The sequence below is a fragment of the Panthera onca genome, chromosome B1 (assembly GCF_046562875.1).
Source record: "Panthera onca isolate mPanOnc1 chromosome B1, mPanOnc1 haplotype 2, whole genome shotgun sequence".
Taxonomy (NCBI): Eukaryota; Metazoa; Chordata; class Mammalia; order Carnivora; family Felidae; genus Panthera; species Panthera onca.
Window position 1 is genome coordinate 62,692,661 of NC_138342.1, and position 72,089 is coordinate 62,764,749.

General features: G+C 39.0%; 1 pseudogene; it reads left to right on the plus strand.

Moving 5' to 3' along the window:
• Nucleotides 1-20,753: 20,753 nt before the first annotated feature.
• On the plus strand, nucleotides 20,754-56,343 carry LOC132693066 (heterogeneous nuclear ribonucleoprotein A1-like; annotated as a pseudogene).
• Nucleotides 56,344-72,089: the final 15,746 nt, after the last annotated feature.

Here is a 72,089-nt window from a genome sequence, read left to right on the forward strand (position 1 = left end):
TTCTTGAGATAGGCCTGGATTGCAATGTATTTTCCTCTCAGGACTGCCTTCGCTGCATCCCAGAGCATTTGGATTGTTGTATTTTCATTTTCGTTTGTTTCCATATATGTTTTAATTTCTTCTCTAATTGCCTGGTTGACCCACTCATTCGTTAGTAGGGTGTTCTTTAACCTCCATGCTTTTGGAGGTTTTCCAGACTTTTTCCTGTGGTTGATTTCAAGCTTCATAGCATTGTGGTCTGAAAGTATGCATGGTATAATTTCAATTCTTGTAAACTTATGAAGGGCTGTTTTGTGACCCAGTATATGATCTATCTTGGAGAATGTTCCATGTGCACTCGAGAAGAAAGTATATTCTGTTGCTTTGGGATGCAGAGTTCTAAATATATCTGTCAAGTCCATCTGATCCAATGTATCATTCAGGGCCCTTGTTTCTTTATTGACTGTGTGTCTAGATGATCTATCCATTTCTGTAAGTGGGGTGTTAAAGTCCCCTGCAATGACCACATTCTTATCAATGAGGTTGCTTATGTTTATGAGTAATTGTTTTATATATCTGGGGGCTCGGGTATTTGGCGCATAGACATTTATAATAGTTAGCTCTTCCTGGTGGATAGACCCTGTGATTATTATATAATGCCCTTCTTCATCTCTTGTTACAGCCTTTAATTTAAAGTCTAGTTTGTCTGATATAAGTATGGCTACTCCAGCTTTCTTTTGGCTTCCAGGAGCATGATAAATAGTTCTCCATCCCCTCACTCTCAATCTAAAGGTGTCCTCAGATCTAAAATGAGTCTCTTGTAGACAGCAAATAGATGGGTCTTGTTTTTTTATCCATTCTGATACCCTATGTCTTTTGGTTGGTGCATTTAATCCATTTACATTCAGTGTTATTATAGAAAGATACGGGTTTAGAGTCATTGTGATGTCTGTATGTTTTATGCTTGTAGTGATGTCTCTGGTACTTTGTCTCACAGGATCCCCCTTAGGATCTCTTGTAGGGCTGGTTTAGTGGTGACAAATTCCTTCAGTTTTTGTTTGTTTGGGAAGACCTTTATCTCTCCTTCTATTCTAAATGACAGACTTGCTGGATAAAGGATTCTCGGCTGCATATTTTTTCTGTTTAGCACACTGTAGATATCGTGCCAAGCCTTTCTGGCCTGCCAAGTTTCAAAGGAGAGATCAGTCACGAGTCTTATAGGTCTCCCTTTATATGTGAGGGCACGTTTATCCCTTGCTGCTTTCAGAATTTTCTCTTTATCCTTGTATTTTGCCAGTTTCACTATGATATGTCGTGCAGAAGATCGATTCAAGTTACGTCTGAAGGGAGTTCTCTGTGCCTCTTGGATTTCAATGCCTTTTTCCTTCCCCAGTTCAGGGAAGTTCTCAGCTATAATTTGTTCAAGTACCCCTTCAGCACCCTTCCCTCTCTCTTCCTCCTCTGGGATACCAATTATGCGTATATTATTTTTTTTTAGTGTATCACTTAGTTCTCTAATTTTCCCCTCATACTCCTGGATTTTTTTATCCCTCTTTCTTTCAGCTTCCTCTTTCTCCATAACTTTATCTTCTAGTTCACCTATTCTCTCCTCTGCCTCTTCAAGCCGAGCCATCGTGGATTCCATTTTGTTTTGCAATTCGTTTAAAGCGTTTTTCAACTCCTCGTGACTGTTCCTTAGTCCCTCGATCTTTGTGGCAAGAGATTCTCTGCTGTCCTGTATACTGTTTTCAAGCCCAGCGATTAATTTTATGACTATTATTCTAAATTCACTTTCTGTTATATTATTTAAATCCTTTTTGATCAGTTCATTAGCTGTTGTTATTTCCTGGAGATTCTTCTGAGGGGAATTCTTCCGTTTGGTCATTTTGGATAGTTTCTGGAGTGGTGAGGACCTGCAGTGCACTTCCCCTGTGCTGTGGTGTATAACTGGAGTTAGTGGGCGGGGCCGCAGTCCGACCCGATGTCTGCCCCCAGCCCACTGCTGGGGCCACAGTCAGACTGGTGTGTGCCTTCTCTTCCCCTCTCCTAGGGGCGGGATTCACTGTGGGGTGGCGTGGCCCATCTGGGCTACTTGCACACTGCCAGGCTTGTGTTGCTGGGGATCTGGCGTATTAGCTGGGGTGGGTAGGCAAGGTGCACGGGGGCTGGAGGGGCAGGCTTAGCTCGCTTCTCCTTAGGTGATCCACTTCAGGAGGGGCCCTGTGGCAGCGGGAGGGAGTCAGATCCGCTGCCGGAGGTTTGGCTCCGCAGAAGCACAGAGTTGGGTGTTTGCGCGGAGCGAGCAAGTTCCCTGGCAGGAACTGGTTCCCTTTGGGATTTTGGCTGGGGGATGGGCGGGGGAGATGGCGCTGGCGCCTTTGTTCCCCCCCAAGCTGAGCTCTGCCGTCCGGGGGCTCAGCAGCTCTCCCTCCCTTTGTCCTCCAGCCTTCCCGCTTTCCGAGCAGAGCTGTTCACTTATGACCTCCCAGACGCTAAGTCGCGCTTGCTGTCGGAACACAGTCTGTCCGGCCCCTCCGCTTTTGCCAGCCAGACTCGGGGGCTCTGCTTGGCCAGCGAGCCGCCCCTCCGCCCCGGCTCCCTCCCACCAGTCCGTGGAGCGCGCCCCGCCTCGCCGCCCTTCCTACCCTCTTCCGTGGGCCTCTAGTCTGCGCTTGACTCCGGAGACTCCCTTCTGCTAATCCTCTGGCGGTTTTCTGGGTTCTTTAGGCAGGTGTAGGTGGAATTTAAGTGATCGGCAGGACGCGCTGTGAGCCCCGCGTCCTCCTACGCCGCCATCTTCCGGAACCCCCCCAAATTCAGCTTTTATAGATTCCACATATAATTTGTACTATAGTATTTGACTTTTTTTTTTTTTTTTTACTTATCTCAGTGTAATGTCCTCAAGATTCATCCATATTGTCATGAATGGCAGGATTTCCTGCTTTCTCATGCTGACCAATATATTATTGTGTGTTTGTGTATTTATAGATACCACATCATCTTTATTAGTCTGTTGACAGGCACTTAGGACGTTTCTGTATCTTGGCTATTCTGAATAATGCCGCAATGAATATGGAAGGATATCTTTTCAGTATCCTGTTTTCATTTCCCTTGCATATATACCCAGAAGTGGGATTACTGCTAGTTCTGCTTTTTCTTTTTGAGGAACTTCTATGCTATTTTCCATTATGGTTGAACCAATTTACATTCCCACGAACAGTGCACAAGTATTTCATTTTCTCCACATTCTTTCCAATAGTTGTTATCTTGTCTTGTTGATAGCCATTCTAACAGGTGTGAGGTGATACCTCAAGGCTTTAACTTTTTAAAAAAAATTTTGAGGGGATGTAACTGGCATATAACATACATGTGTCAATATCACCTTGTTTTGATTTGCGTTTCCCTGATGACGAAAGATGTACCTATTAGCCACTATATGTCTTCTTGGAAAAATGTCTATTCAGGTCCTCTGACATTTATTATTCAGATTTTTTATATTGAATTGTATGTACTTTAAATATTTTGGATATTAATCCCTTATCCAACAAATGGGTTTTTGTTTTTGTTCCTTGTGCTTTGATGTAATATAAAAATATCATTGTCAAGACAAATTTCAGGGAGGTTTCCCCCTATGTTTTCTTTCTTTTTTTCTAAGTATACTTAACATACAGTGTTGTATTAGTTTCAGGTGGACAATATAATAATTTAGCACCATATTACAGTATTAGAGTATTCTGAATCTGACTATATACTTACCTTTACTAGTGTAATGTATAATTCCATGTTTTCATGTTAGTAGTTAGCATCCTTTCATTTTAACTTGAACTGTTTCAGCCTTTTGTTTGTTTTTAGATTCAAGTTAACATATAGTGTAGTATTGGTTTCAGGAGAATTTAGTGACTCATCACTTGTATGTAACACCCAGTGCTCATCCCAACAAGTTCCCTCTTGAATGTCCATCAGCCTTTTTTATAAGGCATGCATAGTGGTGACAAACTCCCTCAGCTTTTGTTAGGTAAAGCTTTATGTCACCTTTATTTCTAAAGGAAAACTTTGCTGGGTAAGGTATTCTTGGTTAGCAGTTTCTATGTGACCATGCTGGCACCTTGGTCTTGCACTTCCCAGCTTCTAAAACTGTAAGAAATAAATTTTTTTTATAAGCTACCCAGTTTGTAGTATTTTGTTATAGCAGCCCAAATGGACTGAGACGGTGTCCTTAACATAATATTTCAATCAAAATAGAACTACTAATGGTTTTTTTCTTTTTAATGCTTTTCCCCCACCCTATTTCATTTATTACATACTTCAGTTTTGGTGATTTCTCCTCTAACCATTTTAATGCACAAATATGTACATATTTATGTATAGAATTTTAAAATGCTCAATAGGATAAGTGCACTTGTTCCACATTCCCCCCCACCCCCCCTTCCAAACAGGACATGGACATGTTTCCAAACTAGTACATATAATTATGGTCAGTATTTTTTAAACGTAGAAAAGTGGGTGGCTCTTATGAAGCATGTTCATTAGAAAAGTTACAAAACTGGGGGTGCCTGGGTGGCTTAGTTGGTTAAGCATCCAACTTCAGCTCAGGTCATGATCTCATGGTTCATGGGTTCAAGCCCCACGTCAGGCTCTGTGCTGATAGCCGGGAGCCTGGAGCCTGCTTCTGATTCTGTGTCTCCTTCCCTCTCTGCCCCTCCCCTGCTCACACTCTCTCTCTCTTTCAAAAATAATTAAACATTAAAAAAAGAAAAGTTACAAAACTATATAAGTATTTCTAAAGAAAGATAACTAGCAGTGCAATGCAAGACTTTTAATTCAAGGAACTGAGATCCAGAGGGCAAGAAATTTATCTAAGGCCAGATTCAAACCATGGCTGACTCCAGTGATTGTAAAACTTCCATGATACCCTGCCAGCCTTTCATATTAGTTAAGAAGGAAGAAAGGACTCTTCCTTTAATTAATGTGATTGATAGATTTCTTGAGAATAATGTTTGAAAGCCTAGTCAGTAATTGTCATGCATTTTCATCTAGTCACTCTTTTTCTAAGTATGGTTCTTAAATGTCAGGGACATTTTCATTGGCAGGATGAACACTTAAAATTTTTTTTTTGTAGAATAGAAAATTGAACCTTTGTGATTTAAGATTTTTTATTCCTCCAAGACTATCCATTGATATGATTTCAGTGCTCTAGTATAATAGCCTATGACATGAGGATATAAAGGAACTCTGAACAATGGGAGACAAAACAAGGAAATCAATACTTTATAGTAGAAATAGAGTTAAATATACAGCAGGGCTGCAAAAGAAAGTGAATGGTCAACTCTACCGGGAGATTTACATAATGGTGATGCATGAGTTGAGATTTGGAGGATGAGTAGATATTTATTAAGTGGGAAGTACATTATAACATAGGGAACAGTATGTGAAGGACTCGGTGCTCTGAAAGAAAAAAAAGGGTTTAATCAGGTACTTTCTACCCTGGGATTTGCAGAAGTTGCAGTGGGAAGTAAACAGAAACCAAATCACAGAAGGCCTATCCCCTGTTATAAACTTGGTCTTTCTGCCTCCAATCTTTTAAATTTTATTTCTTATTTTTTAAAATTTACATCTGAATTAGTTACCTTATAGTGAAACAATGATTTCAGGGGTAGATTCCTTATGTCCCTTACTCATTTAGCCCATTCCCCCTCCCACAACCCCTCCAGCAACCCTCAGCTTGTTCTCCATATTTGTGAGTCTCTTCTATTTTGTCCCCTCCCTGTTTTTATATTATTTTTGTTTCCCTTCCCTTATGTTCATCTGTTTTGTCTCTTAAAGTCCTCCTATGAGTGAAGTCATATGATATTTGTCTTTGTATGACTAATTTCGCTTAGCATAATACCCTCCAGTTCCATCCACATAGTTGCAAATGGCAAGATTTCATTCTTTTTGATTGCCAAGTAATACTCCATTGTATATGTATACTGCCTCTTCTTTATCCATTCATCCATCGATGGACATTTGGGCTCTTTACATACTTTGGCTATTGTTGATAGTGCTGCTATAAACATGGGGGGACATGTGTCCCTTCGAAACAGCACACCTGTATCCCTTGGATAAATGCCTAGTAGTGTAATTGCTGGGTCATAGGGTAGTTCTATTTTTAGCTTTTTGAGGAACCTCCATACTGTTTTCCAGAGTGGCTGCACCAGCTTGCATTGCCACCAACAACGCAAAATAGATCCTCTTTCTCTGCATCCTCGCCAACATCTGTTGTTGCCTGAGTTGTTAATGTTAGCCATTCTGACAGGTGCAAGGTGGTATCTCATTGTGGTTTCGATTTGTATTTCCCTGATGATGAGTGATGTTGAGCATTTTTTCATGTGTTGGTTGGCCATCTGGATGTCTTCCTTGGAGAAGTGTCTATTCATGTCTTTTGCCCATTTCTTCACTGGATTATTCGTTTTTTTTGGGTGTTGAGTTAAAAAAGTTCTTTATAGATTTTGGATACTAACCCTTTATCTGATATGTCATTTGCAAATATCTTCTCCCATTCTGTCGGTTGCCTTTTAGTTTTGCTGATTGTTTCCTTTGCTGTGCAGAAGTTTATTTTGATGAGGTCCCAGTAGTTCATTTTTGCTTTTGTTTCCCTTGCCTCCAGAGACATGTTGAGTAAGAAGTTGCTGTGGGCAAGATCAAAGAGGTTTTTGCCTGCTTTCTCCTCAAGGATTTTGATGGCTTCCGGTCTTACATTGAGGTCTTTCATCCATTTTGAGTTTATTTTTGTGTATGGTGTAAGAAAATGGTCCAGGTTCATTCTTCTGCATGTCGCTGTCCAGTTTTCCCAGGACCACTTGCTGAAGAGACTGTCTTTATTCCATTGGATATTCTTTCCTGCTCTGTCAAAGATTAGTTGGCCATACGTTTGTGGGTCCATTTCTGGGTTCTCTATTCTGTTCCATTGACCTGAGTGTCTTGCTGTTGTGCCAGTACCATACTGTCTTGCTGATTACAGCTTTGTAGTATAGCTTGAAGTCTGGGATTGTGATGCCTCCTGCTTTAGTTTTCTTTTTCAAGATTGCTTTGCCTATTCAGTGTCTTTTCTGGTTCCATACAAGTTTTAGGATTATTTGTTCTAGCTCTGTGAAGAATGCTGGTGTTATTTTGATAGGGATTGCATTGAATATCTAGATTGCTTTGGGTAGTATCAACATTTTAACAATATTTGTTCTTTCTATCCAGGAGCATGGTATCTTTTTCCTTTTTTTTTTTTTTTTTGTGCCTTCTTCAATTTCTTTCATAAGCTTTATATACTTTTCAGTGTATAGACTTTTCACCTCTTTGGTTAGGTTTATTCCTAGGTATTTTATGTTTTTTTGTGCAACTGTAAATGGGATGGATTCCTTGATTTCTCTTTCTGTCGCTTCATTGTTGGTGTATAGGAATGCAACTGATTTCTGTGCATTGATTTTATATCCTGCGACTTTGCTGAATTCATGAATCAATTCTAGCAGTTTTTTGGTGGAATCTTTAGGGTTTCCATGTAGAATATCATGTCATCTGCAAAGAGTGAAAGTTTGACCTCCTCCTGGCCGATTTGGATGCCTTTTATTTCTTTGTGTTGTCTGATTGCAGAGGCTAAGACCTCCAATACTATGTTGAATAACAGTTTCTGCTTCCAATCTTGCGTCAAGTTGCTCTAATTGTCTAGTTGAGAGATGAGAGTCTAAACTATGGAATGAGAGATGATATATTTGAGAGATTTAAATATTGAACAGATGCCAGCTGAAACTTATCCAGGGTCTTAGTTCTGTTGAACCTCAAACTAATTGGGAGACAACTGGCAGCCAAGGGATGGGAAAATTGGTAGTTGTCCAATTCCTTGTCTGATTCAAATTTTCCTCAATTTTTTGAGATCCATACCCAAGATACTTTTTTAGGGACAAAAGAAGGCATTTAAACACACTGCTATTATTTGTGATTCTAAATTTATTTTCAAGACAAGATGAAAGCAGTCAAAATTTATAAACTACAAACCTAAGGAAGTAGTGGATTAAGAATAGAGTTCAAAAGCTTGAATCTTGGTCATTCCTAATGTAAAAAGTTGTTAGGGCTTAAATCTTGGTACAATTCATTTCCAATGCAAAGGCATACAATAAATTCTTTTTTGATTGTGCTATATCATAATAATAGGGATTTATTGAACTCATCTTTTTATGCTTCAAAGGCAAATACTGTAGAGGCACATTAATACTATCCCCACTCCTAAAATTCTCCCCTACTTTCTTTCCCTGCAACTACCAATGTTACAGTTTGGACTGTCCATGCCAGAAGATCCCAGGATAATCCATTTCAAAAAAAAAATGTCTAAATGAATGACATTCAACTTAGAAACAAAATGGCCCGCCATCCTCTGTAAACAGAAAATAAACTTAATGAGAGATATTGGGCAGCCTATGGAATTCTCAGGAGCAGGAAAATCAGTTTTCAAGACAACAGTTCAACACAAGAAGGGGCTGAAGACACAGGCATAACTGCTAGGACCTCATACACCTGGTAATGCCTCCATAAATTAATCTGGAGCAAGCAACACCAAGAAACTAGGATACTGGAGACACTTTCATTAGTGGATGAACAGTACTCAAAGTCCCATATGCAAGCATTTGATTAACTGAGTCCTGGTCATGTGCCCATGGCCAGCTGCCAAGAGGACAAGGGAAAGTTGAATATACTTTTGGACTTCTAGGTTCATAGCTGTAGGCAAGCTCTGTTATGCACCAAGACTCGCATAGGACCCAATAAGGAGGAGTTCATGCTGAGTATATGTTATCTATTATCACACTAATGCTACATTAAAAATCATCCGCAGGTCCACTGGGTGATTCTTCTGGTTTTAGCTGGGCAGTTCATCTGGTCTTGGCTGGGCTCACTCTGGTGGTTAGCTAGCTGTTAGCTAGTCTAGGATGATCTCAGCTGGGGTTATTGGCTCTTGTCTATGTATTTCATCTACCAACCAAATTTCCTGGGCATGTTCTCATGGCAATTACATATGTCTAGTACCTAGTCTTGGAAATGGCACACTGCAATTCTACCACATTTAATTGGCCGAAGTCCAGATTCAAGCAATGAGAAATTATGGTTTCTCCCATGAAGAGGTGGAATCTAACACTGATTCCAAAAATAAACACATCTCTTGTATCAATACTCTTTTTACTTTTAGAATAAGGAACAAAGTCTCTTGTCTACCCTTATACCTAGCCATCTGGTTTCTTCTCGCTTAGATATTATTAGTAATTATAGGTAAATATGTATGCACATTTCCTTTTTTACACAAATGGTTGCATATTTCAAAATTCTGCACTTAATTATTTACACTTCATGTAACTTGAAGATTATCCCATATTCATAGGTTTGTATATCTGTAGAGTCAATTCCTAAAAGTAGAATTACTGGGTCAAAGAGTATATACGTTTTAAAATTTAATAGTGACAAACCATCTTTCATAAGAAACCTTATTTATGCCTTCTCACAATGAAAGATTTTTAATCACATGTTTTTGTAACCCCTTGCCAAAAAGCCACTCATGAAACCATTTTATATTATAAATATATGTTTTTACAAGGTATCTCAGTGGATTTTTAAAGTTTGAAATTTTTTAATAAAGTTGCAAGAACAGTAAAGTACTACCATGTCTCCTTCACCAAAATTCTTCAGTTATTAATAATTTAGCCTGTCTGCTCTGTAACCCTCCTCCTATGTAAATAGCCATTGTCACTATTTGTCTTCTGAAACACTTGACAGCAAGTTGCTAACATGATGCCCCTTCACTCCTAAATACTCCAGTGTGTATTTCTGGAACACAAAGATCCTCTCTTACTTATAAAGCCACAATATAACCATCCTATTCAGGTTATCAATATCGAAGGAAATGGAACATTACTGTGTACAAATGATACTATGCTCTTCTCAGTACGTCAGTACTCAGGCACAGGACAGTGACTCACCTTGACACAGTTTATGGTAACCTTGATTACCTGCTTTAGTTGGTGTCTGGTGGATGTACAGGTGGAGAAGCCTGCCATTTCTCCCTTTGTAATTGAGAAGAATTTTATGAGAAGATCTCTGATGAGAAATGGAATATTGGACTATCTCAAATTTCCACTTACCAGACTTAGCATCCATTGATGGATCCCACTAGAACCAATCAGCATTGTAATGGTTGCCAAATAGTTGGGGTTTCCCCCATTTTTTCTTTAAAAAATTTGTTTTTAAATTTATTTTTGAGAGAGAGAGAGGCAGACTGCAAGCAGGGGAAGGTCAGAGAAAGAGGGAGAGGTAGAATCTGTGTCAGTACAGAGTCCAATGCGGGGCTTGAACCCATGAACTGTGAGATCATGACCTGAGCTGAAGTCGGATGCTTAACTGACTGACCACCCCGGTGCCCCTCCCCCATTTTTTTCTACATCAGTTGACATTCTGTTGTAAGGAAAAAGAGTTAATTCTTTCTCATATGTTTATCAGTATGTACTTACACAATTTTATTCCATTATAATCCATCACTGTCCTTTATTTTGATGCTCAAATTGTCCCAGATTTGGTCAGTGGGAGCCCCTGAAAGCTGACTCCAAGTCCTTTGAGCATTTCCTTACTTTCTGGCACGAGATATCTCAAGCTCATCTTAAACTTTCCCTGACCTATCCTTGGAATCATCCGTTTCTCTAAGGGGGGTTGGTTTCTTTAAATCAGAGTTCAATATTTTCTGGAGAGGGCTGAATAGTAAATATCTTAGGCTTTGTGAGACATGGGGCTCTGTCACAATTACTTAACTTTGCTGTTATAGTGCAAAAGCAGCCATAGATAATGAATGGGCATGGCTGTGTTCCAATAAAACTTTATTTATAAAACCAGACAGTAAACTAGATTTGGCCTAGAAGCCATAAGTTCCTGGCCGCTCTTTTTAGAGAAGGATGGTATTTAATTTTTTTAAATTGGGATATAATTGACATTTGACATTGTGTTAGTTTTAGGTGTACAGCATAATTATTTATATATGTGTATATTGTAAAATAATCACCACAATAAGTCGAATTAACATTCATCACCTCACACAGTTATAAATTTTCTTGTGATGAGAACTTTTAAGATTTACTCTCTTAGCAACTTTCTGGTATACAATACAGTACTGTTAACTATAGTTACCATTCTGTACATTACATTTACAGGACTTATTTATCTTATAACTGGAAATTTGTACCTTTTGAAGTACTTAGAAACCAACATCTGGGCATTTAGAATGCTCATTGTTTTCTTTAAAATTATCTTTATTGAGATATAACTCATGTACTGTAAAATTCACACATTTAAAGCACACAATTCAATGATGTAAGTATAGTCACAGATTTGTGCAGCCATCACCACCTTCTAAGTTTAGAACATTTTCATCACCTTCAAGAAGAAACCTAGTACCTATTAGCAGTCATGCCACCCCCCCTCCCCACCCCAGGCAATCACTAAACAACACTGTCTCTACAGATTTGCCTTTTCTGAACGTTTCATAGAATGGATTCTCACAAAATCTGGCCTTTTAGGTCTTTTTTCACGTAACGTGTTTTCAAGGTTCATCCATATCTTAGCATATCAGCACCTCATTTTTCAAAATTTAAATCAAACTTGATTAACATACAGTGTAAAAATGATTTCAGGAGTAGAATTTAGTGATTCATGACTTACATACAACATCCCAACAAGTGCCATACTTAATGCCCATCACCCATTTAGCCCATACCCCCACCCATAACATCTGCCAGCAACCCCTTAGTTTGTTCTCTGTAGTTAAGAGTCTCTTATGGTTTGTTTCCCTCTCTGTTTTTATCTTATTTTTGCTTCCCTTCCCCTATGTTCATCTGTTTTGTTTCTTAAATTCCACATATGAGTGAAATCATATATTTGTCCTTCTCTGACTGACTTATTTTGCCTAGCATAAATATACTCTAGTTTCATCTACATTGTTGCAAATGTCAAGATTTCATTCTTTTTGATCACAGAGTAATTAGAATGCTCATTGTTATTGGGATATCTCTTAGGTTTGTGTAAGAAACAGAACTAGGAAATATATGTGTGCATACATGCACACACACATACCTGTATCTATTTCTTCATACTAAAAGCACGAGTTCATACTGTTGTCTACAACCCCAACTTCTAAAGGTTCTTTCTAGCCTTCAATTTTTCCATATTTATAAATCCCTTCTCTGGCTGTCATTATTGCTCAGTCTCTCTACATACAACCCAACTCCTGACTAGGCTGGGCACCTTCTAGGCTTCATGCCAGGTCCCCAGCCCAACTTTCTTGTTCTCATCACCTCTTCAGCCACCTATTTGCCACTTCTAGGGAAAGAAAGGAAAAGAGCTCAGTGTAGTTTTAATTTACATTTATCTTATAAGTGAGGTGATCATCTTCTCATATGATTAAGGGCCATTGTTTTTTGTGAATTGTCTGTTCATAATTCATATACTTTGCCCAGGTTCTCTACTAGATTACTCTCATTTTATATACTTTGCCAATTTTTCCAGTGGGTCATTGGTCTTTTTCTTATTACTTTATAGGAGTTTGTCTTGTTTTGTTTTTCATTGAATGCTGGAAACACAATCAGCTCCTAGGAAACAAAGACTGGAAAAAAACACATAAATAAAAACAGAGGGGTGGTAGAGTAGGAAGATGCTGAGCTCACTTTTTCCCCACAGATAAACCAAAATCTAGTATACAATAATATGTCTATATTGTTAAGAATGAATGAGTATTGAGAATGAACTGAAGACCAGTTCATACACAATTAAGGAAATAAAGAAAAAGCCACATCCAGACAGATAGAAGGGTAAAGATGCAGTTTAGTTAGGACCCACATCCTCAGCCCTGGGACACACAAGTGGGAGAGATATCACAACCATAGAGGCCTTTCCTGAGGAATAAGGTATCCAAGCCCAACATCAGGCTCCACAGCCTGGAGGACTTGCACCAGAAAGACCAGCACCCATGCTGACTTTTAAAACTAATGGGGCTTGGGGCACCTGGATGGCTCAGTCAGTTAAGCATCCGGCTTTGGCTCAGGTCATGATCTCATGGTTTGTGAGTTCAAGCCCTGCATCAGGCTCTGTGCTGACACCTCAGAGCCTGTAGTCGCTTCAGATTCTGTGCCTCCCTCTCTCTCTCTGTCCCTCCCCCACTTGCACTCTTTCTCAAAAATAAACATTAAAAAAAAAAACAAAACAGTGGGGCTTACTATGTCCAGGAGAGTTGAAGGTCAGCACAAAACCAATACTCCGTTATTTGTTTAAAGTTTTATTTATTTTTAGAGAGAGAGAGTGGGGGAGGGGCAGAGAGAGAGGGAGAGAGAGAGAATCCCAAATGGGCTCTGTACCATCAGCATTGGGGAACCAGACACAGGGCTCAAACTTGCAAACTACAAGATTATGACCTGAGTTGAAATCAAGAGCCAGATGCTTAACCAGCTGAACCATCCAGGTGTCCCACCAACACTCTGCTCTTAAAAGGCATGTGCACTTTCTCACTTGCTCCAAGTCCCAGGGCAGGGACAGCAGTTTGAAAAATGCCTGAGACTGGGGCACCTGGATGGCTCAGTCAGTTGAACATCTGACTTCAGCTCAGGTCATGATCTTGAGTTCATGGGTTCGAGCCCTGTGTCTGTCTCTGTGCTGACAGCTTGGAGCCTGCTTCAGATTCTGTGTCTCCCTCTCTTTCTGCCCCTAACCCACTTGCATTCTGTCTCAGTCTCTCTCAAAAATAAATAAACATTAAAAAAAAAAAGTGCCTGAGTTACACATGAAGGAGATATACTGACTAATTTTAAGGCATGTGCCCGATGGGCAGGTTTCTACTGGAACATTCTGTGGGAACAAAATCACTTGTGGACAGCACTTAAAAAAATGTTTTTAATGTTTATATATATATATTTTTTGAGAAAGACAGAATGTGAGCAGGGGAGGGTCAGAGAAAGAGAGAGGGACACACAGAAGCCGAAGCCGGCTCCAGGCTCTGAGTTGTCAGCACAGAGCCCGATGTGGGGCTCTAACCCACAAGCTGTGAGATCATGACCTGAGCTGAAGTCTGACGCTTAACTGACTGAGCCACCTACGTGCCCCTGTTGGGTAGCATTTTAAAAAACTTCTCTTCTACCTGGGTGGCCCAGAACTGGCAGGTACCATTTCTGACACTCTCCATCTATTGTGCCAGTACTGTTAGTCTGACTCAAGCATTCCACTAAGACTCACCCCTCCCAACTTACCCACCCTGCCTCAGAACCCCTCCCAAGTAGCTCCCCACCCCATCACACCTGGATAGTACACTCAGCCAGTGCCAGACAGAGCCCCTTCCAAGTTCTTCCACTGGGGATGGGGTGGGCAGCCACAGTATAATATCTATAATACTCGCAGCCAGACCTTGCAGTCAGTCAGAGGTCAACCCCCCACACACACCAGCATGCCTGCGCACAGAGAAACTGATAGTAATGCAATAATAGTAGGAGGACTTTAATGTCCTATTTGCATAAATGGATAGATCATCCAGACAGAAAAATCAACAAAGAAATAATGACTTTGAATGACACATTAGACCAAATGGACCTAACAGATATATTTAGAACATCCCACTCAAAAACAACAGAATACACATTGTTTTCAAATGCACATGGAATATTCTCCAGGATGGCTCATGTGTTAGGACACAAAACAAGCATCAATAAATTTAAGAAGATTGAAATCATAGCAAGCATCTTTTCTGACCATAACAGTATGAAGTCAGAAATCAACAGCAAGAAGAAAAGTGGAAAATACACAAACACATGGAAGCTAACATGCTATTCAACAATCAATGGATCAATGATTCAATCAAAGAGGAAATCAAAAAGTACCACGAGACAAATGAAAATGGAAACATAACATTCTAAATTCTATGGATGCAGCAAAAACAGTTCTAAAAGGTAAGTTCAAGTGATACAGGACCACCTCAAGAAATAAGAAAAAATCTCAATCTAATTTACACCTAAAGGAACTAGAAAAAGAACAAAGAAAGCCCTAAGTTAGTACAAGGAAGGAAATAATAAAGATTGGAGTGAAAATAAATGAAATAGAAACTAAAAAAGAAGAACAATAGAAAAGATCAATGTAATTAAGAGCTGGTTATTTGAAAAGACAAACAAACTTGATAAACTTTTAGCCAGACTCTTGAAGAAGAAAAAAAGAAAGAACCCAATAAATAAAATCAGAAATGTAAGAGGAAAAATTACAGCAGATACCACAGAAATACAATGGATTATAAGGGACCAAAACCAAACCAAATTCAACAATACATTATAAGGACTATACACCATGATCAAGTTGGGTTAATTTCAGGGAAGCAAGGATGGTTCAAAATTCACAAATTAATCAATGTGATGTGCCACATTAATAAAAAGAAGAAGAAAAATCATACAATCTTTTTTTTTAAATAGATGCAGAAAAATCATTTGACACAATACAATATTCATTCATGGTAAAAATTCTCAACAAAGTGGAAATAGATGAAACATACCACAACATAATAAAGACTATATATGACAAATCCATAGCTAACATCATACTCAGTTAAAAGCTGAAAGCTACATCTCCAATATCAGGAAAAAGACAAAGATTCCCATTATTTCCACTTTTATTCAACATAGTACTGGAAGTCCTAAGCACAGAAATCAGACAAGAAAAAGAAATAAAAGGTATCCAAATTTGTGAGGAAAAAGTAAAACTGTCACTATTTGCAGATGACATGATACTATATATAGAAACCCTTAGAGACTCCACTCAAAAACTACTAGAACTGCTAAATGAATTCAGTAAAGTTACAGGATACAAAATTAATATACAGAATCTGTTGCATTTCTATACACTAAAATGAAGTAGCAGAAATAAAAATTAAGAAAATAATCTCATTTGCAATTGCATTGAAATGAATAAAGTATCTAGGAATAAATTTAACCAAGGAGTGAAAAACCTGTACATTAAAACTGTAAGACACTGGTGAAAGAAATTCAAGACACAAATAAATGGAAAAATAGTCCATGCTCATGGATTGGAAGAATTCATATTGTTAAAATGCCCATACTACCCAAAGCAATCTACACATTCAATGTAACCCCTATCAAAATACCTGTAGTATTTGTCACATAACTGGAATAATTCTAAAATTTGTATGGAATCACAAATGACCCCAAATAGCTAAGGCAGTCTTGATAAGGAAAAACAAACCTGAAGGTATCACAATCCCATACTGCAAGATGTATACTATAAATATATATACATATTAATAGAGTATGATACTGGCATACCAGAATAATAGACATACAGATGGATGGAACAGAATAGAAAGCCCAGCATTAAATCCATACTTATGTGGCCAGTTAATCTTTGACAAAGGAGGCGAGAGCATACAAATTGTGCTGGAATCCCAATCAAAACTGCACCAGCATTCTTCTTGAAACTAGAACAAGCAATCCTAAAATTCATATGGAACCACAAAAGGCCCCGAATAGCCAAAGTAATTTTGAAGAAGAAGACCAAAGCAGGGGGCATCACAATCCCAGACTTTAGCCTCTACTACAAAGCTGTAATCATCAAGACAGCATGGTACTGGCACAAAAACAGACACAGACCAATGGAATAGAATAGAAACCCCAGAATTAGACCCACAAACGTATGGCCAACTCATCTTTGACAAAGCAGGAAAGAACATCCAATGGAAAAAAGACAGTCTCTTTAACAAATGGTGCTGGGAGAACTGGACAGCAACATGCAGAAGATTGAAACTAGACCACTTTCTCACACCATTCACAAAAATAAACTCAAAATGGATAAAGGACCTGAATGTGAGACAGGAAACCATCAAAACCCTAGAGGAGAAAGCAGGAAAAGACCTCTCTGACCTCAGTCGTAGCAATTTCTTACTTGACACATTCCCAAAGGCAAGGGAATTAAAAGCAAAAATAAACTACTGGGACTTTATGAAGATAAAAAGCTTCTGCACAGCAAAGGAAACAACCAACAAAACTAAAAGGCAACCAACAGAATGGGAAAAGATATTTGCAAATGACATATCGGACAAAGGGCTAGTATCCAAAATCTATAAAGAGCTCACCAAACTCCACACCTGAAAAACAAATAACCCAGTGAAGAAATGGGCAGAAAACATGAATAGACACTTCTCTAAAGAAGACATCCGGATGGCCAACAGGCACATGAAAAGATGCTCAATGTCACTCCTCATCAGGGAAATACAAATCAAAACCACACTCAGATATCACCTCATGCCAGTCAGAGTGGCCAAAATGAAGAAATCAGGAGACTATAGATGCTGGAGAGGATGTGGAGAAACGGGAACCCTCTTGCACTGTTGGTGGGGATGCAAATTGGTGCAGCCACTCTGGAAAACAGTGTGGAGGTTCCTCAAAAAATTAAAAATAGATCTACCCTGTGACCCAGCAATAGCACTGCTAGGAATTTATCCAAGGGATACAGGAGTACTGATGCATAGGGGCACTTGTACCCCAATATTTACAGCAGCACTCTCAACAATAGCCAAATTATGGAAAGAGCCTAAATATCCATCAACTGATGAATGGATAAAGAAATTGTGGTTTATATACAAGGGAGTACTACGTGGCAATGAGAAAGAATGAAATATGGCCCTTTGTAGCAACGTGGTTGGAACTGGAGAGTGTGATGCTAAGTGAAATAATCCATACAGAGAAAGACAGATACCATATGTTTTCACTCTTATGTGGATCCTGAGAAACTTAACAGAAACCCATGGGGGAGGGGAAGGAAAAAAAGAGGTTAGAGTGGGAGAGAGAGCCAAAACATAAGAGACTGTTAAAAACTGAGAACAAACTGAGGGTTGATGGGGGGTGGAGGGAGGGGAGGGTGGGTGATGGGTATTGAGGAGGGCACCTTTTGGGATGAGCACTGGGTGTTGCATGGAAACCAATTTGACATAAATTTCATATATTGAAAAAAAAATAGTGCTGGGAAAATCGGATAGCTGTGTGTAGTAGAATAAACCTGGAAATTTTTCTTACACCATATACAAAAATACATTCAAAATGGATTAAAGACTCAAATGTAAGACCAGAAACCATAAACCCCCTGGAATAAAACATAGGAAGTATGGACATTGGTCTGAGCAATACTTTTTGAATCTCTATTCAGGCAAGGGCAACCAAAGCAAAAATTGACAAATCAGACAACATCAAACTAGAAGGCGCTTGCACAGCAAAGGAAAACACCAACAAAATGGAAATGGAGCCTACTGAATGGGAGAAGATATTGGCAAACAATATAATTTATAAAGGGTTCATATCCAAAATATATAAAAATCTCATACAACTCGGTATCAAAACACCAAACAATCCAATTAAAAAATGGGCAGAAGATCTGAAAGCCTTTACTCTAAAGGAGATATTCAAATGTCCAACAGACACATGAAAAGATGTTCATCATCACTAATCATCAAGACCCTGAAAAGTTTATGCCATGGCAGAATGGAACAGATAAGAACATGTCTTCTCCTTATAGAAGGGAAGATCAGAGAGAGAGAAAGAGAGAGGAGCTGAAGTGTCTGCCACATCCTTCCCCAAAACTCATCAATCACAGGGTGGAATCCCCACCCCACCAGCCAGGTGGAGGAGCTTCCACTTTTGGGGTAAGTGTTCCCTCTACTTTCCAAACTGTACATCTCATAACTTACCTTAGTCATCTCAACCAACTAAACTGCTTTTCAAGGCTTCTTACACTTTTTTTTGTCCTCTGAATTATTTTTCTGGGAACAAAAACAGTGACTTGTCTAAACTATTTCAGTTTTATAAAATAAATTGATTTTCAGCCCTGATCAACGATAGGCATAGTGGATGGTGCCCTGTACCACCCAGATATTTCTTCAGGAGTGAAATGTTGTTTCTCCACTGCTGAGTGCTTATCTGTAAGTCTTCACATCTTGCCTAAGAGGCACACCTTGCTTGAGAGCACAGCCCCTTCCCAAGACAGTCCACATTCAATGGTTGAGGGCTGATTATCCTCATTGAAGCCTCTGCTTTCTTGACCCAACTCAGAACAATGGTAAGGGATCCTCTCAGCTTCAGAGATTCCTGTGGGATCTGGCAAGGTCTGTTTAAAGTTTATGATATAGTCCAACTTCCCCTTATGCCGCATCCTGCTTTCTATCCATCCTTTCCATATGTGTTCAGTTTAAGAGCAGGGGTACCTTGCTGGCTCAGTCAGTAGAACATGTGACTCCTTTGACAGCATTGGCCTTCTTGGATCATTCCTGGCACTAAGATGGGACTCTGAAACTGGATTATCACCAATCAGCTGGTAATGAGGACCCTGTAGTGAATCAATAATACCCCCTAAAATTCATGCCTACCCAAAACCTCAAGATGTGATCCTATTTGGAAATAGTGTTTTTGTGTATGTAATTACTTCAGCATCAAAATGAGATTATACTCGAGTAGGGTGAGCCCTAAATTCAATAACTGGTGTCTTTATAAGAAGAGGAGACAGACGTACAGAGGAAAAGGCCATGTGAAGGTGGAGGCAGAGATTGGAGTGATGCTGCCACAATCTAAGGAACTTCAGGAGCTACCAGAAGTTGGAAGAAGCAAGGAAGGATTCTTTTATAGAACCTTCAGAAGGAGTACAGACCTGCTGACACACTTGATTTTCAACTTTTGGCTTCCATAATTGTGAAAGAATAAATTTCTGTAATTTTAGGCCCCTCAGTCTATGGTAATTTGTTGTGACACCCTAGGAAACCAGTACAGACCCCATCAATGATGGTAGGCAGTGTACTGATAACTCCTGGCACAAGGCTAAATTATTAACGGACTAAAATTGTTAAAATGTTCACTGGTGGTGAACTAGAAGGAAATGAACCAGCAGGTACACTATACCAAGCATTTCTGAAACATGAGAAATACAACATAACTACAGTGGAATGAGGTTACTCTTGCTAAGGACAATCGGCACCTTGGAAAAATAAAAGTTAAGAGTGTTTAATCAGTAATTAAAAGCTAAGTGTGAAAGCCAAAGACCTTCTTGATAGCATTTAAAGAGGCTCTTATCTCCTACAGCCAGAGGGCAGAGGACCAGACCCTGGATTCAATCATAAGAATAGCAGAGCTATTGTGACACCTAGGTGTCTCAGTCGGTTAATCTGACTTTGGCTCAGGTCATGATTCTACGGTTAATGGGTTTGAGCCCCATGTCAGGCTCTGTGCTGACAGCTCAGAGCCTGGAGCCTGCTTTGGATTCTGTGTCTTCCTCTCTTTCTGCCCCTTCCCTGCTTGTGCTCTGTTTCTCTCTGTCTCCCATAAACAAATAAACGTTAAAAAAAAATAATAAAAGGAGTAGCAAAGCTGCAAAGAAGGTTTAATTCTCAATGAGGTTTAATTCTCAATAAGGCAAATGTTGCATGTCAACATCTGTTTGGGACAGAATGGGGTCACTTTCAAATCCCCAGATCCCCCAGAACCCAGGCACCAACAGAACTGATCCAGTCTTCCCTATTAAAGATTAGTTGTCTCCTTGTTCATGACAATGTAGACCCCCCACCCCTGCCACCATATGTACACTCAGTCAATAACTAGATTTTAGTCACAACATAACCCAGCTAAGGATGTGCTAGGCTGATTAGGGAGGAAAGGGACTCTACCCCAAGGGAGCTGAGGAGGTTTTGGGGTGGGAAAGAGGACATGTGGAGTTCATGCAAGCCTCAATGGGAGAATCACAATGAAGACTGCCAGGGTTCTAAAGCAAGGTCATTTGCAGCCGAGAATTATACACTGTTTGCAAAACGGCTTCTGACCTGCTGTTTGGGCCTTGCTGCAGATGAAACATCTGAACATGGTATGCCAAGTGACTTCGAAGCCTTCATAAATTGGGTTAAATCAGAACCCACAAATCTTTAGATTGGGTGGTCTCAGTAATAATTCTTCATTAGATGTAATGTTACAACCAGAGTCAAGCATGAGCAAGGCTGGAGGACAAAACAGCAAAGCATATAGCCCAGACCTCCAGGTCATTTACCACTGTTGCACTTGTGTCTTTCCTCAGGCCGCAGTGGGGTACCTCCTAACTGGATAATGAAATGGAACTTCTGAAGGGTTCCAGCTGACCTAAACTGCTCCATAGGAAGGCATGGAGGAGACATTGTCTAGCAAAGAGTGAGTAATGTGCTAATGAGAGAAGCATTATCATAATGAAGCAGTTCAGTGGTGTCTGTCTTCTCTGTGCCAGAGCTGACAGTAGAAACTGACACTGCAGAACTGGAGCCACTGAAAGCAAAGGGAATGATCAGATTCTGAAACTGTAGAGGCAAGTGACAGTGGATAACCATTAGAAGCCAAGTGGGCACAACCATTATAATCAGCAGTGAGATCAGAATGGCAGCCAGAGGGTGGCAATCTTGTTGAAAGAGATCTGAACCATGAGGTGACAAGCGTCCATTATATCAATGACATCATGGTGATCTGACTAGATGAGCAAAAAGTGGCTAATATTTTGGAGGCCTGTGTAAGGCACATGCATATGGATGAGGGTAAGAGGTAAATTCTGAAAAGTCAAAGGTTTACTGCATCAATAAAAATTTTAGGGTTTTAGTGCTATTGGATATTCCAGCATGTCCACTTCCCTTAGCTTCTATATTCCTTCCTCTACCTAAAAGCAACTTGGGCTTTTCTCACTTCATTGGGAAAGCCAACCACCTTTTCTAGGCTTCTAATTACTATCTCAGCAGAGTGTGCGCTCCATCCCCTGGGGTCCTTGCCAGTGTCTTGAGAGCGTACCCTGAAATCAATGAATTCTTGGTTTCCCAGGCTTATATTATAGCCCCACTCTTGATTAGGCACCCTTGAAATCCAAACCTAAGTGTATTCTCCTGACCCCGGATGGTATGTGCTAGCTACTTCTTGCAACGGATGAATAGTTTTCTCCTCTCTTATCAGGCCTAACACACCCCCAGTTGGGTTATGCTGAGATTTAACTCTAATTACCACCCTACAAGGCAGGAAAGGAAATGGGTTTAGCTCCAGGGGAGAAGATGTTGTCTTGCGGAGGAGAGACTCCTGCAGCATCTTCCAGCCCAGGGAAAGTTCTAGCTCTCCCTAGGGAAGTTGGGCTACCTCTGCAAACTCAGAGGGTTTTATAGAGCCAAGATCTTCAGGGGTATCCATCCATATATCCAGTTGCGATGTTTTCAAGTTCCAGGTTTTACCCACCAGGGTCTTGATCTTTGCTTAACAAAAATACCTTGGCTAAGCATTCCAGTGTCTCTAGAGCTCTGTGATAGTAATAACTTAGGTTTGAGATTGTTGTTTAGTTATGCTTGCCCTTCCACTGCAGAAGCTCAGGCCTCTTTGTAAGTGACCACAGAGGCCCTGTGAATCACATTTACCCAGAAACTGCTTGTTAACAACCCAGTCTCTCCTTTATCTGCTGCAGGGCATCAGTGCAACTCTGAAATCATCAACTCTGCTGTCTTTGTAGGTTTTCTCCCTCTGTATTTTCAAAGCCTGAATCATTGCACTTGTAGCATTCCCTTTCAGCAGGGCATTTTTCAAGCTTCCTTTGGTGAAATCTTTATCAATTAAGCCAGTATCTTGTGACAGGTTCTATTCATGCTCAGTCTACCAAGTATGGGATCCTCTTTACCTATTAGGCAATGGACGAGCACATTCCAAATCCCCCCATTATCATATTTTTCCTCAGATGACTCATGGTATCACATGAGAAGCAGATGCCAAGATAGACAGGATTAAAAATGTAGAAAATATATTAGAGAAAATACCTATGACATGGAGAGGAAGCCAGGTGATGCATGTCTACTGTAGTGCATGTCTAACCTCTGATGGAAAAAAGTAAGGTTGTAGGAAACTTCTTAGACTAAGTGCAATTCTGATAAAAGTTTGGCAAAATCACTAGAGTCCTTGAGCTACTTCACTTCCTTGCTTGTCCTGCTAGAATGCCCAGTGTGAGGAAGACCAAGGGTTATGTGTCCCAGATAGTAAAAACAAGATGACAGCTCCACTATGGATTTGGCTTTGGAGGAATTCCAGTTCCATACCTATGTATATTTTGAGAGCACATTAGCTTGGTTGCCAATTCATTAGATGGTGGGGGATTGCTTTTAATCATCATCTGGCATACCTTTAAATCTAGTGGCTTGTTTAGGATTTAATCAGGCAATAAAAAATTTTTGATAAAAATTACATCCCAAGTTGTTGTTTTATGTTACAAACTTGAGATATTAGAGCGATTTGAGATAAACTAAAGTTGAGCAGTATTCTTTTGAATGAGCTCTATGAATCAGATGTATTTTATAATTATTGTTTATTTGATTATTAAGCCCTAAGGGTACGTTTAAGATTTTAATTTTCTGGGAAATGTATGCCAAAGCTTGACATTGGGAAGATTGCTATAAAACACAAAGGATATCTAAATGATGGTGCTAACACAACTGACCAGTTCATAAATAATATTTGTATGATTTTATAGGCTGCCCGCCAATAATTATGTTAGTTACCCTTGCTAAGGAAATATCTCATTCCAAGATACTAAAGTTAGGCTTTACTGCAGAAAATTCATAAATATCATCATAAATGTATAGGATTTTAATAAAAACTCTTAATCAAATTGTATAGACACGTGGAATGATGATACCCTCTGGTGAGGGGCAGGTCATGGTGGTCAAGACTATGAAGGAGACTGATAATGTTCATTCTTGTGTTAGAATTTATTTACTATGTCAACGTAACAAATTTAATAATTATTAATTAAATCGAAGTTACAAATCATAGTATAGTCATCATTCTGAAATCACACAGTATTTGGATACTATGATATATTGACTGTAAGAAGTATTAACATAGATTTACATATGAACATGCTTACATACTATGGGTTCCATTCTGTTAGGACCCTGACCCTTTATAGGATGACAACCTGACCTTAGCCAACATGGAATGACCTAGATTTGGAGAAATATACCAAAGTACCACTAATATCACAAGACCACACTATAGTAATCTACACCATGAATCCTGGAAACTGGGAAAAGACACCTCCACATTAATTCTAGAGTAAGAAATAATAGGCATTTTGGGACTAGGGAGAGTGAGGAGGCTCAGCATAGTTTTGTTCATGGGGTTAATTCCATGTGGAGACAGGAGTGAAAGAGAGCACCCAATCTCCTCTTTGTTAACCATGTCACTGTAGAACCACCCCTTTCTGAGAAGTTGGGATTCAGGATGGCAGCTTCTAGGGCAAGCCTCCAAACTCAAGGGGGCAGGTCTACATTCCAGTCTTGCTATTTAGTGGCAAGGCTGACATTTTGGAAGTGTAGTTATAAGTCTTGTCTTCCTGAATTTGAGAGGGGGACATCAATGAGGGTCACTACTAGAAAGAGCTGTGTGAGCTCATCAGGATGAGTAACAGAGAGAAGCAGCTTATAATGGCCAGGAAAGAAAGTTGTAGTAGGAAAATCTGAGACAGTCATTCCAGGGTACATGTAAAATTGTACCTTTGCAAATATCTAGAAATCAATGTCCCCTTCCTACCTGATTTGAACAAAACAACCCTGTGAGGTTTAATTTGGCCTTTAAAGGGAGTGTAACAATAGCTACAAGTTAGGGACCTCAGTGGATTACCCTGGTCAGAAGCTGGCAGATAAAGCTTCATCCAAAAAACTCAATGCTGGCCACTTACTTCAGAAGCTCCCTACCTGGGTGGCTCAGTCTGTTAAGCGCCCGACTTGGCTTTGGCTCAGGTTATGATCTCATGGTTTGTGAGTTTGAGCCCTGCATCAGGCTTCACACTGACAGTACGGAGCCTGCTTGGGATTCTTTCTTTTTCTCTCTGCCCCTCTTTCACGCATTTTCTCTCTCCCTCAAAATAAATAAACTTAAAAAATTTAGAAACACATCGAAGCCACATGGACTGAGATTTCATTCTGGGTAGCCTGGGACTGCCTCTTCTGGGTCTGGGATCTCCACCCCCATCTAGGAAACAATTCCATCAGCTCTAGATGAGCTATGTCCTCCCAGTGGAGCCTGAATCTCTGACCTTTGAATATGGTTCTAAGTACCTGATAGGCAAAGTACCAGAAAAGACAGTTCCTATACTCTTATCAACTAAGAAAAAATTAGGCTGTTGCTCAAGGGATATAAAGCCTTTCCTAGCAGCCAACTTTGTCAGAAAATTTTCATGAGGGGCTTTCTAGAGCAAAAGCTGAAGGATGTAGTGGCCAATGTCTTCCATGTTCCTAGAACAAAATGAATAGTGGATTTCATTAACCTGTTTGTTTGTTTTTTAATAGCATCCCTGATGAAAGCTGAAAGCATAACACCAAAACATAGCACAGCAAATGTGATTGTGTGTGAGTCCAAGAAAATATTGTCCAAATAATTGAGGGTCCTATTCAATCTGAGTGTGAAATGTGGAATAACAAGAATTGTATGTGTTGTATGACCTCAAATCAGTTCTTCTCAAACATGAATTAGTCTTTGGAAAGAGGCAGCAGATGATTTGAAATTAATCTCTATTAAGGGTTTAGAAAATTGTTTTGCTTGTCCAAACTTAACACAATACTTTAAAAAAATTAAATGACTATGTGGACTAAAGTTAATATACAACATTACAGTAATGAAGCAGCTTAACCAAGGCTTTTGATCCAGATGAATTTCCATCTCTCTTTTGTTTGGGGGTAACCTTGAAAGTTCACAAAGGCAAAACTAGATGTTTTTAATGTCCCAAGTCTACTGAATACCCAGTTATAAGCTGAAGCCTAGTTCCTACACACTTAGATGTTAGGCTACAGGCTCTTTTTACCCATTTTTAAAAACCTACCTCTGGCAGTTTCTTTCAACCCCTAAAGGCCTGGTTGGTTTCAGGGCCTATACTTGCACTCTGGTATCTGATATCTGGCCAGAGGAGCAGATTGTTCTCTTTTGTGATCCTGAAGGAATTCCTAAAGCAAAGCTGGTTATTTCATAGGCCCCAGCAAATTTTGCAGGTAAGAGCTAGCTCCACCCAAGAGGATCTTGTGTGCCATTAGGATCTGGGGATGAGGAATGGAAGGGGATACTATCCACAAGGTCAGCTGGTTTAGAACTTAGACTAGAATGGGTAACTCCTTAGCTTTGATAGAAATGTTGAATACATCATTTGGGAAAATAGGCTCTTTATGCCTGCTGGAGTTCATCTACCAAACAGATTAATAACTCAACAGGACATTTTTATATTTATAGGGAGCTCAGGGTGGCTCAGTCAGTTAAGTGTCCGACTTCAGCTTAGGTCATAATCTCATGGCATATGAGTTTGAGCCCTTCATTGGGCTCTGTGCTGATAGCTCAGAGCCTGTAGCCTACTTCAAATTCTGTGTCTCTCTCTCTCTCTCTCTCTGACCCTCCCCTACTCATGCTGTCTCCATCTCTCAAAAATGAACATTTAAAAAATTTTAAAAAACCCAGAAATCTGTAGGGATAGGAGGATCATACCTCAAGATCACAAAAGCCATATATGAAAGACCCACCACTAATATCATCTTCAATGGGGAAAAACTAAGAGCTTTCCCCCTAAGGTCAGGAACAAGACACGGATCTCCACTCTCACCACTGTTATTGAACATAGTATTGGAAGTCTTAGCCTCAGCAATCAGGCAACACAAAGAGATAAAATGCATCCAAATCAGCCAGGAGGAGGTCAAACTTCACTCTTGGCAGATGACATGATACTCTATATGGAAAACACAAAAGTTTCCACCAAAAAACTGCTAGAACTGATTCATTAATTCAGCAAAATAGGATGTAAAATCAATGCACAAAAATTGGTTGCATTCCTATACACCAATAATGAAGCGACAGAAAGAGAAATCAAGGAATCGATCCCATTTATAGTTGCACCAAAACCCATAAAATACCTAGGAATAAATCTAACCAAGTAGGTGAAAAACCTATATGCTGAAACTATAGAAAGAAATTGAAGAAGACACACACAAAAAAGGGAAAGATATTCAATGCTCCTTGATAGGAAGAAAAATATTGTTAAAATGTCAGTACTACCCAAAACAACCTACATATTCAATGCAATCCCTACCAGAATAACACCAGCATTCTTCACAGAGCTAGAACAAACAATCCTAAAATTTGTATGGACCCAGAAAAGACTCCAAATAGCCAAAGCAATCTTGAAAAAGAAACCAAAACAGGCATCACAGTTCGGGACTTCAAGCTGTATTACAGAGCTGTAATCGTCAAGACAGTATGGTACTGGCACAAAAACAGACACTCAGATCAATGGAACAAAGTAGAGAACCCAGAAATGGACTCGTAAATGTATAGCCAACTAATCTTTGACAAAGCAGGAAAGAATATCCAATGGAATAAAGACAGTCTCTTCAGCAAGTGGTGCTGGGAAAACTGGACAGTGACATGCAGAAAAGTGAACCTGGACTACTTTCTTACACCATACACAAAAATAAACTCAAAATGGATGAAAGAGTTCAATGTAAGACAGGAAGCCATCAAAATCCTCTAGGAGAAAGCAGGCAAAAACCTCTTTGATCTTGGCCGCAGCAAATTCTTACTCAACATGGCTCTGGAGGCAAGGGAAACAAAAGCAAAAATGAACTATTGGGGCCTCATCAAAATAAAAGCTTCTTCCCAGTGAAGGAAACAATAGGCAAAATTAAAAGGCAACCGATGGAATGGGAGAAGATATTTGCAAACGACATATCAGATAAAGGGTTAGTATCAAAAATCTATAAAGAACTTTTTGAACTCAACACCCAAAAAACAAATAATCCAGTGAAAAAATGGGCAAAAGACATGAATAGACACTTCTCCAAAGAAGACATCCAGATGGCCAACCGACACATGAAAAAATGCTCAATATCACTCATCAAGGAAATACAAATCAAAACCACAATGAGATACCACCTTACCCCTGTCAGAATGGCTAACATTAACAACTCAGGCAACAACAGATGCTGGCAAGGATGCAGAGAAAGAGAATGTCTTTTGCATTGCCAGTGGGAATGCAAACTGGTGCAGCCACTCTGGAAAAGAGTATGGAGTTTCCTCAAAAATTAAAAATAGAACTACCCTATGACCCAGCAATTGCACTACTAGGTATTTACGCAAGGGATACAGGTGTGCTGTTTTGAAAGGACACATGTATCCCTATGTTTATAGCAGCACTATCAACAATAGCCAAATTGTGGAAAAAGCCTAAATGTCCATCAACTGATGAATGGATAAAGAAATTGTGGTTTATATACACAATGGAGTACTACGTGGCAATGAGAAAGAATGAAATATGGCCCTTTGTAGCAACGTGGTTGGAACTGGAGAGTGTTATACTAAGTAAAATAAGCCATACAGAGAAAGACAGATACCATATATTTTCACTCTTATGTGGATCCTGAGAAACTTAACAGAAACCCACGGGGGAGGGGAAGGAAAAAATGAAAATAAAAAGAGGTTAGAGTGGGAGAGAGAGCCAAAACATAAGAGACTGTTAAAAACTGAGAACAAACTGAGGGTTGATGGGGGGTGGGAGGGTAGGTGATGGGCATTAAAGAGGGCATCTTTTGGGATGAGCACTGGGTGTTGTATGGAAACTAATTTGACAATAAATTTCATATAAAAAAAACAATAGCCAAAGTATGTAAAGAGCCCAAATGTCCATCGATGGAGGAATGGATAAAGAAGATGTGGTGTATATATACAATGGAGTATTACTCGGCAATCAAAGAGAATGAAATCTTTCCATTTGCAACTACATGGATGGAACTAGAGGGTATTATGCTAACTGAAATTAGTCAGAGAAAGACAAAAATCATATGACTTCACTCATATGGGGACTTTAAGATACAAAACAGATGAACATAAGGCAAGGGAAGCAAAAATAATATAAAAACAGGGAAGGGGACACAACGTAAGAGACCCTTAAATATGGAGAACAAATAGAGGGTTACTAGAGAGGTTATGGGAGGGGGATTGGCTAAATGGGTAAGGGGCATTACGGAATCTACTCCTGAAACCATTGTTGCACTATATGCTAACTTGGATGTAAATTTTAAAAATTAAATTAAAATTAAAAAAAATAAAAGTTATTCCATTTGTTAGGACTATGACATTATCGAGGCTGAGTGGTCTCTGGAGGTTTTATTTTTTTCATCTTGAACTGACTCCAACTGACTTGTAAGAACTAATTTTGTGAACCTCTTCTAAACTCTGAATTCAGTGACATTTTGGAAACTGGAATCAGCCATGATGGGAATATTTCACCATAAAAATGGACAATTATCCTAAAAAAAACAATAGCCAAAGTCTGGAAAGAGCCCAAATGTCCATCGATGGTTGAATGGATAAAGAAGATGTGGTATATACATACAATGGAGTATTACTCAGCAATCAAAAAGAATGTAATTTTGCCATTTGCAACTACCTGGATGGAACTAGAGGCTATTATTCTAAGTGAAATTAGTCAGAGAAAGACAAATATCATATGACTTCACTCATATGAGGATTTTAAGATACAAAACAGATGAACATAAGGGAAGGGAAGCAAAGATAATATAAAAACAGGGAGGGGACGAAACATAAGAGACTCTTAAATATGGAGGACAAACAGGGTTGCTGGAAGGGTTGTGAGAAGGGAGATGGGCTAAATGGGTAAGGGGCATTAAGGAATCTCCTGAAATCATTTTTGCACCATATGCTAACTAACTCGGATGTAAATTAAAAAATAAATTATTAATAAAAAATTAGAAATAAGCATTAAAATATGCAGGAAATAAAGAAACCTGCTAAGGGAGTATATCTTGAAATTTCTCATACACAAGGAAAAAACTTTTTGCAACTTTGTGTGAGGACTAATGGTAGCTAGACTTATTATGATAATCACTTCACAATGTATACAATATCAAATCATTATGTTGTACACCTGAAACTAATATGTCAATTATATTTCAATAAAAGAATCTTTAAGAATGAAAGAAAAAATCTAACTCCAAAAGCTACTGTATAGAAACCCTGCTTAACTTGGTTACTAGGTAACTGCTTAGAAGTCCATGTGAAGACAAGTATGCACCCCAAATTAAGACATAACTTTTTAAGATCTCTTTTAGATGACTCACTTGACCAGCTAGGTTGAAGACAAAATAATGAAGTCCAGGATCTAGAGTTGATTTCATTCTGTGGAGAAGATGCATTTATGCTCTGAGGGAGGTGTAGTCTTTAGATGAGTTCACAGGGAAGTGCTAGCAATTAATTCTCTAAGTTCTATGCCGTATAAGATGTGGGGGAGGACAGGGGGGCAGTCAGGAGTACCTCTCCAATACTGACTAGCAGTGTAGATGGGTATCATACACAATTAAGCCCAAGGGTGAACTGCTGGGGCAGATCAGCTGGGACCAAGTTCATATCTTTGACCAGGAGATGGCAGTGTCTAATCACACAGCAGAGCTCACTGAACCCTGAGGCATCTTGGCTAGATGGAGCTATTACTGAATAGCTTCTGAGAGGCCTTTCTGGGAAGAAATTATCAGCAGTGACTGACTCAAGCAGTATTAGAAGGACACCTGGGTTCCACAACTGTGGGTAAAGATAGTTCTTGGGAGGAGAATGGCTAAGCTAACTGACCTAGTCAGAGGCTGATTAGCAGAAAGAGAACCCCAAGAAAGGGAGGAGATGCTGAAAGTCTAAAGCAGAGCAAAGACAAAACTAGTGAAGAGCAAGAGTTGGACCAACAGGTGTAGATCTCAGAAAAGAGCCAATCCCAGAGGGGCCAGAGGAAAAAGACTAGTTCTATCAGCAGAAGAATTGTGGAGACTGCATTTCAAAGCACTATTGTTCTAGTGCTCATGCCTCTCTTGACCCATTCTCCTTCACTATACAAATAATACTTCCAACATGTACTGAGCTAGCAAAGCAGGCAGCAGGTGAGCAAGACAGATGGTACCTGCTCTTTGATCTCTGTTTTCTGGTTAAGGCACCTGACATCTAACACCTATCTTGGGAGCAGTGTTCCTCATAGTGGTTCACGATCCCACTTACGTTGGTCCCTCCTCTTTGGAGGCTGCTCTCTTGCCAAAAGAATGATGGTTCTTGGTTTATATGCACTACTTTGGAGTCTACTAGAATGCAAGTGATGGTGATAGGGATAAGGCTTTTAGGAGATGAGATACTATGTGCCACAGAAAGAAAATAAACTGTCAGTATTACCATAGCAACTTTGGCTCTAAAATATAAAGCCAGTGAACTTCAGTGATGCCTAGGAGCTAAAATATCTAAGAAAATAACTTAATAGAATTGTGGTTTATACTTATAAAACAGTGGTCTTAAATACTTATTAAATATACTTTTACTTATTAAAAACTAATACTTTATGGCCTTGTGTTTCAATTATTTTGTCCTATGGTCATATTAATATGCTGCTGATGCTAATACTTATTTGATGTAGTTGTTCATACTTATTAAAAAGTTTTTATATAATTTCATAAGGCAATCAGTGTCTTACTTGGGCCTATTCTATTATTAATGACTTCATAGGGAGCATATGAGTAAATTAATTGCCTAAGATAATCTGGTCCTGAATCCCAGGGCTCCTACTTTAGTCCAGTGAACTTTGTTCGTGATAAAATCTAGTTTATGTAAGCAGAAATTGCACCTATATACTCTTTTAGGTCCCATAGTTTCACATATTAAGGTGTACAAGTTTTGAACATTAGTAAATCCTCTGGAGCACTCATGATAAGATACCTGATGGTGATCAGGGAACCAAGGTAAAGAGACCTGCTCTGTCACTTCCGTATACAACCTTGATCAGGAGGTGGGGACAGAGAAATTGGTGCTCCCTGTCCCCCATCATCTTGGTTCTGAAACAAGAATCCTTCCAGACATCCAACTGCAGAATATGAATAATATTTTTTAAAGTTTATTTATTCTGAGAAAGACAGTGACAGCATGAGGGGAGGGCTAGAGAGAGGAGACAGAGAATCCCAAGAAGGCTCTGCACTGATGGTGCAGAACCTGACACAGGGCTCAAACCCACAAAACCATGAGATCATGACCTGAGCAGAAACCAAGAGTCTGACACTCAACCAACTGAGCTACCCAGGTGCCCCTGAATATGAATCATTTTAAAAGTCTGTCCAAAATATTGTGATGCCCTTTGTGGGCACTGTTTTCTCCTAAGAAGCAAGGCCAATGTTAGCTTTCTTAGATATTTGTGTTTTAGAGCCAGATGGATAACAGAGAAACAGAAAAACCCCTGGTGGAGAAGCCAGCACCAGGCAGGGAGCCAGACTATGGGACAAAATAATCAGCCCCCAAGGCCATAAGACACTTCAGTTGTCACGGAATAAATGATGAGAGGGGTCTTTGGTGGTAACCCCAGAAAGCCCTATGGTGGGGCCAAATCTGGGTAAAACATGCTATCAAGAGTCTTAAATTTAGTGGCAACCCTTGTGTGCATGCACCATTGTGCTTTGTTTAAATAGGATGGCTATAATCCAAAGGAATGACTTATTTTGTCTTTGGGTCAAATGGGCCATAGCATTCTCCAAACACCTATGGTGTATCCTTTCAGCCACCTATGGTTTCGTTCATATCTGTAGGGAATATTTATATCTCGTTCCTATTAGCGTGTTCTCCAGGTTCTCATTGGACCTCTACTGATGAGCTTGGCATTTGCTAATCCAAGGCTTTTTGTTTGTGCAGCCTGGAAGAGCTGAGGTGTTAGTCCTGGAGGCAAGTCTAAGAGGTATACAGATCCTTCCACAAAAGTGGAAAGCTGGAGTGTAGACTTAAATACTGCATCTCACCTTAGCTTTTTCACCTACCTCTTATCCTCCCCTATCTCAAGTTTCCCCTTTCCCTCTCCCTGTTTCCTGGGTATGGGCAGTTTATTTAGGAGATGATTCTATGAACTTATCTCAGGCTCTGCTTTTAGGAAAACCCAAACTAAGATACAGGCCCTAGGTTTGGAAGATTTGGGTCACTCAGAATAAAAAAAACCTATAATTCAAACAACTGAGTGAGGGAAAAATACATCATAAGCTATAAAACCACAGTAAGGTACCATTCAACGGTGAAAGAAGAGACCAGAAGTGAAGATAATTCTTGACAGAACATACAGTTCATGTTTTAAGTTTCCTCCATTAGAGAAGAAATAGAAAAATTCAGCTCTAACATGATTTCCACACTTTATGCTATTTGAGCCTTGCTGGGATCCCTCAGTTGGTAGTCTTTTTCTGATCTTTCTTTTTAATCTTGTAGGAGCCAATGAATCTTGTTGCCTATTCTGTCTTTGGTGCTCTCTAGAAGTAGTCTTTCTCATTCTTTAAAAAGGCAACTTTTGCCTCAATTGTAAGGGAGATTTAAGATTATCTGTTGATTCTGATTAAGAGACTGAGAGGGAGACTACTTAAGGAACTGGCACCCTGCGCAGAAGGTTCCAGTTCAAGATGGTGACATAGGAAGCTCCTGAACTCACCTCTTCCTATGGACACGCTGAATCTATAGCCGCACAGAGAAGAATTCCCCTTAAAAGAAATCCAGATGAGAAAAAAAAAAAAACAAAAAAACAAATGGGTAGGACAGGCTGAGACATACTTTCACCATATACCCTATCCTGGCATGGTGCCATAAAATGGGACAGTAACTCCCAACTCCCAGCTTCTCCCTGAGGAGTGAAGAATTTGGGCCCATCACCTAGTGCCCGAACTTTTAAAATTTCCACCTGAGGGATGGGCCCCCCAAACACCTAGTTCTGAAGGCCAATGGGACTTGTATCCACAAGACCCACCAAACTATAAAAAACAAAGAAATGGTTCTTAACAGGCTCCTGAGGACTCTTCATGGCTATCCCTCCAGCATTCAGCACAGAGGCAGAAGTCAAATGCCCATCTCACAATCCTTTCACTGAAAAGAGTCCTATTTGCATACCTTAAAAGCTGAAGCCTGAGAATCAGGCTCTTAATTTAGCATGCAACTAGAAGAGACTACTATTCCTCCAAGAGACCAGGGAGGCTCTCTCAGGAGCCAACTCCACATTCTCCCTATCTTGCTACAGGTCACTTGTATCTCCCTGAAAGGAGCTTGTGCGCATGTCTGGAAACTGGCTTTTGTGGCTGCTGCACAAAGAATGCACCCCTTGATCCACATAGCTCTGGTAGCCAGCAGGACTTATATCTGCAGGTCTCATAGGACTGGAGTCAATAAAGAATCAGTTTTTTGCTTTTTGTTTTGTTTTGTTTTTTGAGAGAGAGAGAGAAAGAGGAGGGAGGGGCAGAAGGAGAGAGAGAATCTTAAGCAGGCTCCACGCCCAGCATGGAACCTGATGTGGGGCTCAATCTTATGACCATGACATCATGACCTGAGCTGAAATCAAGAGTCAGACACTTAATTGAATGAGCCACCCAGGAGCCTCAAGAATAAGTTACCTCTGAGAAACTTAACAGAAGACCATGGGGGAGGGGAAGGAAAAAAAAAAAAGGTTAGAGAGGGAGGGAGCCAAAACATAAGAGACTGTTAAAAACTGAGAACAAACTGAGGGTTGATTTGCAGAAGACATATTTTGTATATAAACAAAGTGCTGAAAGGAAAAAAAGCTGCCCACACTTTACCTGAAGAAACTGTCCTTCAGAATTGAAGGAGAGACAGTTTTACAGACAAACAAAAGCTGAAAAAGTTTATCACCACTAAACCAGACTTATGAGAAACATTAAAGGACTTCTTTGAATTGAAATGAAAGGGCACTATTCGTAACAGGAAAACATATGGAAGTATAAATCTCACTGGTAAAGGTAAATATACAGTTAAATTCAGAATACTCTAATCTTGTAATGGTGGGAGTAAATCACCTATAGATCTAGCATAAAGATTAAAACACAATAGTAAAAATAACTATAACCACAATAATTTGTTAGTAGATACTCAAGGAAAAAATATGTAAATTATGTCATCAAAAACATAAAATGTGACAGGAAGGAAAGTAAAAATAGAGAGTATGTATTTTACTTTAGTATGCATTTGAACTTAAGTTGTTGTCAGCTTAAAATTGACTGTTATAGATGTAAGATCCTTTATATAAACCTTTGGTAACCATAAGCAAAAACCTATAGTAAATACACAAATGATAAAGAGAAAGGAATCTAAGCATACCACAACGGAGAATCATCAAATTACATAAGAAGACAAAAAGAAGAAACAAAAGCATTATAAATAACGAGAAACAATTAATAAAATGACAATAATAAGTCCATATCTATCTGTAAGTATTTTATTTTATTTTTTTAAATATGAAATTTATTGTCAAATTGGTTTCCATACAACACCCAGTGCTCATCCCAACAAGTGCCCTCCTCAATACCCATCACCCTCCCTCCCCTCCCACCCGCCATCAACCCTCAGTTTGTTCTCAGTTTTTAAGAGTCTCTTATGTTTTGGCTCCCTCCCTCTCTAACCTTTTTTTTCCTCCCCCCTCCCCCCCCCATGGTCTTCAGTTAAATTTCTCAGGATCCACATAGGAGTGAAAACATATGGTATCTGTCTTTCTCTGTATGATCTATTTCACTTAGCATAACACTATCCAGCTCCATCCACGTTGCTACAAAACGCCATATTTCATTCTTTCTTACTGCCACATAGTATCCATGAGTATTTTAAATGTAAATGGAATGAACTCTCCAATCAAAAGACACAAAGTGGCTGAAGGGACAAGAAAGATACAACTATGCTGCCTACAAAACACTCCCTTCAAATTTAAGAACACACAAAGACTGAAAGTTAAGTAACAGAAAAAGGTATTCCATGCTAATGGAAACCCAAAGAAAGCAGGGGTAGCTATATTTATTATGTCAGACAAAATAGATGTTATAAAAAAAGAAGGTCATTATATAATGATAAAGGAGTCAATCTAACAAGAGGATATAAAATTTATAATATTTATGCATACAATATGGGAATACTTACATATATAAAGAGACATTAATGAGCCTAGAGGGAAAAATAGACAGCAATAGTATAATAGCAGGAGACTTCAATGTCCCACTCACAACAATGCATAAGTTACCCAGACGAAAAATCAAGAAGGAAACATTGGATTTAAACATGTTACCTAGATGTCCTTAACAGACTTTTATGGAATATTATATCCAAAGTAGAATATACATTCTTCTGAAGCACACATGGAATATTCTTCAGGATAGATCATATGTTACTCCACAAAACAAGTCTTAATAAATTTAAGAAGACTGAAATCATATCAAGCATATTTTCTGACCATAGTGAGATGAACTAGAAATCAATTACAAAAAGAAAACTGAACAATTCATAAAAATGTGGAAATTAAACTACATGCTACTTAACAACCAATGGTCAAAGAAGAGATAAAAAAATATCTTCAGACAAATGAAAATGGAAATACAACATTTCAAAACTTAAGGTATGCAGTAAAAGCTATTGTAACAGGAACGTTCATAGTGATAAATGACTTGGTTAAGAAACAAGAGAGATCTCTAATGACCAACCTAACTTTACACCTCAATGACCAGAAAAAGTACAAACTAAGCCTGAAGTTAATAAAAGGAAGGCAGTAACAAAGATGAGAGAAAAAATAAATAAAATAGAGGTTGAAAAGACAATAGAAAAGATCAATGAAACTAAAGCCATTTGTTTTGAAAAGCTAAGCAGATAGACAAATTTTTACCAAGAAAAAAAAAAAGAGTACTCAAATAAAATTATAAATGAAAGAGGAGATGTTACAACTAATACCACAGAAATACAAAAGATCATAAGAGAATACTACAAACAATTACATGCCAACAAATTGGACAACTTAGAAAAATGGATGCATTCCTTGAAACATAAACCTACCAAGACCAAATCATTAATAAAAAAATCTGAACAAACCAATAACTAGTAAAGAGATCAAATCCATAATAAAAAGTATTCCAACAATAGAAAAGCCCAGGAACAGATGGCTTCACTATAAATTCTATAAAATATTCAAAGAAAACTTAATATCAATTCTTTTCAAACTATTCTAAAACATAGATCAAACTATTCTAAACTATTCCAAAACATAGACCAAACATTTCCAAGCTCATTTTATAAGGTCAGCTCTACGCTGATATCAAAACCAGACAAGGGCACTGCTCAAAAAGAAAATCATAAGCCAACATAGATAATAGAAATGCAATAAATGCATAAATGTAGACTCAAATATTTTCACAAAATGTTAGCAAGCCAACTGCAATAGCACATTAAAAGGATCATGCTCCATAATCAAGTGGGATTTATTTCAGGGATGCAAGGATGGTTAAACATCCTCAAATCAATCAATGTGACACACCACATTACAAAGTAAAGGTTAAAAATTATATGGTCATTTCAACAGATGCAGAAAAAGAATTTTTAAAATTCAACCTCCATTCATGTTAAAAATTCTCAAAAAACTGGGGCACCTGAGTGGCTCAGTCAGTTAAGTGTCTGACTTCGGCTCAGGTCATGATCTCAGGGTCCATGAGTTCGAGCCCCACATTGGGCTTTGTGCTGTCAGTTCAGAGCCTGGAGCTTGCTTTGGATTCTGTCTCCCTCTGTCTCTGCCCCTCCCCCGCTCACACTCTGTCTCTCAAAAAATGAATAAACATTAAAAAAAATTTAAAAAAATTCTCAAAAAACTGGGTACAAAGGGAATGTGCCTCAAGATAAAACAGATCATCTATGATAAGCCCACAGTTAACATCATACTCAGTAGTAAAAATTTGAGTTTCCTCTAAGATCAAGAAAAATGCAAGGATGCCCACTCTTGCCACTTTTATTCAACATAGCATTGGAAATCCTAGTGATAACAATTAGGCAAGAAAAAGATAATAAAAATATAAAATAAAAGACATCCAAAATTGGAAAGAAAGAGGTAAAACTGTCTCTATTTGCAGAAGACATATTTTGTATATAAAACCCTAAAGACTCCACCAAGAAAACTGTTGAAATTAATAAAATTTTAGAATAAAAAATTAATATATAAAAATAAGTTGCATTTCTATACACTGACAACAAACTATCAGAGAGAGAAATTAAGAAAACAGTCCCATTTACAATTTCATCAAAAAGAATAAAATACTTAGAATAAATTTCATCAAGGAGGTGAAAGATCGGTTTACTGAATACTTATAAGACAGTGATGAAAGAAACTAAAGATGACACAAATAAATGAAAATATATTCCATACTTGTAGATTGGAAGAATACTGTTAAAATGCCCATACTATCCAAAGCCATTTATAGATTCATTACAACTTTTATCAAAATTCCATTGGCATTTTTCACAGAAATAGAAAAAACAATCCTAAAATTTGTATACAACCATAAAAGATCTTGAATAGCCAAAGCAGTCTTGAGAAGAAGGACAGAACTAGTAGAATCACACTTCCTAACTTAAAATTATATCACAAAATTATAATAATTCAAACAGTGTGGTGTTAGGATAAAAGTAGATATGTAGATCAAAGGAACAAAATAGAGAGCCCTAAAATCCATTTAAAATGGTCAATTAATTTATGACAAAGAAATCAAGAATATAATAGTGCTGGCAAAACTGGACAACCACATGAAAAAGAATGACATTAGACCTCTATCTTACATCATACAGGAAAATCAACTCAAACAGATCAAAGACTTGAACATAAGACCTAAAACTATAAAACTCATAGAAGAAAACATAGGAGGTAAGCTCCTTAACATTGATCTAGGCAATGATTCTTCTTACATATGACACCAAAAGTACAGGCAACAAAAGAAAAAATAAACAAGTAGGACATGAAATGGAAAACGCTCCTGCAGAGCAAAGGGAACCATTGACAAAATGGAATTACAATCTGCAGAATGGGAGAGAATATTTGCAAGTCATATAGCTATTAAGGGATAATATCCAAAATATATAAAGAGCCATAAGATTGAATGGCAAAAACAATATGATTTAAAAATGGACAGAGGAACTGGATAGACATTGTCCAAAGAAGACTTCAAAATAACCAATGGGTATGTGAAAAAGTGGTCAATGTTACTATCAGGGAAATGCAGGTATCACCTTACATCTATTAGAATGCCTATCATCAAAAAGACAAGAGAAATAAGTGTTGGCAAATATGTAAAAAAAAGGGAACCCTTGTGCAGTTTAGGTGAGAATGTAAATTGGTAGAGTCAGGAAAACTGAATGGAGACTGCTAAAAATTATAAATAGAATTACAATATGATTCATCAATTCCACTTCTAGGTATATATGTAAAGAAAATGATATCACTGTATCAAAGTGACATCTTCACTCTCATATTCATTGCAGCATTATTCACAATAACCAAGACATGGAAACAATCTAAGTGTCCATGAAAGGATGAATGGATAAAGGTGATGTGGAACACACACACACACACCCCAAGGAATATTATTAAGCCATACAAGAGGGAAATTCTGCCTTTTGTAAAAACATGGATGGACCTGAAGGCATTATTCTAGGTGAAATAAGTCAGATAAAGACAAATACTATATGATCTCATTTATACATGGAATCCCAAAACACATATAGAAACAGAGAACAGATTGGTGGTTACCAGAGTTGGGGGGTGGGCACGGATAGGGTAAAAAAATGGGTGAAAGTTGGTCCAAAGTACAAACTTTCAGTTATAAGACAAATTTGCCCTAGGGATGTAACATATAATATGGTGACTACAATTAACAGTACTGTACTGCATATTTGAAACTTGCCAAGAAAGTAGATCTTAAAAGTTCTCATCACAAGAAAAAACTTGTAACTATGAGATGGTGGGTGTTAAACTTATTGTGGTAGTCATTTTGCTCTACATATATATACACCAAATTATTGTTGTACACCTTAAACAAATATAAGGCTATAAGTCAACTATATCTCTCAATAGAACTGGAAAAAAAAAAGAAAAAAAAAGAAACTGGCACCCTGGGCTGCCATGGAGATACTCCATTCAGATCTCCTTTTGAGAAAGAATTTACTATGGACCTCTGAGGAGAGCAGTTGCTGACACCCTCTCTCTGCAGTGCCTTTGGGATCCAATCCAGTATCATAGTAGCTCCCAGCCAATGAGTTAACACAGTGACGGTACTAGGGCCTGTCTGGCCATTGCTGACCAACCAGAAACCTCTCTGGTGGGTAATCTTTGCTCCAGAGCCTCCTTGAGTTATTCAAGATATTGTCAGTTATGTAACTGGGGCCAAAACCTTTTCCTGCCCAATCCTGCATCTTTCCCTTTTATTTTTTATAGGTGCTTCTCTCCCCTTAAGTCTCTTACACTCCTAATTTGATGTCAGCATCTGTTTCCTGGAGGACTCAAACTAATACAATTGGTTGCAAGAGTGGTCTGAGACAGCAAGATAGGGTTGGGGGACTGGGCCATTCATTTACAGGTGGCAAAGAAGACCCCGTCCAGGATGTTATATGAGGCATGAATAACCTGTGGATTTGTGTGTGTGTATGTGGGGAGAGTGGAGGGACCAACAAAGCCCAAGGTCCAAGTATTACCTGCCACCTGATTTTGTTGCTTTTGTTTTAATTTGTATGGAAAAGTGTTTATTTTACCTTCAGTTTTTAAGAATATTAAAAAATATTAGACTTCTTAAAGAAGTCATTGATTTACAGAAAAAATAAGCAGAAAAACTCTTGTCCACCTCCCTCCACGGTTCCCTATTATTAACACCTTGCATTAGTGTAGTACATTTGTTACAATTGATGAGTACAATATTTTTAACTAAAGGCAGTAGTTTACATTATGGATCACCTTTTGTGTTGTAAACAAATGGCTTTTATACACAATGGCTTCTGTACACAAATGGCTTTTGACAAATGTACAATGACATGTATCTATATTATAGTGTCATACAAAATCAATTCACTGCCGTAAAAATTCAAGCTCCACCTACTCATTCCTGAGTCCCTTGAAACCACTGACACTTTTACTGTCTCCATAGTTTTGCATTTCCAGAGTCATATAGCTGGAATCATACAAGCACCTGCTTTTTTTAAAGTTTTATTGGATCACAGCCATATGCATTCATTTATATATTGTGTATTTTTGGAGTATGGGAGTTGAGTAGTTGCTACAACTACCTAATAATAGACACAATATTGTCTATTTCTCCTAATTTGCACTACAACAAAGGGGTTGAGTAGTTGCTACAAAGACTGTTTGGTCCACAAAACCAAAAAATATTTATTATCTGGCCATTTACAGGAAATTTGTTGAGCCCTGGTCTATGGAACAAGGTGGCAGCCCAATCACCAAAATTTTCTCCAATTGAGAGAAGATTCCAGTGAAGGAGAATTCCTCGGCCAAAGCAATCATTCAATCTCTTCAGAAGTATGAGTGAATGTGGAAGAACATGTAGACAAGGATAATAGAATTGGCTAGCTGGTACTAAATTGCATTGATCCATTACAGAGAGATAATGAAAAGCTGAGGCAGTTAACAAACCTTTGAAGAGTAAGTGTGACTTCCAGAGAGCTTCTTTAAGAAGCTTCTAAAAAGCTCTTGTTCCCTGAAGAGCAAAAGAAATAGAAGACCAAACTCCAGATTAATAGTTGCTGTGATGCAAAATTGATTGAATGCACAACCGAGACAAGTCTCTTATACCAAGGTCAGGGCCTGGTTGGACAAACCTGGGATTCTTAGTATGGTATGGAATTATGTTACTTCCCATACTCCTCTGAATTGTTAGACTGCAGACAGGGCAAGCACACCCTTCTTTTCCTATGAAGAGATGGTCACCTCTTGTCCCACCTCCAACACCTCACTATAGTAGCCCCTTCCCTACAAGGCAACAGGGGTTCCACATAACATCTGACCCTGATTTTCTCTGGCATCTAGTCTGCTAGCTGGGGGTAAGCATAACCAGTCATGGAGATTACTGATAAGAGAAAGGAACCTTACCTCCAAGGACCTGTAAAGATTAGCCATCATGAGTTGGCAGGGGCCAGGATAGCACCTCTGGATTTGGATTTTCAGTGTACTTGATCAAGGGGACCAGACCATTAGACTAGATAATGGACAGATTATTGACTTGAGTCATTATCTTTGGATATTAGATTTAACATCCTGGCAAAGGCTTCAGGGGTTGGGGCAAATTTACTGCTAGGGAGACTCCCAGAAATCCAGAAATTGCAAGGGCCCATGTTGAGCCAAGTTGAAATAATTTCATTTCAATGATAAAAGAGGAAGGAAGTAAAAGTCTAAGGATATAGACACGCTGGATTAAATGTATTTTATGAATTATGTTCCATAGGGCAGCCCAAAACGCACCCATTCACCAAATCCATTAGGAATGCACTGGCAAGAGGGCACCAGCATTAGTAAGAAGTAGTCATCATAAGAAGTAGACAGTAGGAGGTGCAGTTAAGGGTGTTAGCTTTTTTCTAACGATGGGATGATAGGGTTCCTGAAGCAAAAGAGTCCAGGTGGTAGACTTCAACTACTAAAAGCCAGCATGTTATGATTATTATAATGCCAGGCCAGGCTAGAATGGCAGCCAGCAGGGAATGACCTCCAGAGGTTATAAAGATGTGTAATAGAACACACATCTGAAGAAGCAAACTACATGAGAAAATCAGTCCTTAACTGATTAATGATCAGTACTGATTAATACTTATGATGAGAAGAATGAACAAATGGCTGAGAAGCCTAGGAGTAGTTATTTTAATAAAAAGTCATCATTTCTTACTCTGTCACCAGACTGAGCCAAAATTACCCTGCCAGTTGTTATTTGTCAGCCTTTATCATCTTGCCCAGGAATGGCATGATGGACACACAGACAGAGGGTCCACAGTGGCAGAGATGGAGGCTAGGTTTGGGCCCAACAACGTGGATTCGCATTCAACAAGGCCAATCTAGCTATTGCTGCTTCTGAATGTCCAACATGCGCGTAACAGAGACCAACACTGAGCCCTTGACTGTGTGCCCTTTTCAAGGAGACCAACCAGCTATGTGGAGATTAATTACATTGAGACACTTCCATCCCAGAAAGACTAGTGAATCAAACTCACAGGATTAGAAACTTCTGGTATGGATTTACCTTCTTTATAAGATGCCCTCAGAACCTTATTCAGTATCACTATCTAGAGGATTACAAAGCTTCTAATCCACACAACACAGCATCTGACCAAAGCCTCTCATTGTGGTCAAGGAGTTATGAGAGTAAGCCATGACCATAGGATTTCCTGGTGATATCACATACTGCACTACCCAGAATCATCTGGTCTCAGATGGTTTTGGAAAGGCTTGCTGAAGGCAAAGCTGAAGCTTGCATTCAGACAGGGTACAGACTTACAGAATGCATTGTGTGTACTATTGAGAAATTTCTAGATGGCAGAGTGACTCCAGTAGGGAGCACCTTTGGACCAGGAACCAGGTTGAGAAGCTGGAATGGCTTTGCTCACCATCATTCCCAATATCTCACTAGGGGAACATTGTATTTCTCATTCCCACAAAGATGGGCTCTATAGTATTAGAAGTCCTGGTCTTCAAAGAAGAAACATTCTTGCCTGGTGACACAAAGGATCCCAATGAACTATAAACTATTAACTATGGTCGCCACCAGGGGATGAAATTTCTCCTCGGAATTACTCTCCAGTTACCCACGGCAGTAGCTGGCTTGATAATATGCACATTAGTGGCTACTTTGTTTCCCCACTCTTCTATCAGGGTTCCTTCTAACTCTCAAATCAACTATTTGCATTCATACCTCTTGGTCTGCTTTTGAGGGAACCCAAACTAAGGCACAGGTCTAGGGAACATAAGAGATACTAATTCTTGCTCCTAATATTCTGTTTGACTAAAATCATTTTAAACCTAAACAAATCTAATAAATCTATACTATATGAACCCTGAAACAAGAATCCCCTAGTCACTGTTATTTACAAATGGTTCTTCTTTAGAATATTAATGTGCAATAGTCAAAATAAGATGTCATTCAAGTGGTGCTTGATGATCTTACCTGCCCATAGATCATTCCACTGATGTTACAGAGGAACATAGGAGATTCAAACTCAAGGCAATTGAAGTTTACAGAGGCCATTAACAAGATGGGATCCATAGCCAAGAATCTTTCTGCCCATAAGATGGGCTAAAGTAGTAGCTAGCTTGGAGCAAGGTTTATTCTTTACCACTTTTTGTGCATTGCATGGCCAAGGTGGGGAGAGACAAGCTCCTCTGCAACCCTCTGAAGCAGGGACTGAGTGGTGATAAAATTTTAATGAAGCCAGATAAATTAAGGGAAATGCTGTGAAAATATTGAGGCTCTGGGACACCATTCAGACAGGAATAAGGTTGACAGTGTTAGAATGGAAGACAGCAAGGAAGCAGTCATACTCACAGGATGCTGCTGTAACCAAGTTTGTTACGGGAGTGGGTTAGTTATTCATTTTATGGACCACTACTCTTCAGTTTCCCATTTCAGTAAATGAGCTTATACTCTGCCTCACCAGCATCTCTTAAATCTATCTTTGTATTACAGAAGGGATAAGTCTCCCCTGAGGAAGTTGAAAAACAGCAAAAGCAGGATTTGAACCATGTCTTCAGGGATGATTACCTTTGCCCGGAATGATATTCTGTCATTCTCCTATAGGACAGAGGTCATGGAGATCACTGTCCAAGACCATTCTTGCCCAGAGCTGCAGGCCTGTGTCTGGGGGACATTTGGAGGAATAGGGAAGCTAGTGCTCAATTCTCCTCTGCTGTGTAATGGTGCCTCCCTTTACTAAATCCAAAAAATGAATTCTGAGCTCTCCGGTACCTTGCACAAAGGAGGAATTGAGAGAACTCCATGGTAGACCAAGTTGCTCTCTTTCCAGGCAGGATATGGGTGTATATAAGGAGAACCTCAAGCCACCTAGTTACTTTCTGGTGCCCTGCATCTAACTGGTTCAGGATACTTAAACTTTCAGGAATAGGAGATGCAGGATCATATTAATGCAGCTGGTAAAGAATGTTGTTGGAGGATTTTATGGTTTGCATATCACTCCCAAAACTGCCCACCGTAATTTATTCTTGTGGATGGAGGCAAATTAACATTCTCTGCATCCAATGTGCTTTAAACTATGCAGAATAAGTTTTGCCTGTGGCTAGATCTAAGCAACTTCCTTTATCTTTAAATACATGCTTAAATCTCTTGAAAGACAGTATTGTATAGAGGCGGGTAAAAGCAAGAGCTCTGCATTTAAATTGCACGAATTCAAATCCTAGCATCAACCTTTCCTATTGTGTGACCTTATGCAAATGACTTAAATTCTCAGTAATTTATTTGCCTGTAAGTAGAAATAATAATAACTTTCTATTTCTGTGTGATATTGTAAAGATTCAATGAGCTAATGCCTGTGCTTGGCCCTCTCTATATAAAAGGCACTATTCTAAGATTATAAAAATGACTCATAATTTTACTGTCTTACTGTCAAAGAAAAGCCCATTTAAAGAAAAACTACCCCTCCATGGGGAGTGAGAATCCACAGAGACTGTACCTACATGGTGCAGGCCTTCAACTCCTTTGTCCCATGAAACAACACAAATGCCTTTGGCTTTGACCCTGAAATTTTCTTCCCTGATGAATGAAGAAGGAGGCAGTTGAAACTCACTGCCTGGAGCAGGCCCTGGTGTTAGCATGGAAGTTCCAACCAGAACTCTGTAGGCTGTGTGAGGGAAAAGAGAGGAGCAGAAGGAACTAGTTGTTTCCATTAGCAGAAGCTTTATGGACACAAAAATCTGTGAGTATAATACTCTGTGAGTATAATAGCACCAAGTGGGAAGTCATAGGATGTCTGGGAAGTTGTCCATTGAAATGATTTTGGGTATGGTGGGAAGCCAATCTTCCAGGCCACATCCTGAGTGTTGACAAACTCTCTTCTCTCATGGACCTTCCCTATTAGTGCTTGACCACCCCCTCATATATGATGAACACCTTTTTCATGTTCTACTTTAGGGGTCCCAAACTCAGACATCCCTGGGGGCCTAGGAGTTAACATAAATGAGTGATGTCTCAGTGAGTAAGACTGAGGAGTTTGGGGGGCAGGAATGACATGGTGAAAACATATCCTGTGTAAGGAAGCAACTGCTATTCCCTTTTATTGCATTGTTGCCAGGTGGGACTTCTCAAAAGAAGTCAGAGTTTCTGTAAAAACTTCAGATAAAAAAATAATAATCCTGCATGGGACAAACCAGCACATCTGTAGACCAGACCTGTCCCACTGACCATTATTGTGGACCTCTGTTCTGTTGTCTATAAAGTACATTCACATTCTTCTCCAATTTTCCCCAAAAGCCCTGGAGGTCTTTTCATTTTCCAGAGGAGGAAATGACTCTGAAGCGTGGTCTCATCATCATCACTCAGTTGTGGATGATACAGCTAGAACTCAGACCTGCTTTCCTCTGTAAATGAGTCCTTGTATTTTCAATCACACAATGTTCTTCTTCCCCCCATTTTTTAAAGTTTATTTATTTATTTTAAGAGAGAGAGAGAGAGAGAGACAAGGGCAGAGAGAGAGGAAGGGAGATAGATGCCCAAGGAGGCTTTGCACCATCAGTGCGGGGCCCAGTGTGGGGCTCCAACTCATGAACTGTGAGATCATGACCTGAGCTGACATTAAGAGTTGATGTTCAACTGACTGAGCCACTCAGGCACCCACCCTTCTTCCCTTCTAATGGGAGTATGAAGTACTTGAGCTAAAAATAATATACTGAAAATTTGACAATGATTTTACAAAAGGCCTGTTTTTTTTTTTAGGAGCGGTCAGTGCTACTCCAGTTAGAAATGGCTGAAAGAAATACTAGTGAAGAGAAGCTTTAAGGGCTTCCATGTGGGGGGAGTGGAGAATTTCTAGGAAAAGGAGGTTCTTAGGGATGTGGTGGGGGATTTAAAACATTTTAAACATTAAACATTTTTAAAAATTGTTTTCACTAAATGTTCAATAATTGAATAAATCCTGCAATTAAGACAAAGGTGGCCAGATTCTGGTACTGGTTTACAAATGGGCCACCCAAAGCAGGATTTGAACATGAGAGTAAGAACCATCCTTCATTTTTCTGCTTTGGGCAGTTACTCCCTGTGTCAGTTCAGGTCTCCAAGAATCAGATACCAGGATGGATTAGATATTCAAGATGTGGGGAGATGCCTATGTAAGGGAGAAAGGAGCAGGAGAAGGCAGAGGGAGACTTCTGACCACAGTGCAGATCTGACATTTGTGAAAGGAGAATGGGAAGGAAGGGCTGATTAGGAAGAGACTCACCCTTCATGCAGTGCAATTCTGAGAAAGATGTGACTAGGCATCTGGGAATCCGTGAGACAAAGTTGTCTGTTAGATGAAACCTGCATCTGGCAGGACTGCTTTAGCTAGAACTAATGTGGTCAATCATCAGCTGGGAGAGCCCCAGTCCCACCAGCCTCTGACTGAATGCCACAGTGGGGCCAGAAGGCAGAAGCTGGGGTTGCCAGTCAACTATGCTCCCTGCAGCTGGTTTCTTAGTGGAACATCTGAGCGGGACATCTCCATATCCACCACCCTCTCCTTGCTTAGATACAACACAGGAGACCTCACAACAGAGCTAAAGCTTATCTAGGTGAGTGAAGGGTTTTGGTAGAAACTAACGAATTATTTTCTTTCCTGCCTGAGTTCTTAAACAATATAAACACAAGATGAAAATCAGTAAATGGTAGATAAAATACTGTCTTTCCTACTGATAAATATCTGCAGGCCAGTGGCCTTCTCAAAACCAAGCCCCAGGATTAAACACTTAGCCAGTCCCTCCACACTGACCTCTAGAGGACTCTACATCATTATCTGTCTCTGGAAAACTTACAGCATGTAGGAATGGGGAGAAATCATGTTTCCTTTGTGCAGCCTCACTCCCAAAAGGAAAGAGGAACGAGCTGCACTACACATACCCAGTTTACCCTTTCAGGGAGGAGGAAAGGATTGATGAGAGGAAAGCCAAGAGTTATCTAAAAGGAAACACTAGAAATGAGGAAGAACCATTTTTCTTTTTTTTAACTAAAATTTTTAAATATGATTTATTGTCAAGTTGGCTAACATACAGTGTATACAGTGTGCTCTTAGTTTTGGGTGTAGATTCCCATGATTCATTGCTTACATACAACACCCTTTTCCTCTTTCCTTCTGGTTCTATCTTGAGTCCTCTCCATACGGTTGAAGACTTGAGTGCAAGAGGTTCATTTGTGGTCTCAGTAGGAAAAACTGAAGGAGCTGGGAGAGCAACATGGGTAAGAAGGTTACTCTTTCTAGAAACAGATTCTAGGCAGAGTTTTGGGTACAGATGTTTTTTAGGTATCAACACCTGTGAAAGGAGGGAGGAGGAATCGGGATTGGGTATCCTGTACTATGATGCAGACTGGAAAATCCTCAACCAGGCTGGCAGGGGCCTCTGGAGCAAATATTGCTCATCAGCATCATCCTACAAGGGACACAGATAGCCAAACCATTGAATCTTAATCTTACATAGTCACCAGATGTGGGCTGTCCAAAACCCTGACCTCAGGTGAGATCACTCTAAAATTAAGGTAGACCCTGAAGGAGCTGACATCTGGAGCTTCTGGGCACATTCTCTGAATGGGGATAGTACATCATCAGTCTACTATAGGAAGAAAGCCAATACAGAATGTTGAGCAGGATACTTCTGTGGGAAAGTAAGTCTCAGTTTTCTTGGGGAATCTCTGAGAATCCACTGAGAATATGCCTCAAGACTGTCCTATTAAGGGATGGGGAGGCTGAAGTATTTATCCAGTAATCTCTACCTGCCATTGGTTGGGGGGTACTCCTAGCAGCATTTAATGCCAAGCACCACCAGGCAAATGCCTTTAGCACCAAAGAAAATCCTTAGGCAGAGAAGCTCAGATAGATGCTTGAGGTGGAAGGTTGTCCATTGCAGCTGCAGACCAGTTCAGAAATGACCAGGGATGTGTAGAGTGGGATCAATAGCATCTGCCACACCCCTGAATTTGCCTAGGAATGTCATCTGTTTAAAGGTAAAGTAAGTAGCAATTCTGAGTTTCTGCTGCACTTTTAGATTGTGACCAGCAGGTAAATAATTCTGTGATTGGTCTAGTTCTAGCAAATGTGAGCTTCAGTCTTCTCTCTGGGAGCAGAGAATGAATAGAGCATGGATGATGACTGTAGGGCTATAAGCAATGTGAGACATTAACCCATAGAGGCAGGAACTGGTGTAATTCAGGTTGCATTTAGAATAATCTTTGATTCTCAGTAGGGATATAGAGCCTACTTTGTAAATAGGCTGGCAATGTTTGGTGGGAGGTGTTTGAGCCTCTTTCTAGTCATCCAGTATTTCAATATTAACCATTCTGCACCACACACAGTGGGGAAATCTTGAAAAGTACAAGGGCACTTGCAGTGCCCTAGTTTACTGGGGGTTGTCCTGCTGAAGCCCACCTCCAACCTCCCCATGTCTGGTATGATCTACAGAAATCTACACAAATGAATCCCTAAAAACAGATTTCTAGAAGCTGAGCTACTTGTATGGTCTGCCACTCCTAAGTCTAAGACTCTAGAATTTCTACCCTCGTTTAATATGAATCTAGTAATTTCTGTCCTAAAGCTGATGCCAGAAAGACTGTTGTTTTCCCTAGTGTTTACAAGGGAGCTATTCCCCTCTTGGGTGTAATCAGGATGCCATGGGTCCAGTGAAGAGGGAGACTTAAAGAGTTGGCTGGGCGAAAGCAGATTGCTAGAAGTACTTCTGTGTTTTGTCCAGAAAGCAATGGCGTCTGGACTATTCTCCAGTGTTCCTCTGTCCTGAAGGGTTAATGTACAAACCATCTGTTCTCTCCCTCAGATAGCCTGTGCTGTGTAGGAAGCTGACTCTTCCTCCTCCTTCATGAAAAGAACATGGCTCAATTTGTAATTACTTCTTCCTTTTTGGACTATACACTTCCAGTAGTCTGTGTGATATAATTTGGCTAGGAGTCAAGATAATTACAATTTGCCACTATTTTTGTCCTTAAGAGATTGTAATTACATAACAAAATGAATCTAGTGAAGACAGTAGTGTCTTGTCACTATGCCTAGGAGTATGACAAATAAAAACATCAGTACATGACTCCCCAGCTTATTTACCTCCCCAACTTGTGAACAGAATTCTGCCGATGTCCAGTGAGCTCTAACATCCCACCTACCTCAACCTGTCCAAAAGTACCTGGATCCATCAGCAAGCCCTGTGGAATTTAACTCTAAACTCTGGAATCAACCCATTCCTACCTCTTCATTACCACCCTTTTTACTTTCATCTCTTTGTAAATGGGCTCCGTGCATCCATTATTGTTCCTTTCACATAATTTTATTCAAAGCAGCTGGCATAATTTTTTTAGACATTTAGATTTATTCATGCTATCCCTCTATTTAAAACATACCTTGACTTCCCATTGCCCTTAGAATTAAATGCAAGCTTTTTAGGTATTACAAAACCCCACGCCATCCAGCTCCTACCTACTTCTCCACTTTGTCTCATTGTATTTCCCCTCCTTCACTGAATTGTAGCCACAATGAACTTAGACTTAAATGGGATTCTCCTGAAAGCAGACTCTAAGACAAGGATTTCTATGTTTTAGTTTATAGACTAATATGAATGTTCTGCCAACTGTTAAATATATCCATATCAATTATGCACTCAGGGGCCAGGGAACTGACCACAAGATAGTTTTATGGACTAACTGGACCAACTATGAAATAGATGTGACATTTTGAGTCCCCTGATGTCACTGTACTAAAACCCTGCATTCAGTGACTTTCAAAGTATCTGGGTATTCCTTTTTGACCAGTGTATAGTTACTTTGATAAATAGCCATAGGAAACTTTGGGGAAGAATTGGAAGAATCATTACTATATGTACTTGCTGTGGTGTTTCAAGTTCTTTGCTCCAGGATACTTGGCCTTTTCTTCAGTGATTCAACTTGTGTCTGAGAAATGACGGGGTCTGGAACACTGATAAGGAATTGTGATTTTTCACTGTGACAACTGACACCAGATTTCTTTTTGTCTGCTTTTGGTATTTTCTTTGAGGCAGGTAGTGTTTATATATGTCAAGTAATATTCATGTTGGCTGCCTATCTATTTTTCCAAAAGAACATTATTGCCATTTGTCCTTGCAGGTAAGAGCTTCAAGTTGCCATTTTTGAGCCATTCTGTTCTTTATAGCAATTATTTCCACCTTGCATCTCATGACTAAATAACATCATTTGGCCTCTGATATTTCCAGAAGCCATTTATCTCTATTGACCCTATGGAGCCCAATTCTAGAGTAACTTTCCCTACCATCAGCTGTCACCTACAGAGGATGTTTACCACTGTTTGTGTCTTTATGATGCCAGAGGACCCCTCACTGAGATGCCTTATTTTTTTAAGATGCCTTATTTTCCCCCTCATGGAACATGGTCATTAATCTGATGGGTTTTCTGATCTTCTATGATAGTTCTTTACTAGCATGCTCATCTAAGACTTTTGACTCCTTCCTAGAGGTAGTCTGGTGTCTCTACTTCAATTACTTTGGCCATCACTATTTTCAAGCTTCCATAAGCCATTGAAGCAGTGAATTCAGATTTACAGTTTAGGGAAGGATATGTAGAACTGGTCCTGAGTCATTGGGGAGTATCCTCCACATATTACTATCAACAAGTTTTCTCTTATTCACTCATACTTCAGTCTTCCTGTCTTTTCCCTGGAGAGTCCAATTCCAGCATCCCCCAGGTTCACTCCCAGCCATATTCTCTCCATTCCTGTCAGTACATATTAACCAGGTTCCAAAACTGTTTTGGTGATTTTTTTTTTCTATGAAAGCATGGATGGTACTTCCTTAATTGGGTCATGGTGGCTCTTGATCCTCACTATTGGTCTAGAAGCCATGAGGAAAGATGAGGTCATATATTAGAAGGGAAAACAACATCTTGCAAGGCATTGGCCTCAGGTGAGACCTTTGCATGTTTCCAAGTAGTAGGAGGTGGCATTAGCAAGGAGTTATGGGGTATTTCTGTAATCTCCAGAGTGTTCAAGGGAATGTGGACATTTAGACTTAAGTGTGTTCCTTTATGTGTTTCTAACACAGGCCTTTATTCATAGGGCCAAACTTTAACATAGATTTACTGAGAATGAGAATTCAGCCTTATTTATAATTCTGCTATTATAAAACCAAGTACTGAGATTGATTTTCAGCATAGTCTGCCCTTAAGCTGCAGGAAATTAGCTATTTCAATGCTGCTGGGAGGCTCTCAAGCTTTTATATTGTGACTGAATTGGTAGTTAGCTGACCTGAACCTGTCATTTTCTTCCTTAAGAGCATCATTGGTGCTTAGTAACCAACCAGCTCCATGGTTCCTAAACTTATAATTGTCCTTATATCTCTGTAAATTGCATAAGCTGGTGCATTCCCTCCTACTTCTATCCCAGCCCAACTCACCACAGATGAGAGCCTTAGTAATGCTAAGCACACTCATCCCATTTAAGATAAGGAATGAGGTTAAAAATCAAAGGCAAAACTATCTAAATCTGTACTTTACTTTTAATTTTATAGGTTTAGAAACTGAGGCACAAAGTGATCAAAGTAATCCTCCAGGTAGTTAGTAGCAGAGCTTAGCCTAAAGTAAGTCCCTTGACTTACTCTAGCAGTCCTTCTGGAAGTCCAAGTAGAATATAAATTTCCCATTTTTGTCATACAGATCATTTCTTGAAAGTATTTCTAAGTGGTATTCTTGTTGCTCTTGGTGCTCCACTCAGATCTCTTCTACCAGCTGGTGCACTCATGCCCCAGATGTTCTGAATGTTATCCAGTAACAACTCATGCTGCTCCTTCTCCAGAGAGGTAGCTCTTGTGCAAAGGAGGAGGAGGAGGAGGAGGAGGAGGAGGAGGAGGAGGAGGAGGAGGAGGAGGAGGAGAAGGAGAAGGAGAAGGAGAAGGAGAAGGAGAAGGAGAAGGAGAAGGAGAAGGAGAAGGAGAAGAGGAAGAAGAAAACAACCTGTGGGAGGTTGCACTACACCTCACCTCTTTCCTCTCACCTGCTCACCTGGGCCAGACCTTGGCCAATAAGTGGCTCAAGGCATAAGGGGCCAGGCCCCTTTGAGGTACAACTACTTTTATTGTACAATTTATGTTTCAGAATTATCATGTAATCAGACTAAAGTGAGTACATTTTTGTTTAGCCTTTTCATCTGTTCTATCCTGCCTCCCTCATTCTCTTTTTCCTAAGAATATTCACCCAATTAATCACTTAAGAATATCCATCTTAGATTTCTAGGGAACTCCAAATAAGACAGCTGGTAAAAGAAGAAGTCTCTAAGGATGGATTCTGAAGTTAGATTTCTCACCAGCTGTGTGGCCATGATTATGTAAAGTAATGATAGCCCCTGGCATGCTGGAACAATGTGATTGCTAAAACTAACTGAAATGAAGTACAGGTAGAAGATAAAGGTCTCGTTGGTACAGTGCCTTGGACACTTGGGAAGTATGGTAGAGGGAACAAGAAATATCCATTCCACAATTCTTATAGTTACTAACGTGCTGTTGATGTATTAAAGAGAGAAAATTACACTTAGGTATATTAACCAATGATTTAAATCAAGGTTTAAGAGTCAGATGTCTTCTTTGACACTATTTTTAAAGACCCACATCTGGCATAGTGGTGGGAAATATGGTGGAGTAGGAAGATCCTGAGCTCACCTCCTCCCGTGAATATACCAAGGCTGTAACTCCATGTAGAACAACTGTCCCTAGATAATGACGTGAAGGCTAGCAGATTTCCATAGCTAAAGATTTAAAGAAAAATACACACCGAGAAGTGTAGGAAGGGCAGAATGTCCTCTCATCAGGAAGCAAACCCTCAGTGTGAAAACCCACAAGTGGGAGGGATATCACATTTACAGAGGTCTTCCCTGAAAAAGGAAGGTTTCAAACCCGATATGAGATAATCCATGCTCTGGGAAGACAAGCCTCCATAATGTCTGTTTTTCAAAATTAACAGAGCTTAATTCTGGGAGGGCCTGAGGGCTATAGGAAATAAAGACTCCACTCTTAAAGGGCCACCCATAATCTCACACTCTCCGAAATTTAGAAGAGGCAGCAATTTAAAAAGGACCTGGGGCTTTCTGCCTGTGGACACCACTGAGTAAGCATCATTAAAGCCTCCCCTCCCACCACGTCTAAGTCGGAGTCTCCCAAAGAGCCTGAACAGTTGTGGAAGCTTTTCATTGGAGGTTTGAGCTTTGAAACAACTGATGAGAGTCTGAGGAGCCATTTTGAACAATGGGGAACGCTTAAGGACTGTGTGGTAATGAGAGATTTGAACACCAAGTGCTCCAGAGGCTTTGGATTTGTCACCTATGCCACTGTGGAAGAGGTGGATGTAGCCATGAATGCCAGGCCACACAAGGTGGATGGAAGAGTTGTAGAACCAAAGAGTGCTGTCTCAAGAGAAGATTCTCAAAGACCTGGTGCCCACTTAACCGTGAAAAAGATTTTTGTCGGTGGCATTAAAGAAGACACTGAAGAATGTCATCTAAGAGATTTTTTTGAATAGTATGGGAAAATTGAAGTGATTGAAATCATGACTGACCGAGGCAGTGGCAAAAAGAGAGGCTTTGCTTTTGTAACATTTGACAACCACGACTCTGTAGACAAGATTGTCATTCAAAAATACCATACTGTGAATGGCCACAACTGTGAAGTAAGGAAAGCTTTATCTAAGCAAGAGATGGCTAGTGCTTCCTCCAGCCAAAGAGGTCAAACTTTGGTAGTGGTCATGGAGGTGGTTTTGGGGGGAATGACAACTTTGGCTGTGGAGGAAATTTCAGTGCCACTGTTGGTGGCAGTCGAGGTGGTGGTGGATATGGTGGCAGTGGGGATGGCTATGATGGATTTGGTAACAATGGAAGCAACTTTGGAGGTGGTGGAAGCTATAATGATTTTGGCAATTACAAAAATTAATCTTCAAATTTTGGACCCATGAAAAGAGGAAATTTTGGAGGCAGAAGCTCTGGCCCCTATGGTGGCAGATGCCAATATTTTGCCAAACCACGAAACTAAGGTGGCTATGGCAGTTCCAGCAGCAGCTGTAGCTATGGCAGTGGCAGAAGGTTTTAATTACTGCCAGGAAACAAAGCTTAGCAGGAGAGGAGAACCAGAGAAGTGACAGGAAAGCTATAGGTTACAACAGATTTGTGAACTCAGTCAAGCACAGTGGTGGCAGGGCCTAGCTGCTACAAAGAAGACATGTTTTAGACAATACTCATGTGTATGGGCAAAAACCTCGAGGACTGTACTTGTGACTAATTGTATAACAGGTTATTTTCATTTCTGTTCTGTGGAAACTGTAAAGCATTCCAACAAAGGGTTTTAATGTAGATTTTTTTTTTTTTGCACCCATGCTTTTGATTGCTTAATGTAATAGTCTGATCATTATGCTGGATAAATGTGTCTTTAAAAAAAAAATGCACCTGGGCCATAGATGAAAGAGATTTATTGATTAATTTTAGGGTGTGTGCCAGAGGGGCAGGGATCTGGAGGAACTTTCTCTGGGAATGTAAGCACAGGTGGGCTTGCCTTCTTTCAGCCTAGGTCATTCAGTTCTGACATTATCTACCTTGCTAACACTGCTTGCCTTGACCCAGCATTCCCATGTAGATTTGTTCCACCCAATCTGCTGACCCCTACAGGCACCCCTCCAAAGAGGCTACCACCTGCCACATCTGGTGGGCAACCTCAGCTGGGACTGGTGCCCCTCAAGTGACTCTTGTCCTGGAAAGGGTAGGCCAGCCTAGCCTACCAGCACACCCACAGCAGCTACTGGGCTTCACAGCCAGCCACACCTGGGGCTAAGCCCACTGACCATTATACCAGCAGCAGTTGCAACTGGGCCTGTCAGCTTGCCATTCTGGGGCTCATACTTACCCACCAGTGCCCCTGTAGCAGTTGCAGCTGGACATTGCATCCAGCCAGCCCAAACGCCTGTCCCACCCACCATCACACCCACAGCAGTTGCAGCTCAATCATAACAGGAGGCCACAAACAGCTCACACAAGGCAAACCCCTAGGGCACCTAGTTCTGGTAAGAAGGAATATTGCATTTCTGGGCCCACAGAATGCCATCTACATAAGATCATAACCTCTAAGACCAAGGGATGGAGCTGACCTACCTAATATTTAGAAAAAAACAGACAGTCAGACAACATAAGGAGACAGAGGAATTCCAAATAAAAGAATATGAGAAAGACTCAAAAAAAGAATGAAATGAAACAGAGATAAGCAATCTACCTGCTAAAGAGTTCAAAGTAATGGTCATAAAGATGTTCATCAAATTTTGGAAAGAGTAAATGAAGTGAGAACTTCAACAACGAGATAGAAAATATAAAAAGAACCCAAAAGAGTTAAAGAATACAAGGACTACAATGAAAAATACACTAGAGGGAATCAACAGAAGATTAGAGGATGTAAAAAGATGGATCAATGATCTGAAAGAAGGGCAGTGGAAAACATCCACTGATAAGCAAAAAGAAAAAAATGAGGAGAGGTTAAGGGCCTCTAAGACATAAGTGATACTAACATTTGCATTATAAGGGTCCCAGAAGGTGAAGAGAGAAAGAGCAGAAAACTTATTTGAACAAATAGCTGAAAACTTTCCAAACTTGGGGAAGGAAACATACATCCTAGTCCAGAAAGTGAGAGATCCACAAACAAGATGAACCCAAAGGGATCTACACAAAGACACATAATTAAAATGTCAAAAATTAAAGATAATCTTAAAAGCAGCAAGAGAAAAGACACTAGATACCTACAAGATACACCCATAAAACTATCAGCTGATTTTTCAGCATTTTTCATGTCAGACCAAAAGAGAGTGGCATAATATGTTTAAAGTGCCGAAAGGAAAAAAACAAACCTACAGCTGAGAATACTGTACCCAGAAATGTTATTCTGAATGAAGGAGAGATTAATTCCCTCGACAAACAAAAATTAAAGGAATTCATCACCACTAAACTGGCATTACAAGAAATGTTTAAGGGACTTCTTCAAGCAGAAAAGGTCATAACTACAGGTAAAGCAAACCTAAAGGTAGTAAATTAATCACTTATGCCTAGTATAAAGGTTAAAAAAACAAGTAGTAAAATCAACTATATCAATAATAAATATTAAGGGACAAAAAAATAAAAAGATGTAAAATATGACATTAAATACATAAAATGTGGGTGCAGGGGAGTAAAATGTAGTGCTTTTAAAATGTGTTTGAACTTAAGAAACCCTTAACTTAAAGTAGATTGGTGTATACTTAGGGGATATATATAAACCTCATGGTAACCACAAACCAAAAACCTGTTACAGATGCACAAAAAAATGACAAAGGAATCCAAACATAACAATAAAGAAAATTGTCAAATCTCAAGGGAAGAAAGCAAAAGAAGGAGGGCACAGAGAAGTGCAAAAAATAGCTAGAAAACAAACAAAATGGCAATAAGTACATAACTACCAATAATTACTGTAAATGTAAAAAGACTACATTCCAATAAAAAGGCATAGGTGATTGAATGGATAAAAAAATAAGACCCATTTATATGATGCCTACAAAACACTCACTTCAGATTTAAAGACAGACTGAAAGTGAAAGGATGGAAAAAGATATCCTATGCAAATGGAAACAAACATAAAGCTGGAGTAGCAATACTTATATCAGACAAAATAGACTTAGAAAAGACTGTAATGAGAGACAAAGAAGGGCATATATAATGATAAAGGGGCCAATTCCACAAGGAGATATAACAATTGAAAATATATATGCACCAAACATAGGAGGACCTAAATATATAAAGCATATATTAATAAATATAAAGGAAGAAATTTACAGTAATACAATAGTTGGGACTTTAACACCCTATTTACATCAATGAATAGATCAATAAAGAAACAGTGACTTTGAACACACTAGACTAGGTGGTCTTAACAGATATGTATAGAACATTATATCCAAAAATAACAAAATATTCAAGTACAAATTGAACATTCTCCAGGTTATATCACATGTCATAATAAACTTAAGAAGATTGAAATCATATCAAGAAACTCTTTTGACCACAACAGTATAAAACCAGAAATCAATCACAACAAGAAAAGTAGAAAAAACACAAACAAATGGAAGATAAATAACATCCTACTAAACAATGGGTCAATGAAGAAATCAAAGAGGAAATTTAAAAATACCTTGAGACAAAAGAAAATGGAAACACAATGATCCAAAATTGGGGGATGCAGCAAAAACTTTTATTATTATTATTATTTATGAATGAGAGAGACAGCACAAGCAAGAGAGGGACAGAGAGGGAGACAGAATCTCAGGCAGGCTCCATGCTGTTAGCACAGAGCCAGACATGAGGCTTGAACTCACAAGCCAGGAGATCATGACCTGAACCAAAATCCAGAGTCAGACACTTAACTGACTGAGCCACCTAGGTGCCCCTCTTTCTAAGAGGAAAGTTTATAGTGATACAGGCTTACCTCAAGAAGTAGGTAAATCTCAGTCTAACCTTACAACCAAAGGAACTATAAAAAGAAGAACAAACAAAGCCCAAAGAATGAAGTAAGGAAACAATAAAGATCAGAGTGGAAATAAGTGAAATAGAGACAGACAGACAGACAGAAAGACAGAAGAAAGAAAAAAAAAAGATCTATACACTAAGAGCTGTTCTTTGAAAAGATAAATAAAATTGATAAACTTTTAACCAGACTCATTGAAAAAAAAAAGAGTGAGGATTTAAAAGAATAAAATCAGCAATTAAAGAAGGGAAGTTACAACCAACACCACAGAAATACAAAGGTTTACAGGAGACAACTACAAATATATATATATATATATATATATATATATATATATGCCAACAAATTGGACAACCTAGAAAAAATAATAAATTCCTAAGAATATACAGCTTCTGGGCAATGCACCCCAATATATATGGTAGCAGTATCAACAATAGCCAAAATATGGAAAGAGCCCAAATGTCCATCGATGGATGAATAAAGAAGATGTAGTATATATATACAATGGAGTATTACTTGGCAATCAAAAAGAATGAAATCTTGCCATTTGTAATTACCCAATAGAGGGTATTATGCCAAGTGAAATTAGTCAGAGAAAGACAAATATCATATGACTTCACTCATATGAGGACTCTAAGACACAGAACAGATGAACACAAGGGAAGGAAAGCAAAAAAATATATAAAAACAAGGGGGGGGGGACAAAACATGAGACTCTTAAATATGGAGAACAAACAGAGGATTACTGGAGGGGATGTGGGAGTGGGGATGGGCTAAATGGGTAAGGAGCATTAAGGAATCTACTCCTGAAATCTTGTTGCATTATGCCAACTAACTTGGATGTAAATTAAAGAATAAATTAAAAAAAATAAACATTAAAATGTTTTTAAAAAAAGAGAGAAAAAAAGAAACTCCTGAATTTTGTGCACAGAATAATTGGAGGGTTGGGAAAGGCCAAAATGTCAGACAAAGAGAGACATGATTGAGCAAAGTGTTATGTTATATTGATGAAATATTATGCAGGTATTAAAATGATAACCATGAAAACTAAAATTAAAAAAAAAGAATATACAGCTTCTAAGACTAAATCAGGAAGAAATGTAAAATGTGAAAAGACTGATTAGTAGTAATAAAATAATATAAAACACTCCCAATAAACCAAATTCCAGGACTGGATAGCTTCACAGATGAATCCTACCAAACATTTAAAGAAAAGTTAATACCTATCATTCTCAACTGTACCAAAAAATTGAAGAGTAAGGAAAGCTTCCAAATTCATTTTACAAGTTCAGCATGACCTTGATATCAAAACCAGATAAAGACACTGCAAAAAAAAATAATGCAAGCCAATATCACTGATGAACAGAGATGCAAAACTCCTCAGGAAAATATTAGCATATTGAATTCAACAATATATAAAATGGATTATTTACCATGATCAAATGGGATTTATTCCAGGGATGCAGTAATAGTTCAATATGTACAAATCTATCAATGTGATTATACTATTTTAACAAAAATAATCATTATATAATCATCTCATCAGGTGCAGAAAAAGCATTTGACACAATACAACCTTCATTCATAATAGAAACTCTCAGCAAAGTGGGTATAGATGGACCATACCTTAACATAATAAAGGCCATATATGACAAACTCACAACTAACATCATACTCAATGGTAAAAAGCTAAAAGCTTTACCTCTAAGATCAGAAACAAGAAAAGGATACCCATTCTCAACACTCTTATTCAACAACATACTGGAAGTTCTAGTCACATCAATCAGACAAGAAATAGATATAAAGTAGCCAAATTTGTAAGGAAATTGTAAAACTGTCATGATTTGCAGATTACATGATACTATATAGGAAACCCTAAAGACTCCAGCAAAAAACTATTAGAAATGATAAATGAATTCAGTAAAGTTGCAGGATACAAAATATACAGAAATATGTTGCATTTCTATAGACTAATAACAAAGTACCACAAAGAGAAACTAAGAAAACAATCCCATCTACAATTGCATCAAAAAGAAGAAAACACCTAAGAATAAATTTAACCAAAGAGGTGAAAGACCAGTACTCTGAAAACTACAAGACATTAATGAAAGAAATTGAAGATGATACAAATGAATGGAATGATATATCACCCTCATGGATTGGAAAAATTAATATTGTTAAAATTACCATCCTACCCAAGGCAATTTACATATTCAATCCAGTCTCTACCAAAATACCAATAGCATTTTTCACAGAGCTAGAACAAATAATCGTAAAATTTGTATGGAACCACAAAAGACCTTGAATAGCCAAAGCAATCTTGAGAAAGAAGAACCAAGCTGGAGGTATCACGATTCCAGGTTTCAAACTTTACTACAAAGCTATAGTAATCAAAACAGTCTGATATTAGAACAAAAATAGACACAGATCAATCAAACAGAATAGAGAGCCCAGAATTAAACTCACACTTATATTATCAACTAATCTATGAAAAAGGAGGTAAGAATATATAATGGAGAAAAGAGTCTCTTCAACAAATGGTGTTGGGAAAACTGGACAGTTGCCTGAAATAGAATGAAACTAGACAGCTTTTTTATACCACATACAAAAATAAACTCAATATGGATTAAATACCTGAACATAAGACCTGAAACCATAAAACTCCTAAAAGAAAATATAATCCTGGACATGAGTTTTGGCAATAATTTTTGGATATCTCTTTTCAGGCAAGGGCAACAAAAGAAAAATGAACAATTAAGACCACATCATAGCTTTTGCACATTGAAGGAAACCATTTACAAAATGAAAGGCAACCTACTGAATGAGAGAAGATATTTGCAAATGATAGGACCAAGGCATATAAGAACTCATACAACTTAACACCAAAAAACCCTCAACAATATGATTGATAGACTGATTGATATTTTCAACATTTATTTATTTTTGAGAGAGCGAGAGACAAAGTGTGAGCAGGGGAAGGGGAAGAGAGAGAGGGAGACACAGAATCTGAAGCAAGCTCCAGGCTCTGAGCTGTCAGCACAGAGCCCGATGCGGGACTTGAACTCAAACTGTGAGATCATGACCTGAGCTGAAGTTGGATGCTTAACTGACTGAGCCACCCAGGTGCCCCACAACAATATGATTTAAAGTGAGCAGAGAACCTGGGACACCAGGGTGTCTCAGTCAGTTGAACGTCTGACTCTTGATATCAGTTTAGTTCATGATCTTCCAGTTGTAGGATTGAGCCCTGTGGCATGGAGCCTGCTTGCGATTCTCTCACTCTTTCTATCTCTGCCCCTCAACCACTTGCGCTTTCTATCTCTTTCAAAATAAATAAACATTAAAATAAATGAACAGAGCAATCCCTATAAAAATAACGCCAGCATTTTTCACAAAGCTAAAACAAACAATTCTAAAATTTGTATGGAACCAGAAAAGACTCTGAATAGCCAAAGTAATGTTGAAAAAGAAAACCAAAACTGGAGGCATTATAATTCTGGACTTTAGGCTGTATTACAAAGCTATAATCATCAAGACAGTATAGTACTGGCACAAAAATAAACACATAGATCAATGGAACAGAAGAGAGAACCCAGAAATGGACCCACAGACATATGGCCAACTAATCCTTGACAAAGCAGGAAAGAATATCCAATGGAAAAAAGAGAATCTCTTCAGCAAATGGTGTTGGAAAAAACTGGACCACTTTCTTATACCATACATAAAAACAAACTCAAAATGGATAAGACCTACATGTAAGACAGGAAGTCATCAAATTCGTAGAGGAGAAAACAGGCAAGGACTTCTTTGACCTCAGCCTCAGCAACTTCTTACTTGACATGTCTCTGGAAGTGAGGAAAACAAAAGCAAAAATAAACTATTAGGACTTTTTCAAGCTACAAATCTTCTGCACAACAAAGGAAACAATCAACAAAGCTAAAAGGCAAATGATGGAATGGGAGAAAATATTTGCAAATGAAATATCAGATAAAGGGTTAGTATCCAAAATCTATGAAGAACTTATCAAACTCAACACTCAAGAAACAAATAATCCAGTGAAGAAATGGGCAAAAGACATGAATAGACACATTTCCAAAGAAAACATCCAGATGGCTGACACATGAAAAAATTGCTCAACATCACTCATCATCAGGAAAATACAAATCAAAACCACAATGAAATTCCACATCATACCTGTCAGAATGGCTAAAATGAACAACTCAGGCAACAACAGATGTTGGTGAGGATGCGGAGAAAGAGGAACACTTTTGCACTGCTGTTGGGAATGCAAACTGCTGTAGCCACTCTGGAAAACAGTATGGAGGTTCCCCAAAAAATTAAAATAGAACTACCCTATGACCAAGCAATTGCACTTTTAGGTATCAGCCAAAGGATACAAAAATGCTGATTTGAAAGGGCACATGCACCCCAATGTTTATAGCAGCACTATAGACAATAGCCAAAGTATGGAAAGAGCCCAAATGTCCATTGACTGATGAATGGATAAAGAAGATGTGGTGTGTGTGTGTGTGTGTGTACATATATGTGTGTATATATATATATATGTGTGTGTGTGTGTGTATATGTATATATACGTATATATATATATGTGTATATATATATGTATATGTGTGTATATATACATATATATGTGTATATATATGTATTATATGTGTTTATATATATGTGTATATACGTATATATACGTATGTGTGTGTATATATACGTATATATGTGTGTATATATATACGTATATATGTGTGTATATATATACGTATATATGTGTGTATATATATACGTATATATATATGTATACACATATGTGTGTATATACATATATGTATACACACATACATACACACATACACACAATGGAATATTACTCAGTGATCAAAAAGAATAAAATCTTGACATTTGCAACAATGTGGATGGAACTAGAGTGTATTATGCTAAGCAAAATAAGTCAGAGAAAGGCAAATATCATATGATTTTACTCATGTGGAATTTAAGAAACAAAACATATAAAGAGGGGAAGGGAAATAAAAATAAGATGAAAACAGGGAAACAAACCATAAGAGACTCTTAACTACAGAGAACAAACTGAGGGTTGCTGATGGGGTGTTGGATAGGGGGATGGGCTAAATGGGTAATGGGCATTAAGAAGGGCACTTGTTGGGATGAGCACTAGGTGTTTTATATATGTGATAAATCACTAAATTCTATTCCTGCAATCATTATTACACTATATGTTAACTAACTTGGATTTAAATTAATGAATGAATAAATAAATAAATAATAAAAATTAAAAATTAAAATTAAAAAAATGAGCAGAGAACCTGAAGAGACATTTTTCCGAAGAAGACATACAGATGGCAATCGGACACATGAAAAGATACTCAACATCACTAATCATCAGGTAAATGCAATCCACAACTACAGTGAGATATCATCTCACATATGTCAGAATGGCTAGTATTAAAAAGACAAGAGGGGCGCCTGGGTGGCTCAGTCGGTTAAGCGTCCGACTTCAGCTCAGGTCACGATCTTGCGGTCCATGAGTTCGAGCCCCGTGTTGGACTCTGGGCTGATGGCTCAGAGCCTGGAGCCTGCTTCGGATTCTGTGTCTCCCTCCCTCTCATGCTCTGTTTCTCTCTGTTTCAAAAATAAATAAATGTTAAAAAAATTTAAAAATAAAATAAAATAAAAAGACAAGAAAAAGAAGACAAGAATTAACAACTGTTGCCAAGGATGTGGTATAAAGGAAACCCTTGTACACTATTGGTGGGAATTTAACTTGGTGAAGCCACTATGGAAAACAGTGTGGAGTTCCTTAAAAAATTAATAGAACTACCAACAATCCAGCAATTCCACTTCTGGGTATTTACCTAAAGAAAATTAAAAAAAAACTAACTTGAAAAAATAGATTCACCCTTATGTTTATTGAAGCATTATTTACAATAGCTAAAATATGGAAGCAACCTAAGTGTCCATTGGTATATGAATGAATAAAGAATTGCGGTATGTAGGGGCACCAGGGTGGCTCAGTTGGTTGAGTGTCTGACTTTGGCTCAGGTCATGATCTTGTGGCTCTTGAGTTTAAGCTCTGTGTCTGGCTCTGTGCTGGGAGCTCAGAGGCTAGAGCCTGCTTCAGATTCTGTCTCCATCTCTCTCTGCCCCTCCCCTCCCTGCACTCCCTCTCTCTCTTTCTCAAATATAAATAAATATTAAAAATTATAAAAAAGAATCACAGCATATATATGTACAATAGAATATTATTCAACCATAAAAAAGTATGAAATCTTGCCAATTGCAACAACATGTATGGACATAGAAGATATTATTCTGAGTGAAATAAGTCAGAGTAAGAGAAATACTGTATGATTCCACTTCTAGGTAGTATCTAAAAAAAAAAAAAACAAACGATATAAAACATAAGGAGACTCATAAATGCAGAGAACAACCCAGTGGTTTCCAGAGAGGAGGGGGTAAGAAAGAGGGCCAAATAGGTGAAGGGAATTAAGAGGTACAAATTTCCAGTTACAAAATAAAAAATATCACAGGGATGTAATACATTGCATAGGGAGTATAGTCAATAATATCATTTTTCATGGTGACAGATGGCGGTTACCCTTACCATGGTAAGCATTTTGTCATGTCAAATCACTATGTTGAACACCTGAAACTAATATAATATTGTAGGTCAATTACACTTCAATTTTAAAAAGTGAAAATAAAAGACCCATATCTTCTGCAAATGAAAGGCAGAAACAGCGGAACAGGGTCAGGGCTAGGGTGAAGCAAATGAAGCAGCTAGGGCACCAAATTTTAGGAGACACTTTAACTTGTGGTTCTGTTAGTACAAGGTCAATGCTTGTAAGATCCTGAGAACGAGCACCTCCTTAAATTTTGTACCCTAGCTGTTTCATTTGCCTCACTCTAGTGTTGAACTTACACCTGAAGACCAGGTAAAGGAGTTAACTTTAACAGAGGCATAACTTCAGAGAAGACTGGATTTCCAGTCTGGTCAAAAATCCCACACCAAAGTTCTGGCCCTATTGGAAGGAGTAATCCCTTGAGATTTGGAATAGTAGTATCTGGGGAGATGGACTTAAGAAACTTGAAATCTCCTGATCTTCTGAGCTCTCGGAGTTTGCAGAAGTTGTTTGCACTTTTTGTTGGAAGAGCTCCCTCTCTTCCTTGAAGACTATGCAGAAGCTTCAAATGAGACTCATGCCTGTTAAGACATGCGCCTTCCTCAGCATCTGTACCTCAATCTCCTATCCAGTAGCCTGTAATTAGTGTCAAAACTTAGCAGAACCTTCCTAAGTGCTACTAGGAGGTAGGTAAGTGCTATCTGCTAAGGTAGGTGAGATATGTCAAAGGGGTTGCAGGACCTGGCTAACAAGCAGTGAGGAACCAGGAAAGCATGCCTGGGAATGGACCCTGAGGGTGCTGGGCCTGCTGGGGGAGAAATAGGAATCCAGATAATAGGGAGTTTGTCATAAAGAGGGCACATTCCTTTGAGACAGGAGTTAAGTCCCTGGGAAGGACCCTGAGTGACAGTTCTGGGGTGGCTTTTAGAAGCTTAGTAATAGTGATGGTCCACATAAAATGAAGTAGAGATGCCAGAACTGCCCAGACAGACTATTGAGGAGGGAATCATGCTAGAATGGATGTACTGTGTTAAGACTTGACCACAGTCTACTCTATGAGAGCTAATCATGGTCCTCGGACACTGTTTAACAAGGTGTTAAAGAAAGCTCTGGTGAGAGGGCACTAGCATTGATGAAAAGCTATCCTCTTTGAGCTGGAACTGCTAGTAAGGGAAGCTGTTGTGGAACTGGGCTCCCTGGAAGCAATGGGGATGATGGTATCCCAGAAGAGCAGAAGCTAAAGGGTTACATTTAACCCTCTGAACAAGGTGGGCATAATGATGATAATGAGCAAAAAGGTTGGATGATCACCAGGGAGGCCTGACCCACAGTCATTTATGGAAGTGGTTCATATAAAATGTCATTCCTAGAACAGCCTACGAGTATAATTCATAATACAGATAACATAAAGTGATCAAGAATGCAAAACATGAGCAAAAAGTATGATATCAGTTGCCCCAGTGGGAAATTATGATCTCTTGCTATCATTTTCATGATTTAATATTCTGGGACCACTTATACCCTGGTTTAGTAGTTAAGTTTGTTACCCCAAATAATATTTTCTTCCAAGTAGGACAGTTGTTTCATCCCTTATGTCAGGGATATACACTTGCTCCCAGAAGAACGCTTTCATGTTTGGATGTGTCCACATACCTACCACCATATTTATATAAATCCACTAAAGTCTTTTTCTGGTTGCCTGGGTATTACCAATCAACTTTTCTTCACAGACTTTCCAAATCTGTGAAACTAATTCTAATCTCCCACTAGTTTGGAAGCATATTTATTTCCTTGCTGTTCTCCCATAAGTTTTTGGGCAGATAGACAATACTCAGAGTGATATGCAGTAGAAACAAAGGTTTTGTTAATGTAATTTTCAATGTTTAGAGATTTAAACAAGATTTCTTTTAGAAATATATGATCTGACTCATTGCATCTCCTTTTTGATGCTTATCACATTTTTTTTTTGATGAGGATATACCCCCTTGGTTGGCAAAGAGGTGGCAATGATTGAGGCAGAAGTTCAACTGTACAACTTGCATTTCATAGGCCATCAACTGGGCATGCTTGTATAATCCAAAATTTAAGGTCATTTCCTTTATTTTTCTTACCAGAAAGTGAATTAGGCTTCCTGCTAACGGGTACCTCCAAGAGTCCCATTCCTGCTGGCAGACAGAAGGCATCCAGGGCCTGATTCAGCACATTTGTGGTAAGAACTTTGAACCAAATTAAGAGTCTCCTTTTGAAATGGGGGCCAGAGGGGACTTCCAAATGCCTTCCTTGAAGTTGCTCAGTGTCCTCAGCTAATTATACCGTCCTCCCAAATATGTAAAAGAGGAACAAGGTTCATGCAAAAAGAGTGGGATTCCCCTTTTGGCTCACAGTGGATTTTAAGACCTTTATTCTAAACATAATATTCATTCTTCTCCAATTCTGCTGCTTTAATCCTTCCTGCCTCTTTCCTCTTTTAAAATAAGGCATGATTGCATGGGCCCATCCCTGTCTAGTGATTAGATCATTCACTAACCATCTTGGTGTGTACAGTGTCTATCATCCATGTCCCCACTGCTTCAGGTGCTACAAGGGAGCTAAGATGGTAGGGGATGAGATAAGAGCATCCTGAGGAGTTTTTCTATGTGGCCCTATAACACTTGTTTGAACCGAATACTCTCAGAGAGGACCATATTTCTGGCTAGTAGACTAGTCAGAGAATTGCAGAATGTTCTGTTGGCCTGGACTGTTCAATAGTTCAAGCTCTGTCTTCCCAAACTGTCGCATCATTTAAACAAAGACCCTATATTCTTGACTATAAATTTAACGTAAGAAATGGGGGTGGCTTTATCCTGAGGGGGTTCAAGGGGCTTGCTTGATGAAACCCAATTATCTCCTAGCAGAGCTGAAACTTGCAAGCAGATTTCCTGCAAGGTTCTTTCTTGCAGATTGCAAGCCTGTTTGTGTTTGGATGTTCCTGTAGTGGCCCTGCTGACCTCTAGATCAAACAGATGTACACCCAAACAAAAAGTCCCTGAGTACTTATTTCTAGGACATCACCCTCCCAAAACAGGCTTCCGAGCATAGTGGGTTCAGGCACATTGAGTAAGGGCTTTTCTACTCCTTTTCTCCACCCCCAAAGTCCAGTCTTTGGGGCAGAATTCTCTATATCCAAAGTAACAGGCTGCTCTGTGAGGTCTTTAGACTTTTGACCAAGGTTTTGTGCTTCCATAAATCCTGCAAAGAGGCCTGCCTGATGATTAAGGAATATGCTTCTTATACAGGAAAGTTTCAGAGCTGATATCTATCCTGAATGAGACTGGCCCTGAACTTTTAATACTCACCATCCATTTACATTTTCCCAGCACCCAAGGCATTTAGTTGCTATAGGAGTGACTATTAGCTAAGGGAAAAGATTTCCCCTCTCATCCATTATATGAACACTTCTCCTCCAATCTCTGGGTCAATACTGACAATTTGCATTGAGTTCATCTGTTTCGCACCAACTATTATGCTAATTAAATTGATCCTCACAACCATGTGAAATTATAAGTCAAAAAGATCTTAATATCTCTGCCATTAGTTTCTTTATTAAAAAACATAAGTGTTGGGGGATGGGCTAAATGGGTGATGGACATTAAGGAGGGCACTTGTTGGGATGAGCACTGGGTGTTATATGTAAGTGATGAATCACTAAATTCTACTCCTGAAACCATTACTACACTATATGTTAACTACCTTGGACTTAAATAAAATTAAAAATAAAATAAAATTTTTGCAAAGAAAAAAGTGCTTGCTCAACATAACAAGTTGTGCAGCTAGAATTCTAAGTCTGGCATATTACATTTCAAATTCAGGGTTCTTTCAACTATTTTATGCTATCTTACCAGATCTAGAGGACCGCTTCCAAGGTGTTTATTTTTTTTGTTTTTAATTTAAAATTAAAAGATTTTTTCCCTATGGTATTTATTAAAAATACCTTCAAGATACAGGAGTGCTGATGCATAGGAGCACTTGTACCCCAATGTTTATAGCAGCACTCTCAACAATAGCCAAATTATGGAAAGAGCCTAAATGTCCATCAACTGATGAATGGATAAAGAAATTGTGGTTTATATACATGATGGAATACTATGTGGCAATGAGAAAGAATGAAATATGGCCTTTTGTAGCAACGTGGATGGAATTGGAGAGTGTTATGCTAAGTGAAATAAGTCATACAGAGAAAGACAGAAATATGTTTTCACTCTTATGTGGATCCTGAGAAACTTAACAGAAGTCCATGGGGGAAGGGAAGAAAAAAAACAACAGGTTAGAGAGGGAGAGAGCCAAAGCATAAGAGACTCTTAAAAACTGAGAACAAACTGAGGGTTGATGGGGGGGTGGGAGGGGAGGGTGGGTGATGGGTATTGAGGAGGGCACCTGTTGGGATGAGCACTGGGTGTTGTATGGAAACCAATTTGACAATAAATTTCATATTAAAAAAATACAAATTAAAAAAATTAAAAAAAATACTTTCAAAATTATGGAGTCAGCTCATGACCACTTCCAAAACACCATTTTCTGCCTTTAGCATATTTTGTGATCCTTGAGGGAAAATACACATATTCTTTTTCTGTGGTAACAGGACTTCCCAGTTATAGATCTTTGTTGGTGGTGGAAACCGTATCATCTCTGCTCTTGATGTTTGTGTGGTTCTTTCCTTCTTTCCAACCTCTCCTTTGCCTCTTTCACCCAAACATCTCTTCTATATAACATAGATGGCAAACTCTTGGGAGTTGGACTTGGCTTTCTATGTTCTATTTCTCCTTCTTTTTAAAAAAAATGTTTTATTTTATTTTTTAGAGAGACAGTGACAGAGTGCGAACAGGGGAGGGCAGAGGGAGAGGAAGACACAGAATCGGAAGCAAGCTCCAAACATTGAGCGCGTCTGCACAGAGCCTGATGCGGGGCCTGAACCCACGAACCGTGAGATCATGACATGAGCCGAAGTTGGATGCTTAACCAACTGAGCCACCCAGGTGCCCCTTCTATTTCTCCTTCTAGGTTCACTCACTTGTACAAATTGAATGAAACATGAAATCTAATGTGAGGATAGGACTAAAGTTGCACCTGGAGACCAGAACCATACCAAGTGAGTCATACCAGACCAAATATCTCTGGCTTCACACTATAATAGATACCTGGGATATCTTCATAGCACATAATAATCCCCTTTTTTCCTGAAACTGTCTCTTTTTCCATTTTAGGGGTGAGCTCCTGGAAGCCATACTTATGTTACATAATTGTATCTCCACAGCATTAGTTGAGGCTGTGTAAACCCCATTTGATCCAAAAAGCATCAATCAGATGCTCTCCAAGGACATGGAATTAAGTCAGTATGTTAGTGAGTGGATGGAAATGTAACTTGTAAGCCTAAGAAGTGTGGAATGGCTGTATTCCATCAATAGCCTTGGAGAGCAGAGAAAAATTATCTGAATACATAGAAACAGAGATGGGACAGTTCTGGCAGTTTACCAGACTTAGATTCTTGTCATTTTCTGAGGCCCAGCTGACTTTTTACCCTTAGAGTCTGTTCAATATCCCCCACCTTTCAAAAAAAGTAGTCAAAATTGGTTTACTTACATTAGAAAGTCATAACTTACAAAGCTGGTTACATTTAACCATTAGCTTCCTCTTTATCTTGATTTCTCATTCTCTTGAATTTCTGCCAGGATCTGGAGTAGAAACCTTACAGGAAATTGATTTTTGCCCATGTGTTTATCCCAGTTTCCTTCCTGCCTCTTCTTTTACCCTGCAAGCCACATCTTCTTTTTGACATTATTTTTTCAACCACCTCCAGTGCCAACTGTAACTCCCATTTTTTTGGTATAAACTTTCCTATATATTTCACAGCAAAATAGACTACCTCTATAGTTTCTTCCTCTAACCGAAATCTGGAAATAACTAATTTCTTGGTCACTCACTTGAGAAGAATCTGCCCATTATCCTAGAAGACCTTCAAATTTGTCATGGAACTCACTGGCAATGTCCTGGTTCTACCCCGTCCACAGACAGGATCTTTACCCATTCTGATAGACTTATTCAGGTTCTTGTTATGTCTGTAATTATTGCTATCATCTTATGAAACCTCCTCCAAATTTTCAAATGTATACATATTCATTGAGGATTTGGGAACCTGGATATGGTCATACTCTTTGACTTGACTCCTATAATCTTAAGTATATTCGTCATCCATGTCAATGTTCCATCCTCTATTCTAGTCTGTTTTTGACCATTCCCAAGGCCTTTAATACCACTTTGTGGAAAATATTGTTGGCTGTGTGCCCAGTGGGCACTCAGTTCCCTTATTGCTTCTTTTCTCAATTAAGTGAATATATCAGATACTCAGTTATCCAGTATCCTTGGCAACTAGCTATTGGTGGCTGAGGGACCCAGTTACGACCAAGGAGACATAAGAAAAATTTTGGGAAATGCTTTCTTAACTGATAAAAGAAGAAACGCCAGTGGAGGGACCTTGAACATACTTTTATGCTTTTGGACTTTGTCATGTGAAGATGACTGAAGTCATCTCATAGCTCTGACAAATAGCTCTGACTGACACTGGAGGATGGTAGAAAATACCAAAAACCCTGTAGTTCTCAATGACATTTTGTTTGTTTGTTTTAATGTTTATTATTTATTTTTGAGAGAGAAACAGAGTCAGGGGGTGGGGAGAGGCAGAGAGAGCGGGAGACACAGAATCTGAATCAGTTCTCCAGACTCTGAGCTGTCAGCACA